The 72,089-nt window shown below is 37.3% G+C and overlaps 4 protein-coding genes and 2 long non-coding RNA genes across 7 annotated transcripts; all 6 read right to left on the bottom strand.

The window, feature by feature from the left end:
• Positions 1–4,242: 4,242 nt before the first annotated feature.
• LOC122984669 lies at positions 4,243–5,293 on the bottom strand. Its single transcript, XR_006403946.1, has 3 exons — positions 4,968–5,293; positions 4,782–4,826; positions 4,243–4,276 (listed from the first exon to the last, which is right to left on the bottom strand). It is a non-coding gene; the product is annotated as an uncharacterized LOC122984669 (long non-coding RNA).
• A 12,205-nt stretch (positions 5,294–17,498) lies between these two features.
• LOC122984191 lies at positions 17,499–25,855 on the bottom strand. The gene is made up of 6 exons (XM_044354524.1): positions 25,769–25,855; positions 24,640–24,963; positions 24,093–24,350; positions 23,898–24,005; positions 17,965–18,222; positions 17,499–17,877 (listed from the first exon to the last, which is right to left on the bottom strand). The coding sequence occupies exons 1-6, from the start codon at positions 25,815–25,817 to the stop codon at positions 17,714–17,716; spliced, it is 1,161 nt and encodes a 386-aa protein (XP_044210459.1). The 5' UTR covers positions 25,818–25,855; the 3' UTR covers positions 17,499–17,713.
• A 9,999-nt stretch (positions 25,856–35,854) lies between these two features.
• LOC122984190 (hepatocyte cell adhesion molecule-like) lies at positions 35,855–42,169 on the bottom strand. Its single transcript, XM_044354523.1, has 5 exons — positions 42,121–42,169; positions 37,058–37,381; positions 36,455–36,712; positions 36,248–36,367; positions 35,855–36,024 (listed from the first exon to the last, which is right to left on the bottom strand). The coding sequence occupies exons 1-5, from the start codon at positions 42,167–42,169 to the stop codon at positions 35,855–35,857; spliced, it is 921 nt and encodes a 306-aa protein (XP_044210458.1).
• Positions 42,170–47,602: 5,433 nt separating this feature from the next.
• Positions 47,603–49,671, bottom strand: LOC122984664 (T-cell surface antigen CD2-like). Of its 2 annotated transcripts, XM_044355257.1 has the most exons (3): positions 49,364–49,671; positions 48,237–48,560; positions 47,603–47,938 (listed from the first exon to the last, which is right to left on the bottom strand). In XM_044355257.1, exons 1-3 carry the CDS (start codon positions 49,410–49,412, stop codon positions 47,661–47,663), a joined length of 651 nt encoding a protein of 216 aa, XP_044211192.1. In that variant the 5' UTR covers positions 49,413–49,671; the 3' UTR covers positions 47,603–47,660. The 2 variants fall into 2 exon arrangements, with proteins under 2 accessions (XP_044211192.1, XP_044211191.1); XM_044355256.1 differs by lacking the exon at positions 49,364–49,671 and having other exon boundaries at positions 48,237–48,738.
• Positions 49,672–60,049: 10,378 nt separating this feature from the next.
• Positions 60,050–61,234, bottom strand: LOC122984188 (hepatocyte cell adhesion molecule-like). The gene is made up of 2 exons (XM_044354517.1): positions 60,635–61,234; positions 60,050–60,318 (listed from the first exon to the last, which is right to left on the bottom strand). Exons 1-2 carry the CDS (start codon positions 61,008–61,010, stop codon positions 60,050–60,052), a joined length of 645 nt encoding a protein of 214 aa, XP_044210452.1. The 5' UTR covers positions 61,011–61,234.
• Positions 61,235–66,792: 5,558 nt separating this feature from the next.
• LOC122984672 lies at positions 66,793–69,167 on the bottom strand. The gene is made up of 2 exons (XR_006403949.1): positions 69,091–69,167; positions 66,793–66,921 (listed from the first exon to the last, which is right to left on the bottom strand). It is a non-coding gene; the product is annotated as an uncharacterized LOC122984672 (long non-coding RNA).
• Positions 69,168–72,089: the final 2,922 nt, after the last annotated feature.

Below are 72,089 nucleotides of genomic sequence, written 5' to 3'. Positions count from 1 at the left end.
GTGGACTAATTAGTGAAACTGTTGAACTGAATTTAAACAGACACAGATTACTCGATACGGAGCCTCATGGTTCAAAGTTTCCCATGATGGTGAGATAAAGGAGAGCTGATGGGAGGTGACATCAAACTCATGAGGTGACAAGTATCAAGTGTTTGCATCACACTCACATGCAGATCTCAGAGCAGGATGGCTGCAGTCGCAGAGCTCTCCTTCTTGCTGTTTGCTCTCACCAACAACATTCATGCAAGAGAACTTATCGTCATAGAAGAGCAGAAGGACTCTTACACCTTTGAACCACCCAAGGAAGCCAACTTCTGCCTCATCTCCACATTTGTCGGTGAGGAGAAGCGAGTTCTGCTGAACACCTCTGACCTCTGGTCCCAAAACTCCACAGCACCTGAACACTTGAAGGAAAGACTTCCAGTTGTCAGCAAGGAGAATAATTCTTCTTACAAGATCCACAACCTGACTCACTCACACTCAGGCCTGTACCAACAGCAGTGTTGGATGGAGGGTGAGGTGCCATACGAGAAAAACATCAGCATTGTTGTTTGCGGTACAATAGATGAGATAACAGTTATTCCAGTAAAGTTGGGTGAAAGATTTGAACTACCATGTAAGGGAGCAGCCAACAATCTGACGGTCCAGTGGCTCCAGCATGAGTCTGGATATGAGGAAGACATATGGACAAGAGTTTTTGGAAATAAACATGAACTTGATTCACAAATTTTACTGCTTTAATTGTGACTTTTTTAAAATTCCAGTATCATTTGTGAAATATATGATAAATTGCATTTTAAAATAAGTAAAGGATTGTATTTAAGCACATTTCAGGTACATATTACTGCTACTCCATGCTGTTCTGTATACATCTTGCACATAGATGTAGTTTACTAATTGCATTAAAGGACGGGTTCACAGTTTTTCAAGTCTGTTTTAAAACAACAGTCACCATCAGAAGATCCCTTCATAATGCTCTTACAATATAAGTGATGGGAGACAAAATCCACAGTCCTCCTTCTGTGCAAAAATGTATTTAAAAGTTAATCTGAAGCTAATATGAAGCTTCAGCGTCCAAATGAGTCAAATCAAGCAGATATCTGTCAACGTTACAGTCTTTTTAGTGCCAAAGTCCCTCTTTTTGTTACTATACTTCCACCTGCAGCTCAACAGGGAAACACTGTCTGAGGAAACACAAAGAGGGAATTTGATGCTAAAAAGACTGTAAATGTGTCAGATATCCACTTGATATGACTAACTCAGACTGCTGAAGCTGAATATAAGCTTCACATCAACTTTTAAATGACTGTGTAGACACACTGTGGATTTTGGCCTCCATCACTTACATTAAAAGCACATTTGAAGGATCTTTTAATATCCAGTATGAACAGGAGTGTTTGTGAACCTATCCTTTAACTCATAGCTTAGATGTTTTGTTAAGATGTTTAACACTGATCTATTGGAGACATTTGGTTCAAAGTAAAGCATTGAAGAAACCGTCTTTTATTATAAATGTTGTCATCAGTGAGACGTCGACCCTTCAGTCTACTAACTGCTCTCTGTTCCTCCTCAGTTATTTCTGTGTTAAAGGTGCTTTTCTGTGTCTCACCAATAGATGGCAGGTCAAGCAACTTGAGGCAAGGCTCATATATTCAACATGAAGGCAATTTAAAGTAGAGCTGGGTGATATCACCTCAAATCAATATCATGATTAATTGTCACGTTTACCTCGTATGTAATGATGAATCAAACAATATCTTATTAAATACAGTAGTATAGTTATTTGTACTGAAAAATAAACAGAAACCCTGGATTATGACTGAGTCATATTTCTTTATCATATTCAGTAGTTCAGTACACTTCTACACTTTCAGGTGTTTGTTTGATAAAACAGGAACTTCAAAGTAAAATATGGCTCCATTTAACATATCTTGTGAATGTCAGAATGTGGAAACACTGAGGATTTTGGGGATCTTGAAGAGGATCAATATCGTAGTTAAAAATTTAAATAAACTGAACTTTCTGAACTTGTTTCACTCTCACACACTGTCTTATCTCTCCCTCTCCCCACACTGATTATATCTATGTCTCTCTCACGCTAATACTCTTCATTATCTGTGTGTTCACCTCAGTGGTTTGGTCACTTTCTCTCACATTGCCCCCACAGCTGTCCATCAAACCTGCAGGCACCAGCTTCACTGTGTCTGTCTCTAAAGTCCTCTGTTTTCATGCTTTTAGTTGATTTGGTCCAGTTTCTCACACACATCAAAGAGGTTTGACCATATATTTACTCGGTTTTAATTCAGTTTATTTTCTACTAGTTAACACAAACTCTGTGTGCAACATACACTAAAACCTTAGATAAACTCTTTGGAGTTGAGGCCCATGTATACATCACATTCATTATAAAACACTTGTCAGCCAATCAGATTAGAGAATTCTCCATATTCTATATTGTACGTATTTGAGGTATTTTTACTTTCTTTTACTTGACTGTTTCTACTTTATGCTACTTTACGTCATTGAAACTTTGTACTTTTAACTCCACTTGGTCACTTTTCAGATTAGGATTTTATATAAAAAAGCATATATTATTATATAATATGATGCAGTAGTATTACTATTAAACTACACAGTAATATATAAAGTACCTAAAACTGGCTCGACATTGACAAATTACATTACAAAGCTCTCCTGCATGATGAATACTTTTACTTTTGATACTTAAAGTACATTTTGCTGATATTACTTCTGTACTTTTACTTGAGTAAAATTTTTTTCAGGATGTTTGGTAATGTTTTATCAAACAGGTTCTTTAATTTTACATAAATGTCCTGGAGTAATTTGCAGGTATATAACGGTGGATTTTTAGGACATTTTACAAAGAGGGTGGGACAATGTGGTTCAAAGTATTAGAAAAGAAAATATCAGAGAAAAGTGTGAAATTGGTTTAGTTAACAAATATGCTAATATATCATATTGACATACAAAACTAGTAAGTTTGTTAAAGAATAGTTAAGAATCTAATTTATTAAGATTTTTTGCAAATGAAGAACTACATATAAACCTAAATATATTGAGTGGGTATTTACCAACTAAACCAAATTAACACTTTTTTCCATTTTTAAGATAATTTGTACCAAATTGCACCACTCTCTCTGAAAAATGTCCTAAAAATTAATTGTTAAAACCTGCAAATTGCCAGGATATTAGTATAAAATTAATAGACCTGTTAAATCAAGCATCACTCGACTTTTACTTGAAATAGTTTTAGACGTTGGTATTTTTATTTTGACTTCAGTAAAGGATTTTAAAACTTTCTCCACTACTGTCTGTTTGTGGACTAATGAGTGAAACTGTTAAACTGAATTTAAACAAACACAGATTACTCGATACGGAGCCTCATGGTTCAAAGTTTCCCATGATGGTGAGATAAAGGAGAGCTGATGGGAGGCGACATCGAGCTCATGAAGTGACAAGTATCAAGTGTTTGCATCACACTCACATGCAGATCTCAGAGCAGGATGGCTGCAGTCGCAGAGCTCTCCTTCTTGCTGTTTGCTCTCATCAATAACATTCACGCAAGAGAACTTATCACCATACACTGTAAAAAAAAAAAAAAAAAAAAAAGTTATTTCACAGAAACTTACTGTATTATTTTACAGTTTTTTTTGTTTTTTCTACATTAAGTGTAAATGCCATAAAAACACAGTAAATTATTTTTATTTAAAATACTCATATGAAGCATCAACTATTGTGCAGTAAATCCGTTTGGGACATCTCATCCAGGTAGCATCAGTTAGAATCAAGCTCTCACTGGACAGTGGCCTCCATCAGCTGTGATCATATGGAGCCACTTGATAACTGGCAAAACACACTCAATGTAATTCTGCAGACCGGTTAGAGACTCATCCTACCTGATAGGAAGGGACTGCTTTACGGCTATTATGGAGATAGGACAAATAATTTCCGCCTACTATTAACTTTGTCGATATACATTTGACATTTGAATATTGTATTGAAATAGACTTGAAAAAGTCCAAACCTATACTTTAATCTACTTAAATTTTGAGAATGCTACAGGAGGCGTTCAAGTTTGTTTCCCATACAATATGTTATGTCAACACTACTGATAGATATTTACATTTCTGTGAGTGTACTGAGAAGTTACACTGCTGGTCTTGAAGAACTCAGAGATCCCTCGAGTCGCGCTGATACACCGGAAGACTATGAAGGGCCAGAGTGCATCTCATGTTCATGAACATTTTGTTCTAGACTGAAAATGAAAAAGTAATAATTATTACACAAATAATTATACATCACACAAACATCAAGCACAAAACAGTGTAACAGTTCAACTAATGTAATTTCCAAAAAATAATATAATTATGATGGTTCTATTTTTTTTAAAACATTTTTTTTAAACAACCATCGTTGCCCACGCTAGTGTTTGAGAATTATATGTATAAAAATGTTTGTTGTTTACAAACTTGCCAGGGTTATAAAATACTGACTTGCAGTATTAAAAAGTGCTATGCAGTGTTTTAGCATCTGAACAGTCTAAAAACGCATGGATCTATCCCTCATATTTCATCATCTCACTGCTACCTGAAGCAACATGCCAACACTAATACAGACCATTTTTAGTCTGAACAGGGCTCAGACAGATATTCAGTCTGGTAATAGCTCAGTACATAAAAAGCACTGAGTCTACATATTCTTGAATAATTCAATACAGACGTACTACTCCTGATGCAGAGAAAATCAAATTTAAAACATACCTCTGATTGCCGTACAAGGGGCAATGTCACTCAGTCAGTTTGATCCTGCGGGAACAGATTTATCAAAAAATATGAAATAATTTGTGCTACAGTCATAATTGCTAATTATTCCAGTTAACAAGGACTTCACAATGAAATGCTTAAGTGACTTTTTAAATACAAAATGTAAATATTTATCTGACTTACCAATACAATAGCCGCTTCCTGGTGAGTGAGTGATTTAGTCCTAGATGTGCACTAAACACATGAATATGAACTTTTGATTAGTTTACAAAATAACAGTCAAGTAAAAACTTCAAATGTAATATGGGCAGGGTTTGAAGTGGAGCTACAATGTTAAATTGATAAAGTTGATCAATAGAAAATTAATCAGCAATAATATCTTAATTTTATATAATTGTTTCACAAGAAAAAATGCCAAAAATGTTCCTGCTTCTCAAATATGCAGATTTGCTGCTTTTCTTTATGTTACATCACTGTGAATTGAACATCTCAGGGTTTGGGACTGTTGGTCAGACGAAACAAGACATATGAAGAAGTTCCCTTCTGAAAATGACACTAAAATTGGTGTATTTCATTACTTTGACAGTTTATAGACCACACAATTAATTGATGAGTCAAGAAACAATCATTGTAATAATTTAAGCAATACCAAGAGTATTTCAGCATACATCATACCGAGATTTCTTTGAAGCTCAAGGAACCTCAGCACACATGTTTCACTTGAGTCTAAGAGGAAAGAGAAATGACAATAAATATATAAATGACAACTTAAAATATATGAAGGACTCAGGACGCATACAAACATACAGTATGTTCAATAGTAACACAGTTCAGTATTCACTGGTTGAGTCAAGCTATTTATATCCAAAACCAAATTATTTAGCTTAATTTTTCCTGGTTAAAAAAGGAGTTTTGACTATGTCAGTATCAAATATATCAAATCTTAAGATCAGAGGAGGAAAGTAGTTCTGGGATTGTTTTGTCTGAATAGTTTTTAGAGGCTGTGAAAAAGTGGGTGAGACCTCCATTTTGTCTCCATTAAACTTTGTATTTCCTGCCATACTTGTCATTTGTTTGTTTAGCCAGTCACATCGCTGTCATTTATGGTTCAATCAAGACAGAAAAGTATTGAAGTTCATTATTTATTGTTTCTTGAGTTATAGATTAGCTTAGGTTCTAACCTACCATACTCACCCACCATGCGGCCAGGAGACAAAATGGAGGCACTGAACCACTTCCTGATTTTAAGATCTTGCTGACATCACCAGTGATGTCATGGGTTAGTCCAAGTGTGAGGGAATTTATTTTATTTAGTTAAATATTTGGTTTTGTATTTATGTTATTTGTACTTATTTTGGTTTACAATAAGGAACAATGCTGTTGTTGATGTGTGTGTAAACAATGTTAACTGATACAAGTGACACTGTCATTCACCAGTTGTTGGTTTAAGGGAAAGGACACCCCTGATAGAAATATGGTTCTGCCTAGACAGATTTCAGGGCCTATTTAAAGGGAGAGATGTTTGTTTGGGAGAGAGCAGGAACCAAAGAGGATGTCAGCGTAGCTGTGTGAAGTTTGATTTTGCTTGTTTTCATTTAGTAGCCTCTGAGTCTGTCCCTTATCACCTTCCTTGACACTCTGGCAAAACTTCCTCACAGGCAAAACTTTATTTCACAGTAAAACAGCAAATGATTGTACAAAGCCAGAAAGGGTTGCAGAAATGTTTCATTTTTCTTGTTTCCTATCTTGTCAATTGTCTTTTTGATCCAAAATCCTTTAGGATTTAATTTAACTTTTAAATTGTATTGCATGCAAATGAAGAGATTTGCTTTTTTATCTATTCATATAAGAAAATAAACAGAACACTAGTGGGTCGAAAAATGAGGGAGGGAAAGGGAGAGGAGGGGTGAGAGACAGACAGTGATCAGTAGATGCTGAGTAAAAGGGAACAGGCAGCTTTACATTACGGTGCTGTAATATCTCTTAACTTTTGGGGTTGTACTAAACAGTCCTTTCATCCCCATGTCCAAACTGTGTGAGTGTCAGCATGTGTATATGTAATACTGTAGGTCAAGGCTGATAATTAGTGTGATTACTGCAGGCGATCAGCAGCCGGCAGCAGCTCTCAACAGTAGAGTTGGCACATGTGCACCTGGACAGCGGCGTATGACTTTGGGGGTTTTTTTGTGTTTTTTTCTCACCCATCTTCATCCAGCAAATCACCAGGTGAGTTCCTTTTTGCTTTGCTTGGTAGCATTGTCAAAATACATTACATTTCCAATCAGTTTGAATTGTGCTATACGCCCTTGCTTTTGTCATAATAACGATTTTGGTACTGTGTCATCTGATCACAACATCAAACAAAAAGCTATTTTACTGGTATATATTTTTTTCCTTAAGCCTGTGATCTATTCTTTGAGATTCTTTCTGACTTACTGACCAATCTTGACTTTTGGGAGTTTTTGCTCAAATTGTTTTCCTGAAGTGAATTTAATTCCGTTGCAATGTAAAAGGCATAGGACTGAAGATGCAGGAGTTAAGTTTTGAAATCAGTCTTGTTTACTACTACATCTGTACTGTTGCTAAAATAATGTCTTGTTTCAGCAGCAAGTCAACATTTCTGAGAGCGGAGCTGGACTTGTAATTCTGATGCTCCAAATTACACAATGAGTTTAATTTTACTTTGTTTTATATGACAACATGCCCAAATAACTTAATTTATGTCGATAATATCCCATCGCTGTCTGTGTAGTGTTGTGTACTTGTAGATTTATCACTCTAGTGGCCTATATGTAACACATCAGCAATTTGCAGCAATATCCCAGTCCTTCAGTGTTGCATTCCTGGATGGATGCAACATTGAAGTGTGCTATTTATACTACTACAGTTTATAATACACACTGTTTTTTGTTTTTCAGGTGGTTCACAGGGATAAACACTGAGAGGCACCCCGTCCTTTCACTGAAGATGGAGAGAGATGACATCAGTCAACCCTTGTGTGTCTCCTAAAGAACCTAATGGACTTTTGAATGGGACAGCGAACCCTCTCACCCACACAATCAGTCTCTTAGCCACACTCTTCAGTTACTCACTTAGTCTTGGTTACTCATAGTGACTCAGTCACTTTCTCAGTCAGTCACTCGCTCATTACAAACTTTTATAAACACACACTTGGACAGTCTGGTTACAACTTGCATTAGAGGGACATGGGTTTTTTATTGGAAAATACCAATTTTAAAAAACAAACAACAACAAAAAACAGATGATGGTTGTTGCTACAAATGTCCTACAGAGGAAGAATTTTGATCATCAGTAATTTTGTTGCATCTTTATTGTGGCACCTTTTCACTTGTGTAAAGCCCCCTGCTGGTCTATTGAGTCATCTGCAGTCTACTATTGTGGATTTTTTCATGGATGGATTACATTGGGTGGCACAGGGATTAATGCCTTTAGCAAGCAGGGTAGTTACCTTTTAAGCTACAGTTTGTTCAGCGGTACCTCAAAGATCCAACAGATGTGGTGTGGAGACAAGTGGCAAGTGCCCTTTAAAAAGGACTGATGGCTTGGGTCTAGATACTTCTTTGTTTTTATGAATATACAAATGTAAACGTGTGTAACTTTTTATCAAAGTATTTTTAAAGCTTGGGAGTTATTTCTTTGGAAGAGAGCAGAGCATGCAGATTCTTCTGCACTGGCTTCTAGAGGAACCTCTCATAAACAGAGCCAGGCTGGATGTGCAGGACAACACTACGCCTGGACTTACTCATATATTGCGTTCCAATGGAAACATCACTCTTTGGCATATTGTAAATGCAGCAGGACTTAATCTGGACAATGCACAGACAATGGCGTCTGTTTTAGGACAGAGATCTGTCTGTCAAATTGAGAATATTTTAAATATGTGGTGCAGAAGATTGACCGTAGAAGAATGGATTTTGTTGCGGGACTGCCACGATGGGTTTGAATATCCGGACGAAGGTGACCCTTTTCCTGAGCTTAGTTTTTCCTTGGGACTCAGTGGATTAGGAGGGACATTATTCAATACAAAATATACAGAAAATTTAAACTTGTATACAGTGAAGTGTAAAATACTATGTAAATGTTATGAGAAAGTTTTAAACAAAATAAATAAATGGAAGAGTAGACACTGTGTGGAGGGAGACATTGGGTGTAGGTGACTGCGTTAAACCAGTGTGGAGGGTTTTCTATAAAGCACCTTTGAACAAAGATCAGGTGATTTACAATGGACAATTTTACATGGTGCTGTTTCTGTCAGTGCTTTCATATCTGTTATTAATCCTGCGGTCTCACTCCTTTTGAGGATTAACTGAAACCATCTGTCATTGTTTTACGTGAATTTGTTTGAGGTACTTGAAAGTATCTTTTAAAAGTTTTAGTGTAAAATAGTCAAAAACTGCTTTCATTTTTTGAGCAGATTACAAAAAAATTTAAATGCATCAAAGTGAAGACTTCATAATTAGATAGTAGGACAGGAAAAACTTGCAATATGTAAAGGCAGAAAAATGAAATTTGAAAACAGGGCAGGTCAAGAATTAATTCCAATGTTTATTGTTTTGGTCAGGGCGAGAGTGTGGGCGGATTTTAAATTTCATAAAATAATGGATGATTTAGATGCATACAAAACTGGTGTTATTTAAATATAATATGCTCAGTAGTAGATGAGGTATTGTACAACCAATATTAGAAGGTCAGAGAGTTTCAGTAAAGTATCGTAACTCTATGATGTAGAGTAACGTATTGCTCAGTATGCTCTATTGATCATTATTTTACCTTAAAGTGAAGCATGTAAATATTTGATCTATTTTTGCTGGTCTCAGCAGAGTTTTATGAATACAGACCTATCCATAAATAATGGTGATGCCTCTGTAAACCAGCAGAGGGAAACCTCACACCTACTTATACTAGTGATGAGACTGGAGGGTTTATTCAGTTCTCAGCAGGCATTAAAGGTACAATCTGTAATAAAAATGTCAACAAAAGAGCAGCTCACCTACATTTCAAACACACAACTGATTAAACTGATTATAGAAAGCAACTATGTTAAAGCTCTTACAGTTTAATGCTTCAGAAGGTTTGTTTACATCAATAATGATTGTAAATATGAGAGCAAATCATTCTTATATTTTAAATGCTGATTGGATAGAAACAAACAAAAACATAAATGATGTCACTCTTTTCTATGTCAATCACTTAAGTCATACATGTTCACTTGCCAGCATTTTATATTTTGTAGATTCACTTTTTGGGCTTTAATACAAACAAATTTGTCAATAAAAAGCTTTGAATACAAAATCACATTTTTTTCAATGTATGTAGCAACTAAATTCAACATACCTATACAAAAGTTAAAATCATGTATCAACAAAACATCAATCTCTAACAGTGCATATGTCAATAATCCAATGTGTTTAAATTGGTTTAATTTAAGAAGTAAGAAAATCACCAAATTTGGAGATACAAGGTTTTAGCTGGACAGTGAGGATATGGAAATCTACAGTACAATAATTTCCAAATAGCATCAAAATTAGTTTCAGCACTAAAATAACAATATAAGCTCTATTCACAATGTGACATTTTCCTTTAACATAAATGGACACTTTCAGCACATTTAGACATAAAAGTGTGTTTGATTGTAACTGTAATTCACTTCAGCAGTAATGAAAGAAAACAGTTTTGTACATTATCAACAGACAGTATCAACTGTAATGTCTTCTCTGTTCTATGATCACAGGCAGAGCTGTGGGGATCTGTAGGCTTTACCACTCTCTAAAGGCAGCAGTACACTGATTTCACAACAGGTCTGTTTACTTTTGAAATCTTTTATAAAGGATGCACTGAGCCCATCTTTTGCACTGTGATAAATGCAGGAAACACTGACTAAGACTTTTTTGTAAAGGTACTCACAGCGAGCTTCTGAGCTCTGAACACAGTGGCAGAAGAAGTTTTGTAAAGAATAAAAACAGGAGAGAAATTTCCCAGTAAATCCTGTCATTTTTTATACCTATAAAGACACATGACCAATCACTGCAGAAGGTGAAAACCATCCTGATGGTTTCACAAAGTTAACGTTCAGATGCAGAACTTCACAATTCAACCATTTCGAAGGAGTTCTCTGGATGGTCCTTTATTCGTGGTCTGGTGGAGGTTTCAGCTTTCTTGTATTTCTTCTTCTTCCAAGCAAAATAGATGGCAATCCCACCCAACAGAGAAAGTGCCACAACTGCTCGCAAACCACATACAAGCAGTGAGTTATCTGTTCAGATACAGAGACACAAAAATCACATGTCAAGTTTGCACTGTGACAGCAAAGTTATGAAAGTACTACAGATGGTATTGGTGAGTGTGATGAGAGTGGAGGGTTTAATGGACAAAATAATGTTAGTTAATTTTCACTTATTAATGTACCATGGGTCATCTCTGCTAGAGTTGGTCACAGTTTGATTTGGGGGTTTAATTGACACTGTGATGCCAGTCTCCTTACCCACATTGGAGGCCATAGTGTCTGTGATCATGATCATGGTAGGGGTTGTTGTTGGATCAATACACAGGGTGTTATTGGCTGAAAACATCCACTGTGATATGTTTGTCCCATCGGGTAAGGTGCAGTTGATGAATATGAAGCCTACGGACAAACAAATAGATCAACTGTGACTAATGTACAGTGTAATCATCAATTATCAAGTTTATTTCTAGTTAAGCTCTGTCTCACCACACGTAGATATCTTCTCTCCTTTCGAGACATTACTGACGTGATTCCTGACAGAGCAGACCAGTAGTCCTGAGACGTCTTGTTTCAGAGTGATGTTGTTGGTCTCATTATTTCCAGAGAGGAGCTGAGCGTCTGTCAGTGTGTGTCCATCCAGAGTCCAGCTGTACTGAGGACTGTCCCCTCCCTCAGAGGAGCAGGACACCCTCATCTCTCGCTGGGACAGACACTCAGAGTCCAGCAGGACAGAGGACACAGGAGCTGAGAGAAACACACTCACATGACTTTTTAATGCGGCCTTAAACATATTCAGTGTTTACAATGTAAATTCATATACATAAGTACAGAATTAAATGCTTCAGTACATGTAATGCTATAGTTACAGTATGTGTCAGTGGCACATTGAGTATTTCATGTGAAATGTTTGTTTACAAATGTAGAAATAGTATTTGTATAGTAGTATGTGTATTTGTGTGTATTTACCTGGTTTCATTTTCCAAAATCATTTGTATTTTGAATTTTGAATCTACAGTTCAAATTATGTAGCTGTTGGTTTATTGTGAATAATGGAAATGAAATTATAAGATTAATAATAGCAAAAGTAGTTATTTACCTTGAATAGACAACTGAAGAGTCCACGGTTTTGATGCCCGTCCATTTGAATCAAAGGTTTCAAGGGTATATTCAGCACCATCAGTTCTGTTCACGTTATTTATCCTAAATGTTCCATTACTGGGAGTAAAGACGGATCTGTCCTTCATCAGATTAGACACAATCTTATCCTTTCTCCCATCAAGTATTGTTAAGGTTTTGTTTTTTTTCCATCGGTATCTTGATATTTCTGAGGCTTTGTCCATCAGCTGGAGCACCACAGTTCCTCCCAGAGCTCCATAACACTGAGCTCCATTCTGTCTGCCATCACAGTGGGTTTCAATACCTGGAAATATAGAAAAATACAGTGAAGAAAATGTTATCACAGTTGAGGTCATTGCATTTCTACTAAATTAACAACTGTGACAATGTTTTATGCAGGTGCAAATATTCATGTTTTGAAACAGAAACAACTCTGTCTCTCTCAGAGCACAGTTAGCATTACACGGACCTGTCAGTTAATAGTAATATTTCACTGTAGTACATTTTGTCATTTATATTATTCTAGTTTTAGTAAATTAATCTCATACATTCATTACAAACTCATGCTGTGTTTTTCCACATCTACAGAACTTTATTTTGGAGATCTGAACTTCTCCAAAATTACTAAATTATATATTTGGTGGGAATTTGTATAAAATGATAATTAAACTCTCAGTAATTTCTATGATGATTCCAATTAAAATAACATACTGTTAGTATAAGCATGATATAACTGAGTGTTTTATTGTTTGTTTTTAGTTCAGTTTTCCTGAACTCTCAGGGGAAAACTTTAATTTAATAGATTCATCTGTGGTAGATAATAACTGTAATTTTTACTGTACATACACATGGTTGTGGAACTGATCTTCAGATTTGCTATTGCTCTAAGAAACAGTTGTTACAACAACTTTTTGTAACATTTTTTAAAAACCTGATGGACCAAAGAAAAACAGAAACGTCCGTTTCAAACTGCTGCATTTCTCAATTGATTCTTAGAACTGGATTTATCTATAAAAGTGATCATACTTGATCCTATAGCTGCATAAAAAGTCATAGTTGCACAACATGTTATTCACATAACGTTGAATCAATATTAAAATGTCAAATAGTGAAACAGCTCACCATGAGAGACTCCGAGCAGCATCACCAACAGTCCAACCACAGCTTCCATGTCTCCTCACTGTTCAGCCTCTATTTACCCAGTCAGCAGCTTTCAGACAAACTTCTCTACTTTATTGAATAGAAAACATGAACATCCTACGCTGAACAGCCTGAAATACAGTCCTGTATGTGATCGGCTTCAGAGGAGAACGTGCTGAAACTTTGACCAAGCAGAGTGTCGTTTCTGTTCATCTTTTTACAAACAGGGAGAGAAAAGGGAAGTGGTTCTAGGTGTCACTCATATGTGTGACGGACTCAGTGGTTTGACCTGTTATGTTTTAAATGTAAAACAGCTCACAGAACTCAGACAGGAAATGGGTCTGTACACAGATATGTGACCACTAAATATTTCCTTATATGCACAAACTAAAAGTCGCTCTTCCCATACAAGCAAATACAGTAAAACTATATTTCTGTCATTGTGATAATTATTACTCAGCAGCACTGTGAGATGTTTTCATCCTTCCTCACAGATTCAGTGAGAATACAAAAGATATTGTATATCTCCAGGTTTCTTAAGATTTGATTATGATCATTTAGTCAGTTATGATCTTTGGTTAGTGGAGAAATTAGTCCATTTTTTGTGTGAACCAGTGATCACACTAACTTGGAACAAGCCACTGGTTTATTAAGACTAAAAAAAACAAATCATATGAACAGAGAGCCTACATGCAAGACTGCCCTCGACGGAGCATAGAGCGTGTTGATTGGCTTAGCCATAAACACTTCTACAGGTACGGTGGCTCATAATGAACAAACAGAACAATCATCTAACCAAATGATCTACAGTAAGTGAGAGAGTTTCCACTGTTCAAATTAAATTTAATTAATTTTGTGCTCTCAACTGATAATTGCAAAATTCAGTGATTTGGATCTCATTTTCTAAAATTTCATTAGCATTTACTTGCTCCACCTGTGATTATAAATTCAACCCACAGGAAGCTTTCAGATTGTCGCAACATCAAACCATTTACTGGCAGTCAGTCGCAGCTCCAAACTATCACTAAACTATGTATTGTGCTTCATACTCACTAATGAACAGGCTACGCATGTGACACTAATCCCTGAAATCCTAGTTGTCAGTTGATTCTTGTTTGTTAAAAGTATTTATTTGGTCAAAGCTGTTTTCTAGCCTGGAACAGTATTTAAGCTGCATCAGTTAGGATGATGTCAAACTTTACTTATTGACTAAAAGTGATCTTGTGGCTGCATAAAATCATCAATAATGATTTCTAATTTAATACAAAACATCTTTTTGCACAATATCAAATCCAATACTAACATATCAGATGGTGAAACAGCTCATCATGAGAGACTCCGAGCAGCATCACCAACAGTCCAACCACAGCTTCCATGTCTCCTCACTGTTCAGCCTCTGTTGACCCAGTCAGCAGCTTTCAGACAAACTTCTTTACTTTATGCAATAGAAAACATGAACATCCTACACTGAACAGCCTGAAATATCTTCTGTTAGAGACCAACCTCAGAGAAGAAGGTGTAAAAAAAAAAAAAAAAAAAAGGTATTGAATTCAGTCACAGGTTTTATAGGTGGAGAGATGGAAAGGAAGTGAAACTTCACATGGTCGCTACTTACAAGAAAGAAAACCACACCCTCTTCCTCATGTGATCTATATGTTGTCGTGACTTCCTCGTCTCCTCCATCTTTCTTGTACTACTCAACAGTCACAGACATATAATGAAGCCTATGACAAACAAAACTCTGATACTATACTTTACACTAACATTACATTTCATTTAGCAGATGCTTTTATCCAAAGTGACGTATACATGAAGTACAATCCAAGCCACAGGTGACAGTGATGCTTCATGTCAGTCATGCAGTACCAACCTAGCAGCTGTTGTCTGCTGTGTTTCAGTTGCCTTCCATGATGCTCAAAATACTTAAGACACAAACTGCAAAACAAGCGATTGATCAGTCTTTTAATACACAGAAAAACATTTATTGATTCAATAAATGAGGCCGTATTCTACCATCAAACTGGGATTTTAGAATGACAGCTGGTAGTTCAACATGTAAACTGTCTATTTGTGCTCATAGGGAAAAGATTAAAGGTCAGTTTAGCACAACTATGTGCTGAATTTGAAATGTATTATCCTCACTGCAATGTAAATCATTGATGCCTTTAAACTGTAAAATTTCACCCTTCAAACCTTTTTTGAAGGTGTTGGTTTATGTGATGTTTGGTTTGACTGATGGTTGTTGTTTCAGACTGACCACAGGTCCAGTTCCTCATTTATTACTGAAACACTGACGTGTCCTGCTGGTCCAGTGATCGAAAGCTTGTTTGAAGTTCATCACTTAACTCTGTCATGTCATCCTGTCTCTCTCTCTCTCTTTTTGTGTTTCTCAGTCACTCTCTGTCACTCTCAGTTTTCATGTACAACAACCAGATTATGGACTTCAACCAGAAAACAGAGTCAGTGGCCTTAACGGGCCCCTTGTTGACATCAGCTGATCAAACTTGATCTTAAAATATTTATTTTACAATGTGTTGATAAATTCTATGAATATTAAATTATTGGTCACCAAAGCATTTATTCATTCAGAAACTCACATGCTCAGCATTGAAGAATGGGCAGGAGCTACCAGTTTAGGTTTAATAGTTGTATAATGTTGGCATAGTAGGTAGCGTCACATGACTGTGTCACAACATAAAATTACCAGTTTTTTTAATAGGTAAAAAAATAAATGTTTAATAGTGGTTCAGTCTGACCTTTCAGAGTTCAAGTACAGCAGTCGAATGTCTTTGGATCAAAAGCAGAATGACTGCTGAGCAATTTGATCCCCATAAAATAAAATGGCTTTTTGATCAGATGGCAAAAAGATGGCAGATTGTTGGAGCAGCTTTATTATCCTGCCTTTATGCTGTCAGAAGTTCAACTGTCTTTTAAGAAGTGGGCTCAACTAGATAATCTAAGGTGGTTGTTTTTAGAACACTACAACTTTCATGGGCCATAAACACTTATTTTATGGCACTGTGAATCAGCTGAATGGCATGTCATGGCTGTTGACCTTTAACCCCAAACTCTCACACCAAACCAATCATGTAACCTCTATCTTTGATTAAACCCACAACAAGTAAACAGCAAAACTGCTCAGGTCAAATTAAAGTACATAGTGTCATTTTAAATTCAAAGAATAATAATAAGAAGAAAATAGCACACACTAGTTGGTAAAACTCAACCGAAGTTAAAAAGCATTTTAATAAAGAAATAAAATGTGATGAAGAATAACAGCAATGAAGAAGAACAACACTGAAATGAACAAAACTAACACTAAATTAGATTAAATTAAATTTGGTATAATTCATGAAAGACATTTTCTAAGAATTTTTTTATATAATAATGTAAATATGCTGAACACTGCGTGTCACCTGCTTTTATGGACCTTAGCGTACACAGATTCATCTTCTGATGGTTTAACAGTTTTCCGAGGTCGCCCTGAAAAGTTGACTTGGCCGTACTCCACCTCCATCTCTGCCATCTGATGCATCTGCCTCCCCTGCCGCTGCACAATCTTGACATCAGCACAGGTCAATTCTTGGTCATCTTCTTCTTCTTCTTTAGAGTGGAAGGAGGAACACCTTAAACACTGCATGACTACACATACTCAGTGATAACAGCGGATTGTTAAAGAAATTCCTTGACATTTTGGGCAGTAGACCTGAAAAGACTAATAGTACTCTCCTGTTTGTACATTAAATATGAAGCAATAGCCAGGAGGCGGTTAGGTTAGCTTAGCTTAGCACAAAGACCGGAAACAGCTAGTCTGACTCTTTCAAAAAGTCTAAAGTTCATTAATTAACAAGATATAACATGAATTACTGAACTTTAGAGGTGCTGGTAGGCAGATTTTTATACCTTCATATGGAGCCAGGCTAGCTGTATCCCCCTGTTTCCAGTCTTTGTGCTAAGCTAAGCTAACCGGCTGCTAGCTTCACATTTAACAAACATATAAGAGTGGTATCGATCTTCTCCTCTAACTCTGAGAAAGAAAGCTAATTAGTGTCCCAAAATGTCAAACTATTCCTTTAATCTATGAGTGGACAAAAAACAATCATCTTTTAATGCAGTAATGACAAAAGAAACTTTGTACCTTTAGGTTTGTTGTTTTGCTTTTTCTTGTGACAACAGACGACTGCCACCATGACTATTAACAGAATGACCAGCGCTGAGAGGACACCAGCCAGTACTGAAAAATAACATGTTTTAGTAATAAACGACACAAGAGAAACACAGATCTTTCAGTAAACATGTTCTTGATGAAAGGTGTTTTCATGCAGACATACATGGGAAGAAAAGAGAAAATGACATGAATGAATCCACTGCAGCAGAGTTAGTTTTCACTTACTAATGTAAATGTACCATGAGTCATCACTGCTGTTGGTCACAGTTTGATTGTAGAGTGTGATATTAATGGAGGGTTTATCTCCTTACCTGTGATCATGTTAGGGGTTGTTGTTGGATCAATACACAGAGTGTTATTGGCTGAAAACACCCACTGTGATATGTTTGTCCCATTGGTTAAGGTGCAGTTGATGAATATGAAGCCTACAGACAAACAAACAGATCAACTGTGACTAATGTACAGTGTAATCATCAATTATCAAGTTGATTTCTAGTTATGTTCTGTCTCACCACACGTAGATATCTTCTCTCCTTTCGAGACATTACTGACGTGATTCCTGACAGAGCAGACCAGTAGTCCTGAGACGTCTTGTTTCAGAGTGATGATGTTGGTCTCATTATTTCCAGAGAGGAGCTGAGCGTCTGTCAGTGTGTGTCCATCCAGAGTCCAGCTGTACTGAGGACTGTCCCCTCCCTCAGAGGAGCAGGACACCCTCATCTCTCCCTGGGACAGACACCCAGAGTCCAGCAGGACAGAGGACACAGGAGCTGAAAGAAACACACTCACATGACTTTTTAATGCGGCCTTAAACATATTCAGTGTTTACAATGTAAATTCATATACAGAAGTACAGAAGTAAATGCTTCAGTACATGTAATGCTATAGTTACAGTATGTGTCAGTGGCACATTGAGTATTTCATGTGAAATGTTTGTTTGCAAAGGTAAAATGTAGAAATAGTATTTGTATAGTGGTATGTGTATTTGTGTGTATTTACCTAGTTTCATTTTCCAAAATCATTTGTATTTTGAATTTTGAATCTACAATTCAAATTATGTAGCTGTTGGTTTATTGTGAATAATAGAAATGAAATTATAAGATTAATAATAGCAAAAGTGGTTATTTACCTTGAATAGACAACTGAAGAGTCCGCTGTTCTGATATCCGTCCATTTGGTTTAAAGGTTTTAAGGGTATATTCAGCACCATCAGTCCTGTTCAGGTTATTTATCCTAAATGTTCCATTACTGGGAGTAAAAACGGATCTGTCCTTCATCTCATTAGACACGATCTTATCCTTTCTCCCATCAAGTATTTTTAAGGTTTTGTTTTTATGCCATTGGTATCTAAATATTTCTGAGGCGTTGTCCATCAGCTGGAGCACCACAGTTCCTCCCAGAGCTCCATAACACTGAGCTCTATCCTGTCTGCCATCACAGTGGGTTTCAATACCTGGAAATATAGAAAAATACAGTGAAGAAAATGTTATCACAGTTGAGGTCATTGCATTTCAACTAAATTAACAACTGTGACAATGTTTTATGCAGGTGCAAATATTCATGTTTTAAAACAGAAACAACTCTGTCTCTCTCAGAGCACAGTTAGCATTACATGTCAATGTGTCACTGTAGTACATTTAGGCATTTGGTTTAATCTAGCTTTACTAATTAACCTCACCTGGTCATTACAAAGTCATGCTGTGTTTTCCTCCACCCCTACACATCTTTATATCTGAAGTTTTCCAAAGATACCAAATCATATGTTGGAAGTTCAACTCACAGTAATTTCTATGGTGTTTCCAATAAAATAATGTTAGTATAAGAATCATAAATGTATTTGTTTTTTTACGTCAGAAAAAAAACGTAAAGAATGGGAGAAAAATGAAATATCTGAAGAGAAGAAGTCCTTACATCCTTAAAGTATAATGTAATACATTCATCTGTAGTGGAAACTAACTAATATTTTCTGTACATGCACACTGATGTGGAATTTAATCTCTGAATGTTCTTTTACTCTATGAAACAACTTTTTATTCAGTTTGATCTTTTGAGCTGCATAACACGTCACTGAAGAACTACTCACTATACTTGATCCTACTTGATAAAATGTCACAGTTGCACAACATGTTACTCACATAACAATAAATTCAATATTAAAATGTCAAATAGTGAAACAGCTCACCATGAGAGACGCTGAGCAGCATCACCAACAGTCCAACCACAGCTTCCATGTCTCCTCACTGTTCAGCCTCTGTTGACCCAGTCAGCAGCTTTCAGACAAACTTCTCTACTTTATTGAATAGAAAACATGAACATCCTACACTGAACAGCCTGAAATACAGTCCTGTATGTGATCGGCTTCAGAGGAGAACGTGTGGGAACTTTGACCAAGCAGAGTGTCGTTTCTATTCATCTTTTTATAGGCGGAGAGAGAAAAAGGAAGTGGCTCTAGGTGTCACTTTTCTTTTAACCTCCAACATGACAGAGAGCCTTCATATGTGTGATGCACTCAGTGGAAGAAAAGAAAACACCCCTCCTTCACACTGAAAGAGGATTTGAGACATCTCTGGTTCATTGGACTTAGAGTTTGGTATAATTTCTCTAGACCAAGAGAAGGCTTTCGATTGGGTCGAGCACTCATAAAACTCTGGAGTGTTTTGGTCTCAGCCCAGGTCTTATTGCCATGATCAGAGTGTTGTACCAAGATATTGACAGTGTATTGAAAGTCAATGAAGGATTGAGCGCACATTTTAAAGTAAAAGGAGGGATACGGTAGGGCTGTGCTCTCTCTGGCATGTTATATGCACTCTCCATTGAACTCGTGTTGTACAAAATATGGTCTTGTATTGAACATTTGATTTAACCTGATTGTAGTAAAAAATATGTATTATGGGCCTTTGCAGATGATGTTGTAGGGGGGGAAATGAAATATTGGAAGAAATTGTCAATAATTTTGGAAAAATATCTGCTGTAAAAGTAAATTGGATGGAAATGAGGCCTTAGCAGTTGGAGATGGGTAAAAGGTCTTCCTAAACTGCCAGGGGGTTTAACATGGGAAAATAGGTGTTTCCATATACCTTGGTGTGCATCTAGGTGATGAAACAGCAATGGAAAAAAAAACTGGAAAGGTGGAATAGAGAAGGTAGAGGGGAGACTGATGAAGTGAAGATGGTTGTTGCCACAAATGTCCTACAGAGGAAGAATTTTGATCATCAGTAATTTTGTTGCATCTTTACTGTGGCACCTTTTCACTTGTGTAAAGCCCCCTGCTGGTCTATTGAGTCATCTGCAGTCTACTATTGTGGATTTTTTCATGGATGGATTACATTGGGTGGCACAGGGATTAATGCCTTTAGCAAGCAGGTTAGTCACCTTTTAAGCTACAGTTTGTTCAGCGATACCTCAAAGATCCAACAGATGTGGTGTGGAGACAAGTGACAAGTGCCCTTTAAAAAGGACTGATGGCTTGGGTCTAGATACTTCTTTGTTTTTATGAATATATAAAATGTAAAGTTGTGTAACTTTTTATCAAAGTATTTTTAAAGCTTGGGACTTATTTATTTGGAAGAGAGCAGAGCATGCAGATTCTTCTGCACTGGCTTCTAGAGGAACCTCTCATAAACAGAGCCAGGCTGGATGTGCAGGACAACACCACGCCTGGACTTACTCATATATTACGTTCCAATGGAAACATCACTCTTTGGCATATTGAAAATGCAGCAGGACTTAATCTGGGCAATGCACAGACAATGGCGTCTGTTTTAGGACAATTATCTGTCTGTCAAATTGAGAATTTTTTAAATATGTGGTGCAGAAGATTGACCGTAGAAGAACGGATTTTGTTGCGGGACTGCCACGATGGGTTTGAATATCTGGACGAAGGTGACCCTTTTCCTGAGCTTAGTTTTTCCTTGGGACTCAGTGGATTAGGAGGGACATTATTCAATACAAAATATACAGAAAATTTAAACTTGTATACGGTGAAGTGTAAAATACTATGTAAATGTTATGTGAAAGTTTTAAACAAAAAAAATAAATGGAAGAGTAGACACTGTGTGGAGGGAGACATTGGGTGTAGGTGACTGCGTTAAACCAGTGTGGAGGGTTTTCTATAAAGCACCTTTGAACAAAGATCAGGTGATTTACAATGGACAATTTTACATGGTGCTGTTTCTGTCAGTGCTTTCATATCTGTTATTAATCCTGCGGTCTCCCTCCTTTTGAGGATTAACTGAAACCATCTGTCATTGTTTTACTGAGTGCAACAGACTCGTGAATTTGTTTGAGGTACTTTAAGGAATTTTTTAAAAGTTTTAGTGTAAAATGGTCAAAAATTGCTTTCATTTTTGGAGCAGATTACAAAAATTTAAATGCATCAAAGTGAAGACTTCATAATTAGATAGTAGGACAGGAAAAACTTGCAATATGTAAAGGCAGAAAAATGAAATTTGAAAACAGGGCAGGTCAAGAATTAATTCCGATGTTTATTGTTTTGGTCAGGGCGAGAGTGTGGGTGGATTTTAAATTTCATAAAATAATGGATGATTTAGATGCATACAAAACTGGCGTTATTTAAATATAATATGCTCAGTAGTAGATGAGGTATTGTACAACCAATATTAGAAGGTCAGAGAGTTTCAGTAAAGTATCGTAACTCTATGATGTAGAGTAACGTATTGCTCAGTATGCTCTATTGATCATTATTTTACCTTAAAGTGAAGCATGTAAATATTTGATCTATTTTTGCTGGTCTCAGCAGAGTCTTATGAATACAGACCTATCCATAAATAATGGTGATGCCTCTGTAAACCAGCAGAGGGAAACCTCACACCTACTTATACTAGTGATGAGACTGGAGGGTTTATTCAGTTCTCAGCAGGCATTAAAGGTACAATCTGTAATAAAGATGTCAACAAAAAGGCAGCTCACCTACATTTCAAACACACAACTGATTAAACTGATTATATGTTTAATATTTAATTATATAACAGCAATAGAAAGCAACTATGTTAAAGCTCTTACTGTTTAATGCTTCAGAAGGTTTGTTTACATCAGTAATGGTTGTAAATATGAGAGCAAATAATTCTTATATTTTAAATGCTGATTGGATAGAAACAAGCAAAAACATAAATGATGTCACTCTTTTCTAAGTCAAACACTTCAGTCATATATGTTCACTTGCCAGCATTTTATATTTTGTAGATTCACTTTTTGGGCTTTAATACAAACAAATTTGTCAATAAAAAGCTTTGAATACAAAATCACATTTTTTTCAATGTATGTAGCAACTAAATTCAACATACCTATACAAAAGTTAAAATCATGTATCAACAAAACATCAATCTCTAACAGTGCATATGTCAATAATCCAGTGTGTTTAAATTGGTTTAATTTAAGAAGTAAGAAAATCACCAAATTTGGAGATACAAGGTTTTAGCTGGACAGTGAGGATATGGAAATCTACAGTGCAATAATTTCCAAATAGCATCAAAATTAGTTTCAGCACTAAAATAACAATATAAGCTCTATTCACAATGTGACATTTTCCTTTAACATAAATGGACACTTTCAGCACATTTAGGCATAAAAGTGTGTTTGATTGTAACTGTAATTCACTTCAGCAGTAATGAAAGAAAACAGTTTTGTACATTATCAACAGACAGTATCAACTGTAATGTCTTCTCTGTTCTATGATCACAGGCAGAGCTGTGGGGATCTGTAGGCTTTACCACTCTCTAAAGGCAGCAGTACACTGATTTCACAACAGGTCTGTTTACTTTTGAAATCTTTTATAAAGGATGCACTGGGCCCATCTTTTGCACTGTGATAAATGCAGGAAACACTGACTAAGACTTTTTTGTAAAGGTACTCACAGCAAGCTTCTGGGCTGTGAACACAGTGGCAGAAGAAGTTTTGTAAAGAATAAAAACAGGAGAGAGATTTCACAGTAAATCCTGTCATTTTGATACCTATGAAGACACATGACCAATCACTGCAGAGGATGAAAACCATCCTGATGGTTTCACAAAGTTAACGTTCAAATGCAGAACTTCACAATTCAACCATTTCGAAGGAGTTCTCTGGATGGTCCTTTATTCGTGGTCTGGTGGAGGTTTCAGCTTTCTTGTATTTCTTCTTCTTCCAAGCAAAATAGATGGCAATCCCACCCAATAGAGAAAGTGCCACAACTGGTCGCAAAACACTTACAAGCAGCGAGTTATCTGTTCAGATACAGAGACACAAAAATCACATGTCAAGTTTGCACTGTGACAGCAAATTTCTGAAAGTACTACAGATGGTATTGGTGAGTGTGATGAGAGTGGAGGGTTTAATGGACAAAATAATGTTAGTTAATTTTCACTTATTAATGTACCATGAGTCATCACTGCTGTTGGTCACAGTTTGATTGTAGAGTGTGATATTAATGGAGGGTTTATCTCCTGACCTGTGATCATGGTAGGGGTTGTTGTTGGATCAATACACAGAGTGTTACTGGCTGAAAACACCCACTGTGATATGTTTGTCCCATCGGGTAAGGTGCAGTTGATGAAGCCTACGGACAAACAAACAGATCAACTGTGACTAATGTACAGTGTAATCATCAATTATCAAGTTTATTTCTAGTTAAGTTCTGTCTCACCACACGTAGATATCTTCTCTCCTTTCGAGACATTACTGACGTGATTCCTGACAGAGCAGACCAGTAGTCCTGAGACGTCTCGTTTCAGAGTGATGTTGTTGGTCTCGTTGTTTCCAGAGAGGAGCTGAGCGTCTGTCAGTGTGTGTCCATCCAGAGTCCAGCTGTACTGAGGACTGTCCCCTCCCTCAGAGGAGCAGGACACCCTCATCTCTCCCTGGGACAGACACTCAGAGTCCAGCAGGACAGAGGACACAGGAGCTGAGAGAAACAATGTGGCCATAAACATATTCAGTGTTTACAGTGTATGTATACAATGCTTGCTAGTTGTGTGGCAGACTGAATATTTCATGTGAAATGTTTGTTTGCAAAGGCAAAATGTAGAAATAGTATTTGTATAGTAGTATGTGTATTTGTGTGTATTTACCTAGTTTCATTTTCCAAAATCATTTGTATTTTGAATCCATAATTCAAATTATGTAGCTGTTGGTTTATTGTGAATAATACAAATTAAATTATAAGATTAATAATAGCACAAGTAGTTATTTACCTTGAATAGACAACTGAAGAGTCCGCTGTTCTGATACATGTCCATTTGAATCAAAGATTTCAAGGGTATATTCAGCACCATCAGTCCTGTTCAGGTTATTTATCCTAAATGTTCCATTACTGGGAGTAAAGATGGATCTGTCCTTCATCAGATTAGACACAATCTCATCCTTTCTCCCATTAAGTATTCTTGTTGTTTTGTTTTTATACCATTGGTATCTAAATATTTCTGAGGCGTTGTCCATCAGCTGGAGCACCACAGTTCCTCCCAGAGCTCCATAACACTGAGTTTCATTCTGTCTGCCATCACAGTGGGTTTCAATACCTGGAATATAGAAAAATACAGTGAAGAAAATGTTATCACAGTTGAGGTCATTGCATTTCTACTAAATTAACAACTGTGACAATGTTTTATGCAGGTGCAAATATTCATGTTTTGAAACAGAAACAACTCTGTCTCTCTCAGAGCACAGTTAGCATTACACGGACCTGTCAGTTAATAGTAATATTTCACTGTAGTACATTTTGTCATTTATATTATTCTAGTTTTAGTAAATTAATCTCATACATTCATTACAAACTCATGCTGTGTTTTTCCACATCTACAGAACTTTATTTTGGAGATCTGAACTTCTCCAAAATTACTAAATTATATATTTGGTGGGAATTTGTATAAAATGATAATTAAACTCTCAGTAATTTCTATGATGATTCCAATTAAAATAACATACTGTTAGTATAAGCATGATATAACTGAGTGTTTTATTGTTTGTTTTTAGTTCAGTTTTCCTGAACTCTCAGGGGAAAACTTTAATTTAATAGATTCATCTGTGATAGATAATAACTGTAATTTTTACTGTACATACACATGGATGTGGAACTGATCTTCAGATTTGCTATTGCTCTAAGAAACAACTTTTTGTAACATTTTTTAAAAACCTGATGGACCAAAGAAAAACAGAAACATCAGTTTCAAACTGCTGCATTTCTCAATTGATTCTTAGAACTGGATTAATCTATAAAAGTGATCATACTTGATCCTATAGCTGCATAAAAAGTCATAGTTGCACAACATGTTATTCACATAACGTTGAATCAATATTAAAATGTCAAATAGTGAAACAGCTCACCATGAGAGACTCCGAGCAGCATCACCAACAGTCCAACCACAGCTTCCATGTCTCCTCACTGTTCAGCCTCTATTTACCCAGTCAGCAGCTTTCAGACAAACTTCTCTACTTTATTGAATAGAAAACATGAACATCCTACGCTCAACAGCCTGAAATACAGTCCTGTATGTGATTGGCTTCAGAGGAGAACATGCGGAAACTTTGACCAAGCAGAGTATCGCTTCTATTCATCTTTTTATAGACGAAGAGACAAAAAGGAAGTGGTTCTCGGTGTCACTTTTCTTTTAACCTCCAACATGACAGCGAGACTTCTTATGTGTGATGGACTCAGTGGACGAAAATAAAACATCCCTCCTTCACACTGAAAGAGGATTTGAGACTGACAGTTGACTTTTCTAAAATGTCCAATATCAACAGTCACAAAAATAGATCTTATTATGTCCAGGTGATACCGTAAAACTTGTCGTCTCTCTGTCTCATCATTGTGACAAAATAAGCTATAAAGCTATAAATGTTTTTATAGACAGAGAGAGAAAAAGGAAGTGGTTCTCGGTGTCCCTTTTCTTTTAACCTCCACCATGACAGACAGCCTTCATATGTGTGATGGACTCAGTGTTTTGACCTGTTATGTTTTAAATGTAAAACAGCTCACAGAACTCAGACAGGAAATGGGTCTGTACACAGATATGTGACCACTAAATATTTCCTTATATGCACAAACTAAAAGTCGCTCTTCCCATACAAGCAAATACAGTAAAACTATATTTCTGGAGTCATTGTGATAATTATTACTCAGGAGCACTGTGAGATGTTTTCATCCTTCCTCACAGATTCAGTGAGAATACAAAAGATATTGTATATCTCCAGGTTTCTTAAGATTTGATTATGATCATTTAGTCAGTTATGATCTTTGGTTAGTGGAGAAATTAGTCCATTTTTTGTGTGAACCAGTGATCACACTAAAATGGAACAAGCCACGGGTTTATTAAGACTAAAAAAAACAAATCATATGAACAGAGAGCCTACATGCAAGACTGCCCTCGACGGAGCATAGAGCGTGTTGATTGGCTTAGCCATAAACACTTCTACTGGTACGGTGGCTCATAATGAACAAACAGAACAATCATCTAACCAAATGATCTACAGTAAGTGAGAGAGTTTCCACTGTTCAAATTAAATTTAATTAATTTTGTGCTCTCAACTGATAATTGCAAAATTCAGTGATTTGGATCTCACTTTCAAAAATATCATTAGCATTTACTTGTTCCACCACCTGTGATTATAAATTCAACCCACAGGAAGCTTTCAGATTGTCGCAACATCAAACCATTTACTGGCAGTCAGTCACAGCTCTGAACTATCACTAAACTATGTGTTGTGCTTCATACTCACAAATGAACAGGCTATGTATGTGACACTAATCCCTGAAATCCTAGTTGTCAGTTGATTCTTGTTTGTTAAAAGTATTTATTTGGTCAAAGCTGTTTTCTAGCCTGGAACAGTATTTAAGCTGCATCAGTTAGGATGATGTCAAACTTTACTTATTGACTAAAAGTGATCTTGTGGCTGCATAAAATCATCAATAATGATTTCTAATTTAATACAAAACGTCTTTTTGCACAATATCAAATCCAATACTAACATGTCAGATAGTGAAACAGCTCATCATGAGAGACTCCGAGCGGCATCACCAACAGTCCAACCACAGCTTCCATGTCTCCTCACTGTTCAGCCTCTGTTGACCCAGTCAGCAGCTTTCAGACAAACTTCTCTACTTTATTCAATAGAAAACTACAGTCCTACACTGAACAGCCTGAAATATCTTCTGTTAGAGAAGATGGAAAGGAAGTGAAACTTGACGTGGTCACTACTTACAAGAAAGAAAACCACACCCTCTTCCTCCTGTGATCTTTATATTGTTGTGACTTCCTCGTCTCCTCCATCTTTCTTGTACTACTCAACAGTCACAGACATATAATGAAGCCTATGACAAACAAAACTCTGATACTATACTTTACACTAACATTACATTTCATTTAGCAGACACTTTTGTCCAAAGTGACGTATACATGAAGTACAATCCAAGCCACAGGTGACAGTGATGCTTCATGTCAGTCATGCAGTACCAACCTAGCAGCTGTTGTCTGCTGCGTTTCAGTTGCCTTCCATGATGCTCAAAATACTTAAGACACAAACTGCAAAACAAGCGATTGATCAGTCTTTTAATACACAGAAAAACATTTATTGATTCAATAAATGAGGCCGTATTCTACCATCAAACTGGGGTTTTAGAATGACAGCTGGTAGTTCAACATGTAAACTGTCTATTTGTGCTCATGGGGAAAATATTAAAGGTCAGTTTAGCACAACTATGTGCTGAATTTGAAATGTATTATCCTCACTGCAATGTAAATCATTGACTCCTTTAAACTGTAAAATTTCACCCTTCAAAACGTTTTTGAAGGTGTTGGTTTATGTGATGTTTGGTTTGACTGATGGTTGTTGTTTCAGACTAACCACAGGTCCAGTTCCTCATTTATCACAGAAACACTGGCGTGTCCTGCTGGTCCAGTGGTCGAAAGCTTGTTTGAAGTTCACCACTTAACTCTGTCATGTCATCCTGTCTCTCTCTCTCTTTGTGTTTCTCAGTAGATTCTGTCACTCTCAATTTTCATGTACAACAACCAGATTATGGACTTCAACCAGAAAACAGAGTCAGTGGCCTTAACGGGCCCCTTGTTGACGTTAGCTGATCAAACTTGATCTTAAAATATTTATTTTACAATGTGTTGATAAATTCTATGAATATTAAATTATTGGTCACCAAAGCATTTATTCAATCAGAAACTTACATGCTCAGCATTGAAGAATGGGCAGGAGCCACCAGTTTAGGTTTTATAGTTGTATAATGTTGGCATAGTAGGTAGCATCACATGACTGTGTCACAACATAAAATGACCAGTTTTTTTAATAGGTAAAAAAAATAAATGTTTAATAGTGGTTCAGTCTAACCTTTCAGAGTCCAAGTACAGCAGTCAAATGTCTTTGGATCAAAAGCAGAATGACTGCTGAACAATTTGATCCCCATAAAATAAAATGGCTTTTTGATCAGATGGCAAAAAGATGGCAGATTGTTGGAGCAGCTTTATTATCCTGCCTTTATGCTGTCAGAAGTTCAACTGTCTTTTAAGAAGTGGGCTCAACTAGATAATCTAAGGTGGTTGTTTTTAGAACACTACAACTATCATGGGCCATAAACACTTATTTTACGGCACTGTGAATCAGCTGAATGGCATGTCATGGCTGTCGACCTTTAACCCCAAACTTTCACACCAAACCAATCATGTAACCTCTATCTTTCATTAAACCCACAACAAGTAAACAGCAAAACTGCTCAGGTCAAATTAAAGTACATAGTGTCATTTTAAATTCAAGTTGGTAAAACTCAACCGAAGTTAAAAAGCATTTTAATAAAGAAATAAAATGTGATGAAGAATAACAGCAATGAAGAACAACACTGAAATGAACAAAACTAACGCTAAATTAGATTAAATTAAATTTGGTATAATTCATGAAAGACATTTTCTAAGAATCTTTTTATATAATAATGTAAAAACGCTGAACACTGCATATCACCTGCTTTTATGGACCTTAGCGTACACAGATTCATCTTCTGATGGTTTAACAGTTTTCCGAGGCCGCCCTGAAAAGTTGACTTGGCCGTACTCCACCTCCATCTCTGCCATCTGATGCATCTGCCTCCCCTGCCGCTGCACAATCTTGACATCAGCACAGGTCAATTCTTGGTCATCTTCTTCTTCTTCTTTAGAGTGAAAGGAGGAACACGTTAAACACTGCATGACTACAAATACTCAGTGATAACAGCGGATTGTTAAAGAAATTCTTTGACATTTTGGGCAGTAGACCTGAAAAGACTAATAGTACTCTCCTGTTTGTACATTAAATATGAAGCAATAGCCAGGAGACGGTTAGGTTAGCTTAGCTTAGCACAAAGACCGGAAACAGCTAGTCTGACTCTTTCAAAAAGTCTATAGTTCATTAATTAACAAGATATAACATGAATTACTGAACTTTAGAGGTGCTGATAGGCAGATTTTTATACCTTCATATGGAGCCGGGCTAGCTGTATCCCCCTGTTTCCAGTCTTTGTGCTAAGCTAAGCTAACCGGCTGCTAGCTTCACATTTAACAAACATATAAGAGTGGTATCGATCTTCTCCTCTAACTCTGAGAAAGAAAGATAATTAGTGTCCCAAAATGTCAAACTATTCCTTTAATCTATGAGTGGACAAAAAACAATCATCTTTTAATGCAGTAATGACAAAAGAAACTTTGTACCTTTAGGTTTGTTGTTTTGCTTTTTCTTGTGACTACAGACGACTGCCACCCCGACTATTAACAGAATGACCAGCGCTGAGAGGACACCAGCCACTACTGGCAAATGACCTGTTTTAGTAATAAAAGACACAAGAGAAACACAGATCTTTCAGTAAACATGTTCTTGATGAAAGGTGTTTTCATGCAGACATACATGGGAAGAAAAGAGAAAATGACATGAATGAATCCACTGCAGCAGAGTTAGTTTTCACTTACTAATGTAAATGTACCATGAGTCATCACTGCTGTTGGTCACAGTTTGATTGTAGAGTGTGATATTAATGGAGGGTTTATCTCCTTACCTGTGATCATGGGAGGGGTTGTTGTTGAATCAATACACAGAGTGTTATTGGCTGAAAACACCCACTGTGATATGTTTGTCCCATTGGATAAGATGCAGTTGATGAATATGAAGCCTATGGACAAACAAACAGATCAACTGTGACACTCAGAGTCCAGCAGGACAGAGGACACAGGAGCTGAGAGAAACACACTCATATGACTTTTTAATGTGGCCATAAACATATTCAATGTTTATAATGTAAATTCATATACATAAGTACAGAATTAAATGCTTCAGTACATGTAATGCTATAGTTACAGTATGTGTCAGTGGCACATTGAGTATTTCATGTGAAATGTTTGTTTACAAATGTAGAAATAGTATTTGTATAGTAGTATGTGTATTTGTGTGTATTTACCTAGTTTCATTTTCCAAAATCATTTGTATTTTGAATTTTGAATCTACAATTCAAATTATGTAGCTGTTGGTTTATTGTGAATAATAAAAATGAAATTATAAGATTAATAATAGCAAAAGTAGTTATTTACCTTGAATAGACAACTGAAGAGTCCGCTGTTCTGATATCCGTCCATTTGGTTTAAAGGTTTCAAGGGTATATTCAGCACCATCAGTCCTGTTCAGGTTATTTATCCTAAATGTTCCATTACTGGGAGTAAAGACGGATCTGTCTTTCATCAGATTATACACAATCTTATCCTTTCTCCCATCAAGTATTTTTAAGGTTTTGTTTTTTTTCCATTGGTATCTTAATATTTCTGAGGCGTTGTCCATCAGCTGGAGCACCACAGTTCCTCCCAGAGCTCCATAACACTGAGCTCCATCCTGTCTGCCATCACAGTGGGTTTCAATACCTGGAAATATAGAAAAATACAGTGAAGAAAATGTTATCACAGTTGAGGTCATTGCATTTCTACTAAATTAACAACTGTGACAATGTTTTATGCAGGTGCAAATATTCATGTTTTGAAACAGAAACAACTCTGTCTCTCTCAGAGCACAGTTAGCATTACACGGACCTGTCAGTTAATAGTAATATTCCACTGTAGTACATTTTGTCATTTATATTATTCTAGTTTTAGTAAATTAATCTCATACATTCATTACGATGTCATGCTGTTTTTTTCCACATCTACAGAAGTCCAAAATTACTAAATTATATATTTGTTGGGAATTTGTATAAAATGATAATTAAACTCTCAGTAATTTCTATGATGATTCCAATTAAAATAACATACTGTTAGTATAAGCATGATATAACTGAGTGTTTTATTGTTTGTTTTTAGTTTCATTTTCCTGAACTCTCAGGGAAGAAGTGCGTTCATCCTAAAACTTTAATTTAATAGATTCATCTGTGGTAGATAACTGTAATTTTTACTGTACATACACATGGTTGTGGAACTAATCTTCAGATTTGCTATTGCTCTAAGAAACAACATTCTGTGACATTTTTTAAAAACCTGATGGACCGAAGAAAAACAGAAACATCAGTTTCAAACTGCTGCATTTCTCAATTGATTCTTAGAACTGGATTAATCTATAAAAGTGATCATACTTGATCCTATAGCTGCATAAAAAGTCATAGTTGCACAACATGTTATTCACATAACGTTGAATCAATATTAAAATGTCAAACAGTGAAACAGCTCACCGTGAGAGACTCCGAGCAGCATCACCAACAGTCCAACCACAGCTTCCATGTCTCCTCACTGTTCAGCCTCTATTGACCCAATCAGCAGTTTCCAGACAAACTTCTCTACTTTATTGAATAGAAAACATGAACATCCTACGCTGAACAGCCTGAAATACAGTCCTGTATGTGATCGGCTTCAGAGGAGAACGTGCTGAAACTTTGACCAAGCAGAGTGTTGTTTCTGTTCATCTTTTTACAAACAGGGAGAGAAAAGGGAAGTGGTTCTAGGTGTCACTCATATGTGTGACGGACTCAGTGGTTTGACCTGTTATGTTTTAAATGTAAAACAGCTCACAGAACTCAGACAGGAAATGGGTCTGTACACAGATATGTGACCACTAAATATTTCCTTATATGCACAAACTAAAAGTCGCACTTCCCATACAAGCAAATACAGTGAAACTATATTTCTGTCATTGTGATAATTATTACTCAGCAGCACCGTGAGATGTTTTCATTCTTCCTCACAGATTCAGTGAGAATACAAAAGATATTGTATATCTCCAGGTTTCTTAAGATTTGATTATGATCATTTAGTCAGTTATGATCTTTGGTTAGTGGAGAAATTAGTCCATTTTTTGTGTGAACCAGTGATCACACTAACTTGGAACAAGCCACTGGTTTATTAAGACTAAAAAAAACAAATCATATGAACAGAGAGCCTACATGCAAGACTGCCCTCGACAGAGCATAGAGCGTGTTGATTGGCTTAGCCATAAACACTTCTACAGGTACGGTGGCTCATAATGAACAAACAGAACAATCATCTAACCAAATGATCTACAGTAAGTGAGAGAGTTTCCACTGTTCAAATTAAATTTAATTAATTTTGTGCTCTCAACTGATAATTGCAAAATTCAGTGATTTGGATCTCATTTTCAAAAATTTCATTAGCATTTACTTGCTCCACCACCTGTGACTATAAATTCAACCCACAGGAAGCTTTCAGATTGTCGCAAGATCAAACCATTTACTGGCAGTCAGTCGCAGCTCTGAACTATCACTAAACTATGTGTTGTGCGTCATACTCACTAATGAACAGGCTATGCATGTGACACTAATCCCTGAAATCCTAGTTGTCAGTTGATTCTTGTTTGTTAAAAGTATTTATTTGGTCAAAGCTGTTTTCTAGCCTGGAACAGTATTTAAGCTGCATCAGTTAGGATGATGTCAAACTTTACTTGTTGACTAAAAGTGATATTGTGGCTGCATAAAATCATCAATAATGATTTCTAATTTGATACAGAACATATTTTTGCACAATATCAAATCCAATACTAACATGTCAGATGGTGAAACAGCTCACCATGAGAGACTCCGAGCAGCATCACCAACAGTCCAACCACAGCTTCCATGTCTCCTCACTGTTCAGCCTCTGTTGACCCAGTCAGCAGCTTTCAGACAAACTTCTTTACTTTATGCAATAGAAAACATGAACATCCTACACTGAACAGCCTGAAATGTCTTCTGTTAGAGATCAACCTCAGAGAAGAAGGTGTAAAAAAAAAATAAAGTGTTGAATTCAGTCACAGGTTTTATAGGTGGAGAGATGGAAAGGAAGTGAAACTTCACATGGTCGCTACTTACAAGAAAGAAAACCAGACACCCTCCTCCTCCTGTGATCTATATGTTGTCGTGACTTCCTCGTCTCCTCCATCTTTCTTGTACTACTCAACAGTCACAGAAATGTAATGAAGCCTATGACAAACAAAACTCTTATACTATACTTTACACTAACATTACATTTCATTTAGCAGACGCTTTTATCCAAAGTGACGTATACATGAAGTACAATCCAAGCCACAGGTGACAATGATGCTTCATGTCAGTCATGCAGTACCAACCTAGCAGCTGTTGTCTGCTGTGTTTCAGTTGCCTTCCATGATGCTCAAAATACTTAAGACACAAACTGCAAAACAAGTGATCGATCAGTCTTTTAATACACAGAAAAACATTTATTGATTGAATAAATGAGGCTGTATTCTACCATCAAACTGGGATTTTAGAATGACAGCTGGTTGTTCAACATGTAAACTGTCTATTTGCACTCATGGGGAAAAGATTAAAGGTCAGTTTAGCACAACTATGTCTCTGGATCATCATGTTTGCATCATAGCTGAATTTGAAATGTATTATCCTCACTGCAATGTAAATCATTGATGCCTTTAAACTGTAAAATTTCACCCTTCACAACTTTTTTGAAGGTGTTGGTTTATGTGATGTTTGGTTTGACTGATGGTTGTTGTTTCAGACTGACCACAGGTCCAGTTCCTCATTTATTACGGAAACACTGACGTGTCCTGCTGGTCCAGTGGTCGAAAGCTTGTTTGAAGTTCACCACTTAACTCTGTCATGTCATCCTCTCTCTCTCTCTCTCTCTCTCTCTCTCTCTCTCTCTCTCTCTCTTTGTGTTTCTCAGTAGATTCTGTCACTCTCAATTTTCATGTACAACAACCAGAGTGTGGACTTCAACCAGAAAACAGAGTCAGTGGCCTTAACGGGCCCCCTGTCAACGTCACCAAAGCATTTATTCAATCAGAAACTTACATGCTCAGCATTGAAGAATGGGCAGGAGCCACCAGTTTAGGTTTTATAGTTGTATAATGTTGGCATAGTAGGTAGCGTCACATGACTGTGTCACAACATAAAATTACCAGGTTTTTTAATAGGTAAAAAAATAAATGTTTAATAGTGGTTCAGTCTAACCTTTCAGAGTTCAAGTACAGCAGTCAAATGTCTTTGGATCAAAAGCAGAATGACTGCTGAGCAATTTGATCCCCATAAAATAAAATGGCTTTTTGATCAGATGGCAAAAAGATGGCAGATTGTTGGAGCAGTGTTGCGGGTTTGCTTTCAATGATGGCTCAGACGACGAGAACCTTCAGCATGATGATTTTTTATTCACACCAAGTTCCCAAACAAGAGTGGCAAAAATATTTACAGTGCAGACGTGGAAAAAACCCAATAACAAAAAAAAAGTATTTACAAGACAGGTTTCACACTGGCAGCTCGCCACCCACATTGCTACTCAGCCAAGACCAAAAACCCAACTAACCCTAAATTAGCAGAGCTCCAGATCTTCTAAGTCTAAGTCTAAGCCTCAGTTTGGTCCATGCCCGGAGGCAACCAGAGGCAGCGGCAGCAGGTAAGTGTGTCTGTGTGTGTGTCGCGTCAGCGCCGAGTGTGCACCCTCGAACGCTTAGCGTTAAGAAAAGAGTTCGGACAGTGGGGAAAAGTTTGTGGAAGTGCAGGACCACGGGACACAAGTGCGGACCTGCAAGAAACAGTTTTAACCGGAGCATGGCTCCGCAGGAACAGTGTGAGCGCTGCGAGCTGTGCGCTCCCGGCACCGGCGCTCTCTCTCCAGCTAAGAGAGAGAGAAACGCACGCCGGTTAGGGCATGACGGAGCGTTCATCGGCGCCCCGTCACAAGCAGCTTTATTATCCTGCCTCTATGCTGTCAGAAGTTCAACTGTCTTTTAAGAAGTGGGCTCAACTAAAAGATTATCTCAGGTGGTTGTTTTAGAACACTACAACTATCATGGGCCATAAACACTTATTTTACGGCACTGTGAATCAGCTGAATGACATGTCATGGCTGTCGACCTTTAACCCCAAACTCTCACACCAAACCAATCATGTAACCTCTATCTTTGATTAAACGTACAACAAGTAAACAAATCAAATGCAGAACTTCACAATTCAACCATTTCAAAGGAGTTCTCTGGATGGTCCTTTATTCGTGGTCTGGTGGAGGTTTCAGCTTTCTTGTATTTCTTCTTCTTCCAAGCAAAATAGATGGCAATCCCACCCAACAGAGAAAGTGCCACAACTGCTCGCAAAACACTTACAAGCAGCGAGTTATCTGTTCAGATACAGAGACACAAAAATCACATGTCAAGTTTGTGACAGCAAATTACTGAAAGTACTACAGATGGTATTGGTGAGTGTGATGAGAGTGGAGGGTTTAATGGACAAAATAATGTTAGTTAATTTTCACTTATTAATGTACCATAGGTCATCTCTGCTAGAGTTGGGCACAATTTGATTTGGGAGTTTAATTGACACTGTGATGCCAGTCTCCTTACCCACATTGGAAGCCATAGTGTCTGTGATCATGATCATGGTAGGGGTTGTGTTATTGGCTGAAAACACCCACTGTGATATGTTTGTCCCATCAGGTAAGGTGCAGTTGATGAATATGAAGCCTACGGACAAACAAACAGATCAACTGTGATTAATGTACAGTGTAATCATCAATTATCAAGTTTATTTCTAGTTATGTTCTGTCTCACCACACGTAGATATCTTCTCTCCTTTCGAGACATTACTGACGTGATTCCTGACAGAGCAGACCAGTAGTCCTGAGACGTCTTGTTTCAGAGTGATGTTGTTGGTCTCATTATTTCCAGAGAGGAGCTGAGCGTCTGTCAGTGTGTGTCCATCCAGAGTCCAGCTGTACTGAGGACTGTCCCCTCCCTCAGAGGAGCAGGACACCCTCATCTCTCCCTGGGACAGACACTCAGAGTCCAGCAGGACAGAGGACACAGGAGCTGAGAGAAACACACTCACATGACTTTTTAATGTGGCCTTAAACATATTCAGTGTTTATAATGTAAATTCATATACAGAAGTACAGAATAAAATGCTTCAGTACATGTAATGCTATATTTACAGTATGTGTCAGTGGCACATTGAGTATTTCATGTGAAATGTTTGTTTACAAATGTAGAAATAGTATTTGTATAGTAGTATGTGTATTTGTGTGTATTTACCGAGTTTCATTTTCCAAAATCATTTGTATTTTGAATCTACAATTCAAATTATGTAGCTGTTGGTTTATTGTGAATAATAGAAATGAAATTATAAGATTAATAATAGCAAAAGTAGTTATTTACCTTGAATAGACAACTGAAGAGTCCGCTGTTCTGATACATGTCCATTTGGTTTAAAGGTTTCAAGGGTATATTCAGCACCATCAGTCCTGCTCAGGTTATTTATCCTAAATGTTCCATTACTGGGAGTAAAAACGGATCTGTCCTTCATCTCATTAGACACAATCTTATCCTTTCTCCCATCAACTATTTTTAAGTTTTTGTTTTTATACCATAGGTATCTAAATATTTCTGAGGCGTTGTCCATCAGCTGGAGCACCACAGTTCCTCCCAGAGCTCCATAACACTGAGTTTCATTCTGTCTGCCATCACAGTGGGTTTCAATACCTGGAAATATAGAAAAATACAGTGAAGAAAATGTTATCACAGTTGAGGTCATTGCATTTCTACTAAATTAACAACTGTGACAATGTTTTATGCAGGTGCAAATATTCATGTTTTAAAACAGAAACAACTCTGTCTCTCTCAGAGCACAGTTAGCATTACATGTCAATGTGTCACTGTAGTACATTTAGGCATTTGGTTTAATCTAGCTTTACTAATTAACCTCACCTGGTCATTACAAAGTCATGCTGTGTTTTCCTCCACCCCTACACATCTTTATATCTGAAGTTTTCCAAAGATACCAAATCATATGTTGGAAGTTCAACTAACAGTAATTTCTATGGTGCTTCCAATAAAATAATGTTAGTATAAGAATCATAAGTGTATTTGTTTTTTTATGTCAGAAAAAAAACGTAAAGAACGGGAGAAAAATGAAATATCTGAAGAGAAGAAGTCCTTACATCCTTAAAGTATAATGTAATACATTCATCTGTAGTGGATACTAACTAATATTTTCTGTACATGCACGCTGATGTGGAATTTTATCTCTGAATGTTCTTTTACTCTATGAAACAACTTTTTATTCATTTTGATCTTTTGAGCTGCATAACACGTCACTGAAGAACTACTCACTATACTTGATCCTACTTGATAAAAAGTCATAGTTGCACAACATGTTACTCACATAACAATAAATTCAATATTAAAATGTCAAATAGTGAAACAGCTCACCATGAGAGACACCGAGCAGCATCACCAACAGTCCAACCACAGCTTCCATGTCTCCTCACTGTTCAGCCTCTGTTGACCCAGTCAGCAGCTTTCAGACAAACTTCTCTACTTTATTGAATAGAAAACATGAACATCCTACATTGAACAGCCTGAAATACAGTCCTGTATGTGATCGGCTTCAGAGGAGAACATGCGGAAACTTTGACCAAGCAGAGTGTTGTTTCTTCTTTTTATAGATGGAGAGAAAAAAAGGAAGTGGTTCTCGGTGTCACTCATATGTGTGATGGACTCAGTGGTTTGACTTGTTATGTTTTCAATGTAAAACAGCTCACAGATCTGATATATTGTGTATAATTCTCATCTCTAAATCAATTATAACAAGTCAAATTTGAACCCACTGACAGGTCATTATTACAACAGCAAGTTGAGCTCATGAAAAATCAGCAAACTGTATTTTAAATTCAGGTGAAGACAATGAAGTCTCCAGTCATGAAAAAGGCATAGTGCAAATATATGTAAAGTGCAAGACATATATTGTATCTGAATGATAGAGAATAATATTCAATTCAACTTAAAAGCTTCATAAGAAAATTAAGGATCCTCTCTCTCTCTCTCTCCTCTGATCTATTTTTGCTGGTCTTAGCAGAGTCTTATGAATACAGACCTATCCATAAATAATGGTGATGCCTCTGTAAACCAGCAGAGGGAAACCTCACACCTACTTATACTAGTGATGAGACTGGAGGGTTTATTCAGTTCTCAGCAGGCATTAAAGGTACAATCTGTAATAAAAATGTCAACAAAAGGGCAGCTCACCTACATTTCAAACACAAAACTTGTTATATTTTAAATTCTGATCAGACAGAAACAAACAAAAAATATTAAAGCAGCGTTGGTCGGGACCTTGAACTCTGGCCCGTCGGGATCAGATCATTTTGCTTTTTAAAAATGAGGGATATTTCTTACAAGTTTGGTGTGCTTTTATTTTGAAAGTTTGATTGACAGGATGAGAATTTTCTGCAGGGTGAGACATGTCTGTCTTGCTCACACCTGCGTCATCAAAATTATGCAAGTTTTGGGTCCATTCACTTGAATTTCAATTAGTAAATTGAAAAGTCTTGATGAGTTTGTGTGTAAAATAAATTAATTTCCTCATTTTCATCAAGTCTATTTCTAGAAAAGGAAAGACTTTTAACCCACGTGACCTGGTCAAAGTTTGATTGACATGTGTACTGTCAGGTGTGTAGAGACAATAAGTAACTGCAGCTGGACAGAAAAATACTCATATATTTGAATGGAGAGTTTGAGCGAACCCACACCTTTTTGAACATTTACTGCTTCCACATAGTTTTAGATACAAACTTCTTTTGAACTTTAAATGAGTCACGAGACTTTGACCTACAAATCTTGAATTTACATGTGTTTTCTATCTTTTACTGTTTTTGAGATATTAGAGTGTGAGTTTTAAAGTCTTTTCTTGCTCCTCCTGTGATTTTATAATGAGTGTGTATTGCAGAATGTTTCACTGCAGGGAGTGACATCACCAGGAGCAGTTGGAGAGGAGGATTTTAGAGTACGCTCCTTGTGAAATCTCCTCATAAATCCCATGACTATGGCCAAATCTTACATTAAAAATTATATTTTTTAGTAGGAAATTACATTGAGAATCCATTGATACAGGTTTGAAAGTGGTCAGACTTATAGTTTAGATGTCAGAAGCCTCTGTTTGACACAAAGTTCATGCCCATAGATTGCCTCCCCATTGGTTTACATTGTAAGGGTGATGTGGCACTGCAACTTTCAGGGCTTATCAAATCCAAACCGTTCAAGTTATTACAAAGTTTTAAAAAGTTTCAAACTTTTTTTCAGCATAGTGTCATAAGTCATCTATTAAAGTTTGAAGCCGATACCATTAACACCCTCAGAGGAGATGGCGTTTGTTCGGTTTAAGTGGCATAATAATAAAGAAAGAAAGAAACACACGAAAAACAATTGTTTTACAGTAGTCTCGGTCCCTAATAAATACAGTTAATACAGTTAATAAAAGTTAATGAATACATTTGTACATAAACTTTTAACAGTGTGCAATAAATAACAATAAATAAGAATCCAATAAATATAATTAGTATAATAAATACAATAAATACAGTAAATATAGTTAATAATATATAATAATAGTTAATAAATACATTTGTACATAAATTTTAACACTGCACAATAAATAACAATAAATAAGAATCCCATAAGTATAATCAGTATAATAAATACAATAAATGGTATAGTGAAGGATGTGCAGGAAATTAATAACTATATTACATTTTTATATTACATTTGCAAAATGTCTCACCACACATAGATATCCTCTCTCCTTTTGAGACATTACTGACGTGATTCCTGACAGAGCAGACCAGTAGTCCTGAGACGTCTTGTTTCAGAGTGATGTTGTTGGTCTGGTTATTTCCAGAGAGGAGCTGAGCGTCTGTCAGTGTGTGTCCATCCAGAGTCCAGCTGTACTGAGGACTGTCCCCTCCCTCAGAGGAGCAGGACACCCTCATCTCTCCCTGGGACAAACACTCAGAGTCCAGCAGGACAGAGGACACAGGAGCTGAGAGAAACACAGTCACATGACTTTTTAATGTGGCCTTAAACATATTCAGTGTTTACAATGTAAATTCATATACAGAAGTACAGAATTAAATGCTTCAGTACATGTAATGCTATAGTTACAGTATGTGTCAGTGGCACATTGAATATTTCATGTGAAATGTTTGTTTACAAATGTAGAAATAGTATTTGTGTAGTAGTATGTGTATTTGTGTGTATTTACCTGGTTTCATTTTCCAAAATCATTTGTATTTTGAATTTTGAATCTACAATTCAAATTATGTAGCTGTTGGTTTATTGTGAATAATAGAAATGAAATTATAAGATTAATAATAGCAAAAGTAGTTATTTACCTTGAATAGACAACTGAAGAGTCCGCTGTTCTGATACATGTCCATTTGAATCAAAGATTTCAAGGATATATTCAGCACCATCGGTCCTGATCAGGTTATTTATCCTAAATGTTCCATTACTGGGAGTAAAGACGGATCTGTCCTTCATCAGATTAGTCACAATCGTATCCTTTATCCCATCAAGTATTGTTAAAGTTTTGTTTTTATACCATTGGTATCTAAATATGTCTGAGGCGCTGTCCATCAGCTGGAGCACCACAGTTCCTCCCAGAGCTCCATAACACTGAGCTCCATCCTGTCTGCCATCACAGTGGGTTTCAATACCTGGAAATATAGAAAAATACAGTGAAAGAAATGTTATCACAGTTGAGGTCATTGCATTTCTACTAAATTAACAACTGTGACAATGTTTTATGCAGGTGCAAATATTCATGTTTTAGAACAGAAACAACTCTGTCTCTCTCAGAGCACAGTTAGCATTACATGTCAATATGTCACTGTAGTACATTTAGGCATTTGGTTTAATCTAGCTTTACTAATTAACCTCACCTGGTCATTACAAAGTCATGCTGTGTTTTCCTCCATCCCTACACATCTTTATATCTGAAGTTTTCCAAAGATACCAAATCATATGTTGGAAGTTCAACTCACAGTAATTTCTATGGTGTTTCCAATAAAATAATGTTAGTATAAGAATCATAAATGTATTTGTTTTTTTACGTCAGAAAAAAAACGTAAAGAACGGGAGAAAAATGAAATATCTGAAGAGAAGAAGTCCTTACATCCTTAAAGTATAATGTAATACATTCATCTGTAGTGGAAACTAACTAATATTTTCTGTACATGCACACTGATGTGGAATTTAATCTCTGAATGTTCTTTTACTCTATGAAACAACTTTTTATTCAGTTTGATCTTTTGAGCTGCATAACACGTCACTGAAGAACTACTCACTATACTTGATCCTACTTGATAAAATGTCACAGTTGCACAACATGTTACTCACATAACAATAAATTCAATATTAAAATGTCAAATAGTGAAACCACTCACCATGAGAGACGCCGAGCAGCATCACCAACAGTCCAACCACAGCTTCCATGTCTCCTCACTGTTCAGCTTCTGTTGACCCAGTCAGCAGCTTTCAGACAAACTTCTCTACTTTATTGAATAGAAAACATGAACATCCTACACTGAACAGCCTGAAATGCAGTCCTGTATGTGATCGGCTTTAGAGGAGAACGTGTGGGAACTTTGACCAAGCAGAGTGTCGTTTCTATTCATCTTTTTATAGGCGGAGAGAGAAAAAGGAAGTGGTTCTAGGTGTCACTTTTCTTTTAACCTCCAACATGACAGAGAGCCTTCATATGTGTGATGCACTCAGTGGAAGAAAAGAAAACACCCCTCCTTCACACTGAAAGAGGATTTGAGACATCTCTGGTTCATTGGACTTAGAGTTTGGTATAATTTCTCTAGACCAAGAAAAAGGCTTTCGATCGGGTCGAGCACTCATAAAAGTCTGGAGTGTTTTGGTCTCAGCCCAGGTCTTATTGCCATGATCAGAGTGTTGTACCAAGATATTGAAAGTGTATTGAAAGTCAATGGAGGATTGAGCGCACCTTTTAAAGTAAAAGGAGGGATACGGTAGGGCTGTGCTCTCTCTGGCATGTTATATGCACTCTCCATTGAACTCATGTTGTACAAAATACGGTCTTGTATTGAAGATTTGATTTAACCTGATTGTAGTAAAAATGATGTATTATGGGCCTTTGCAGATGATGTTGTAGTGATGATCAAAAAAACGGGGGGGGGGAAATGAAATATTGGAAGAAATTGTCAATAAGTTTGGAAAAATATCTGCTGCAAAAGTAAATTGGATGGAAATGAGGCCTTGGCAGTTGGGAGATGGGTAAAAGGTCTTCCTAAACTGCCAGGGGGTTTAACATGGAAAATAGGAGATTCTAAATACCTTGGTGTGCATCTAGGTGATGAAACAGCAATGGAAAAAAAAAACTGGAAAGGTGGAATAGAGAAGGTAGAGGGGAGACTGAAGAAGTGAAGATGGTTGTTGCCACAAATGTCCTACAGAGGAAGAATTCTGATCAGCAGTAATTTTGTTGCATCTTTACTGTGGCACCTTTTCACTTGTGTAAAGCCCTCTGCTGGTCTATGGAGTCATCTGCAGTCTACTATTGTGGATTTTTTCATGGATGGATTACATTGGGTGGCACAGGGATTAATGCCTTTAGCAAGCAGGGTAGTTACCTTTTAAGCTACAGTTTGTTCAGCGATACCTCAAAGATCCAACAGATGTGGTGTGGAGACAAGTGACAAGTGCCCTTTAAAAAGGACTGATGGCTTGGGTCTAGTTACTTCTTTGTTTTTATGAATATACAAAATGTAAACTTGTGTAACTTTTCATCACCCTTTTCCTGAGCTTAGTTTTTCCTTGGGACTCAGTGGATTAGGAGTGACATTATTCAATACAAAATATACAGAAAATTTAAACTTGTATACAGTGAAGTGTAAAATACTATTTAAATGTTATGTGAAAGTTTTAAACAAAAAAAATTAAATGGAAGAGTAGACACTGTGTGGAGGGAGACATTGGTTGTAGATGACTGCGTTAAACCAGTGTGGGGGGTTTTCTATAAAGCACCTTTGAACAAAGATCAGGTGATTTACAATGGAGAATTTTACATGGTGCTGTTTCTGTCAATGCTTTCATATCTGTTAAAAATCCTGCAGTCTCCCTCTTTTTGAGGATTAACTGAAACCATCTGTCTTTGTTTTACTGAGTGCAACAGACTCGTGAATTTGTTTGAGGTACTTGAAAGTATTTTTTAAAAGTTTTAGTGTAAAATAGTCAAAAACTGCTTTCATTTTTTGAGCAGATTACAAAAAAATTTAAATGCATCAAAGTGAAGACTTCATAATTAGATAGTAGGACAGGAAAAACTTGCAATATGTAAAGGCAGAAAAATGAAATTTGAAAACAGGGCAGGTCAAGAATTAATTCCGATGTTTATTGTTTTGGTCAGGGCGAGAGTGTGGGTGGATTTTAAATTTCATAAAATAATGGATGATTTAGATGCATACAAAACTGGTGTTATTTAAATATAATATTGTTGGGCCGTGGCTACAAGTTTGGCTATCAGCAATAATTAATGATTATCAAAGATAATTGTTAATTATTAAAATCAATAAAATTATTAATAAGAATTAATAATAACGGGGCACCACCCTGGACTCAGGGAAAAAGATAGCCAATTCAGTCTCAAAGGGTACTAATCTATGAATTTGGGACTTTGATTAATAATTACTTGAATAACTATAAGCAAAATCACCATATCAATAGCTAGTAAAGGTTGAAGGATTTGGAGTTCTTTACAGAGCAGAGGTTGGCAAAACTCATTCTTGTGCAACATTAAAACAGACAACAGGTATATCCAAAAGCATTTATTTAACAAAAGGGTAAAAGCAACACACAATACTAATCTAGCTAAGTGTACCTATTTACAAGTGTGAATGTGTGAGTGTGTGTGTGTGTATGTGTAGGGAAGACAATAGCAAGATGGCTGCAGTCACCTGGTGACTGAGCACATGGCATGTCGACACGTTGGCTGATAAAGGGAACTACAGGGATAAAAGGCCAGACCATGTGGTGTCTTGAACCACATGTGCTGCCTGAACCAAAGTTTGCCAAACTAGGTTTTAACCTCTTAACTGTGTGGTTCTCTATTCAAGGCCAATTGGTGTACGCTAAAGGTGCCAGGTTAAAACGAGGTTAGTTGCATGCAAGGCCTAGTTACTGGATGTAACATGTGTTAAGCATGCTAACATTAACCTAGCGGTGTGGCTATGCAGTAACCTGACTATAAGCAACAAGGACATCACAACAACAGTTCAATGTATAACCTTAACCAAATCAATACACGTACAGTACATTGTTTGAGTTAAACATTCTTGCTTAGCCGTACTATGCTTCACTGTGTTGCTAGGCTATGCCCAGTTGTTACCAGTCCATGAAGGAAGAGATGCTTTGTGGTGTCCTGCTTTGTAGCCGGTGAATCCGTGGGTGAGTCAGGCTGAGAAGGCTTTGGCTCTGAAGCTGAAAGATGCAGGCGTTGCTGGGCAGACAGCACTCCAGTCGTGCAGAGGGCCCAGGTCACTCCTTGGTGTAGAGTTAGCGGCAAGCTAACTCCATTTCGCGGCTCCTGTACTTGTTAAACTGGCCAGCAGACTTGTGTGTTAGCTGCTGGCACAAGGAAACTTAGTTTCTGAGTCTTAGGCAGGCTCTCGCGTCTTCTGCCGTAAAGAAGACTGTGTGTGTCTGCTGTGAGCAGGCCACACAAGAGAGCAGAGATGGTGTGAAAGAGAGCAAGGAGCTGCTCCTGCTGCAGCTCGTGGAGAAAAGAGAGAGATAAGAGGGGAATCTCTAGTTTTGATAACCTGGATCCATGGGTGGAGCTTCACACTTTGGGTGCGAACCCCCAGGGCTCAGGTTTCTTGGAGTCTTGAAACATGTGGTAAACTGTGGTCCACATGTAGTCCCAACAATATGCTCAGTAGTAGATGAGGTATTGTACAACCAATATTAGAAGATCAGAGAGTTTCAGTAAAGTATCGTAACTCTATGATGTAGAGTAACATATTGCTCAGTATGCTCTATTGATCATTATTTTACCTTAAAGTGAAGCATGTAAATATTTGATCTATTTTTGCTGGTCTCAGCAGAGTTTTATGAATACAGACCTATCCATAAATAATGGTGATGCCTCTGTAAACCAGCAGAGGGAAACCTCACACCTACTTATACTAGTGATGAGACTGGAGGGTTTATTCAGTTCTCAGCAGGCATTAAAGGTACAATCTGTAATAAAAATGTCAACAAAAGAGCAGCTCACCTACATTTCAAACACACAACTGATTAAACTGATTATATGTTTAATATCTAATTATATAACAGCACTAGAAAGCAACTATGTTAAAGCTCTTACTGTTTAATGCTTCAGAAGGTTTGTTTACATCAGTAATGATTGTAAATATGAGAGCAAATCATTCTTATATTTTAAATGCTGATTGGATAGAAACAAACAAAAACATAAATGATGTCACTCTTTTCTAAGTCAAACACTTCAGTCATATATGTTCACTTGCCAGCATTTAATATTTTGTAGATTCACTTTTTGGGCTTTAATACAAACAAATTTGTCAATAAAAAGCTTTGAATACAAAATCACATTTTTTTCAATGTATGTAGCAACTAAATTCAACATACCTATACAAAAGTCAAAACCATGTATCAACAAAACATCAACCTCTGACAGTGCATATGTCAATAATCCAGTGTGTTTAAATTGGTTTAATTTAAGAAGAAAATCACCAAATTTGGAGATACAAGGTTTTAGCTGGACAGTGAGGATATGGAAATCTACAGTACAATAATTTCCAAATAGCATCAAAATTAGTTTCAGTAATAAAATAACAATATAAGCTCTATTCACAATGTGACATTTTCCTTTAACATAAATGGACACTTTCAGCACATTTAGACATAAATGTTTGTTTGATTGTAACTGTAATTCACTTCAGCAGTAATGAAAGAAAAAAGTTTTGTACATTATCAACAGACAGTATCAACTGTAATGTCTTCTGTGTTCTATGATCACAGGCAGAGCTGTGGGGATCTGTAGGCTTTACCATTCTCTAAAGGCAGCAGTACACTGATTTCACAACAGGTCTGTTTACTTTTTAAATCTGTATAAAGGATGCACTGAGCCCATCTTTTGCACTGTAATAAATGCAGGAAACACTCACTAAGACTTTTTTGTAAAGGTACTCACAGCGAGCTTCTGAGCTGTGAACACAGTGGCAGAAGAAGTTTTGTAAAGAATAAAAACAGGAGAGAGATTTCACAGTAAATCCTGTCATTTTGATACCTATAAAGACACATGACCAATCACTGCAGAAGGTGAAAACCATCCTGATGGTTTCACAAAGTTAACGTTCAAATGCAGAACTTCACAATTCAACCATTTCCAAGGAGTTCTCTGGATGGACCTTTATTCGTGGTCTGGTGGAGGTTTCAGCTTTCTTGTATTTCTTCTTCTTCCAAGCAAAATAGATGGCAATCCCACCCAACAGAGAAAGTGCCACAACTGCTCGCAAAACACTTACAAGCAGCGAGTTATCTGCTCAGATACAGAGACACAAAAATCACATGTCAAGTTTGCACTGTGACAGCAAAGTTATGAAAGTACTACAGATGGTATTGGTGAGTGTGATGAGAGTGGAGGGTTTAATGGACAAAATAATGTTAGTTAATTTTCACTTATTAATGTACCATGAGTCATCACTGCTGTTGGTCACAGTTTGATTGTAGAGTGTGATATTAATGGAGGGTTTATCTCCTTACCTGTGATCATGTTAGGGGTTGTTGTCGGATCAATACACAGAGTGTTATTGGCTGAAAACACCCACTGTGATATGTTTGTCCCATCGGGTAAGGTGCAGTTGATGAAGCCTACGGACAAACAAACAGATCAACTGTGACTAATGTACAGTGTAATCATCAATTATCAAGTTTATTTCTAGTTAAGTTCTGTCTCACCACACGTAGATATCTTCTCTTCTTTCGAGACATTACTGACGTGATTCCTGACAGAGCAGACCAGTAGTCCTGAGACGTCTTGTTTCAGAGTGATGTTGTTGGTCTCTTTATTTCCAGAGAGGAGCTGAGCGTCTGTCAGTGTGTGTCCATCCAGAGTCCAGCTGTACTGAGGACTGTCCCCTCCCTCAGAGGAGCAGGACACCCTCATCTCTCCCTGGGACAGACACTCAGAGTCCAGCAGGACAGAGGACACAGGAGCTGAGAGAAACAATGTGGCCATAAACATATTCAGTGTTTACAGTGTATGTATACAATGCTTGCTAGTTATGTGGCAGACTTTGAATATTTCATGTGAAATGTTTGTTTGCAAAGGCAAAATGTAGAAATAGTATTTGTATAGTAGTATGTGTATTTGTATGTATTTACCTAGTTTCATTTTCCAAAATCATTTGTATTTTGAATTTTGAATCTATAATTCAAATTATGTAGCTGTTGGTTTATTGTGAATAATACAAATGAAATTATAAGATTAATAATAGCAAAAGTAGTTATTTACCTTGAATAGACAACTGAAGAGTCCGCGGTTCTGATGCCTGTCCATTTGAATCAAAGATTTCAAGGATATATTCAGCACCATCAGTCCTGTTCAGGTTATTTATCCTAAATGTTCCATTACTGGGAGTAAAGACGGATCTGTCCTTCATCTGATTAGACACAATCTTATCCTTTATCCCATTAAATATTCTTGTTGTTTTGTTTTTATACCATAGGTATCTAGATATTTCTGAGGCGTTGTCCATCAGCTGGAGCACCACAGTTCCTCCCAGAGCTCCATAACACTGAGTTTCATTCTGTCTGCCATCACAGTGGGTTTCAATACCTGGAAATATAGAAAAATACAGTGAAGAAAATGTTATCACAGTTGAGGTCATTGCATTTCTACTAAATTAACAACTGTGACAATGTTTTATGCAGGTGCAAATATTCATGTTTTGAAACAGAAACAACTCTGTCTCTCTCAGAGCACAGTTAGCATTACACGGACCTGTCAGTTAATAGTAATATTTCACTGTAGTACATTTTGTCATTTATATTATTCTAGTTTTAGTAAATTAATCTCATACATTCATTGCAAACTCATGCTGTGTTTTTCCACATCTACAGAACTTTATTTTGGAGATCTGAACTTCTCCAAAATTACTAAATTATATATTTGGTGGGAATTTGTATAAAATGATAATTAAACTCTCAGTAATTTCTATGATGATTCCAATTAAAATAACATACTGTTAGTATAAGCATGATATAACTGAGTGTTTTATTGTTTGTTTTTAGTTCAGTTTTCCTGAACTCTCAGGGGAAAACTTTAATTTAATAGATTCATCTGTGGTAGATAACTGTAATTTTTACTGTACATACACATGGATGTGGAACTGATCTTCAGATTTGCTATTGCTCTAAGAAACAACTTTTTGTAACATTTTTTAAAAACCTGATGGACCAAAGAAAAACAGAAACATCAGTTTCAAACTGCTGCATTTCTCAATTGATTCTTAGAACTAGACTAATCTATAAAAGTGATCATACTTGATCCTATAGCTGTATAAAAAGTCATAGTTGCACAACATGTTATTCACATAATGTTGAATCAATATTAAAATGTCAAATAGTGAAACAGCTCACCATGAGAGACTCCGAGCAGCATCACCAACAGTCCAACCACAGCTTCCATGTCTCCTCACTGTTCAGCCTCTATTTACCCAGTCAGCAGCTTTCAGACAAACTTCTCTACTTTATTGAATAGAAAACATGAACATCCTACGCTGAACAGCCTGAAATACAGTCCTGTATGTGATCGGCTTCAGAGGAGAACGTGCTGAAACTTTGACAAAGCAGAGTGTCGTTTCTGTTCATCTTTTTACAAACAGGGAGAGAAAAAGGAAGTGGTTCTAGGTGTCACTCATATGTGTGACGGACTCAGTGGTTTGACCTGTTATGTTTTAAATGTAAAACAGCTCACAGAACTCAGACAGGAAATGGGTCTGTACACAGATATGTGACCACTAAATATTTCCTTATATGCACAAACTAAAAGTCGCACTTCCCATACAAGCAAATACAGTGAAACTATGTTTCTGTCATTGTGATAATTATTACTCAGCAGCACTGTGAGATGTTTTCATTCTTCCTCACAGATTCAGTGAGAATCCAAAAGATATTGTATATCTCCAGGTTTCTTAAGATTTGATTATGATCATTTAGTCAGTTATGATCTTTGGTTAGTGGAGAAATTAGTCCATTTTTTGTGTGAGCCAGTGATCACACTAAAATGGAACAAGCCACTGGTTTATTAAGACTAAAAAAAACAAATCATATGAACAGAGAGCCTACATGCAAGACTGCTCTCGACGGAGCATAGAGCGTGTTGATTGGCTTAGCCATAAACACTTCTACAGGTACGGTGGCTCATAATGAACAAACAGAACAATCATCTAACCAAATGATCTACAGTAAGTGAGAGAGTTTCCACTGTTCTCACTTTCAAAAATTTCATTAGCATTTACTTGCTCCACCACCTGTGATTATAAATTCAACCCACAGGAAGCTTTCAGATTGTCGCAACATCAAACCATTTACTGGCAGTCAGTCACAGCTCTAAACTATCACTAAACTATGTGTTGTGCGTCATACTCACTAATGAACAGGCTATGCATGTGACACTAATCCCTGAAATCCTAGTTGTCAGTTGATTCTTGTTTGTTAAAAGTATTTATTTGGTCAAAGCTGTTTTCTAGCCTGGAACAGTATTTAAGCTGCATCAGTTAGGATGATGTCAAACTTTACTTATTGACTAAAAGTGATCTTGTGGCTGCATAAAATCATCAATAATGATTTCTAATTTAATGCAAAGAGTCTTTTTGCACAATATCAAATCCAATACTAACATGTCAGATGGTGAAACAGCTCATCATGAGAGACTCCGAGCAGCATCACCAACAGTCCAACCACAGCTTCCATGTCTGCTCATTGTTCAGCCTCTGTTGACCCAGTCAGCAGCTTTCAGACAAACTTCTCTACTTTATTCAATAGAAAACATGAACATCCTACACTGAACAGCCTGAAATATCTTCTGTTAGAGAAGATGGAAAGGAAGTGAAACTTGACATGGTCACTATTTACAAGAAAGAAAACCAGACACCCTCTTCCTCCTGTGATCTTTATATTGTTGTGACTTCCTCGTCTCCTCCATCTTTCTTGTACTACTCAACAGTCACAGACATATAATGAAGCCTATGACAAACAAAACTCTGATACTATACTTTACACTAACATTACATTTCATTTGGCAGACGCTTTTGTCCAAAGTGACGTATACATGAAGTACAATCCAAGCCACAGGTGACAGTGATGCTTCATGTCAGTCATGCAGTACCAACCTAGCAGCTGTTGTCTGCTGCGTTTCAGTTGCCTTCCATGATGCTCAAAATACTTAAGACACAAACTGCAAAACAAGTGATCGATCAGTCTTTTAATACACAGAAAAATACTTATTGATTCAATAAATGAGGCTGTATTCAACCATCAAACTGGGATTTTAGAATGACAGCTGGTAGTTCAACATGTAAACTGTCTATTTGCGCTCATGGGGAAAAGATTAAAGGTCAGTTTAGCACAACCATGTCTCTGATCATCATGTTTGCATCACAGCTGAATTTGAAATGTATTATCCTCACTGCTATGTAAATCATTGATGCCTTTAAACAGTAAAATTTCACCCTTCAAACCTTTTTTGAAGGTGTTGGTTTATGTGATGTTTGGTTTGACTGATGGTTGTTGTTTCAGACTAACCACAGGTCCAGTTCCTCATTTATTACGGAAACACTGATGTGTCCTGCTGGTCCAGTGGTCGAAAGTTTGTTTGAAGTTCACCACTTAACTCTGTCATGTCATCCTGTCTCTCTCTCTCTCTCTCTGTGTGTTTCTCAGTAGATTCTGTCACTCTCAATTTTCATGTACAACAACCAGATTATGGACTTCAACCAGAAAACAGAGTCAGTGGCCTTAACGGGCCCCTTGTTGACGTCAGCTGATCAAACTTGATCTTAAAATATTTATTTTACAATGTGTTGATAAATTCTATGAATATTAAATTATTGGTCACCAAAGCATTTATTCAATCAGAAACTTACATGCTCAGCATTGAAGAATGGGCAGGAGCCACCAGTTTTATAGTTGTATAATGTTGGCATAGTAGGTAGCGTCACATGACTGTGTCACGACATAAAATGACCAGTTTTTTTAATAGGTAAAAAAATAAATGTTTAATAGTGGTTCAGTCTGACCTTTCAGAGTTCAAGTACAGCAGTCGAATGTCTTTGGATCAAAAGCAGAATGACTGCTGAGCAATTTGATCCCCATAAAATAAAATGGCTTTTTGATCAGATGGCAAAAAGATGGCAGATTGTTGGAGCAGCTTTATTATCCTGCCTTTATGCTGTCAGAAGTTCAACTGTCTTTTAAGAAGTGGGCTCAACTAGATAATCTACGGTGGTTGTTTTTAGAACACTACAACTATCATGGGCCATAAACACTTATTTTATGGCACTGTGAATCAGCTGAATGGCATGTCATGGCTGTCGACCTTTAACCCCAAACTCTCACACCAAACCAATCATGTAATCTCTATCTTTGATTAAACCCACAACAAGTAAACAGCAAAACTGCTCTGGTCAAATTTAAGTACATAGTGTCATTTTAAATTCAAAGAAGAAGAAGAAGAAGAAAATAGCACACACTAGTTGGTAAAACTCAACCGAAGTTAAAAAGCATTTTAATAAAGAAATAAAATGTGATGAAGAATAACAGCAATGAAGAAGAACAACACTGAAATGAACAAAACTAACACTAAGTTAGTAAATTAAATTTGGTATAATTCATGAAAGACATTTTCTAAGAAGTTTTTTATATAAAAATGTAAATACGCTGAACACTGCGTATCACCTGCTTTTACGGACCTTAGCATACACAGATTCATCTTCTGATGGTTTAACAGTTTTCCGAGGTCGCCCTGAAAAGTTGACTTGGCCGTACTCCACCTCCATCTCTGCCGTCTGATGCATCTGCCTCCCCTGCCGCTGCACAAACTTGACATCAGCATAGGTCAATTCTTGGTCATCTTCCTCTTCTGTAGAGTGGAAGGAGGAACATGTTAAACACTGCATGACTACACATACTCAGTGATCACAGCGGATTGTTAAAGAAATTCTTTGACATTTTGGGCAGTAGACCTGAAAAGACTAACAGCACTCTCCTGTTTGTACATTAAATATGAAGCGATAGCCAGGAGATGGTTAGCTTAGCACAAAGACCGGAAACAGCTAGTCTGACTCTTTCAAAAAGTCTAAAGTTCATTAATTAACAAGATATAACATGAATTACTGAACTTTAGAGGTGCTGGTAGGCAGATTTTTATACCTTCATATGGAGCCAGGCTAGCTGTATCCCCCTGTTTCCAGTCTTTGTGCTAAGCTAAGCTAACCGGCTGCTAGCTTCACATTTAACAAACATATAAGAGTGGTATCGATCTTCTCCTCTAACTCTGAGAAAGAAAGCTAATTAGTGTCCCAAAATGTCAAACTATTCCTTTAATCTATGAGTGGACAAAAAACAATCATCTTTTAATGCAGTAATGACAAAAGAAACTTTGTACCTTTAGGTTTGTTGTTTTGCTTTTTCTTGTGACTACAGACGACTGCCACCCCGACTATTAACAGAATTACCAGCGCTGAGAGGACACCAGCCAGTACTGAAAAATAACATGTTTTAGTAATAAAACACACAAGAGAAACACAGATCTTTCAGTAAACATGTTCTTGATGAAAGGTGTTTTCATGCACACATACATGGGAAGAAAAGAGAAAATGACATGAATGAATCCACTGCAGCAGAGTTAGAGTTTATCTCCTTACCTGTGATCATGATCATGATAGGGGTTGTTGTTGGATCAACACACAGAGTGTTATTGGCTGAAAACACCCACTGTGATATGTTTGTCCCATTGGATAAGGTGCAGTTGATGAATATGAAGCCTACGGACAAACAAATAGATCAACTGTGACTAATGTACAGTGTAATCATCAATTATCAAGTTGATTTCTAGTAATGTTCTGTCTCACCACACATAGATATCTTCTCTCCTTTCGAGACATTACTGACGTGATTCCTGACAGAGCAGACCAGTAGTCCTGAGACGTCTCGTTTCAGAGTGATGTTGTTGGTCTCGTTATTTCCAGAGAGGAGCTGAGCGTCTGTCAGTGTGTGTCCATCCAGAGTCCAGCTGTACTGAGGACTGTCCCCTCCCTCAGAGGAGCAGGACACCCTCATCTCTCCCTGGGACAAACACTCAGAGTCCAGCAGGACAGAGGACACAGGAGCTGAGAGAAACACAGTCACATGACTTTTTAATGTGGCCATAAACATATTCAGTGTTTACAGTGTATGTATACAATGCTTGCTAGTTATGTGGCAGACTTTGAATATTTCATGTGAAATGTTTGTTTGCAAAGGTAAAATGTAGAAATAGTATTTGTGTAGTAGTATGTGTATTTGTGTGTATTTACCTAGTTTCATTTTCCAAAATCATTTGTATTTTGAATTTTGAATCTATAATTCAAATTATGTAGCTGTTGGTTTATTGTGAATAATACAAATTAAATGATAAGATTAATAATAGCAAAAGTGGTTATTTACCTTGAATAGACAACTGAAGAGTCCGCAGTTCTGATTTCCGTCCATTTGGTTTAAAGATTTCAAGGGTATATTCAGCACCATCAGTCCTGCTCAGGTTATTTATCCTAAATGTTCCATTACTGGGAGTAAAGACGGATCTGTCCTTCATCAGATTAGACACAATCTCATCCTTTCTCCCATTATTAAGTATTGTTAAGTTTTTGTTTTTTTTCCATTGGTATCTTGATATTTCTGAGGCTTTGTCCATCAGCTGGAGCACCACAGTTCCTCCCAGAGCTCCATAACACTGAGTTTTATTCTGTCTGCCATCACAGTGGGTTTCAATACCTGGAAATATAGAAAAATACAGTGAAGAAAATGTTATCACAGTTGAGGTCATTGCATTTCTACTAAATTAACAACTGTGACAATGTTTTATGCAGGTGCAAATATTCATGTTTTAAAACAGAAACAACTCTGTCTCTCTCAGAGCACAGTTAGCATTACATGTCAATGTGTCTCTGTAGTACATTTAGGCATTTGGTTTAATCTAGCTTTACTGATTAACTTCACCTGGTCATTACAAAGTCATGCTGTGTTTTCCAAAGATACCAAATCATATGTTGGAAGTTCAACTCACAGTAATTTCTATGATGCTTCCAAAATATTATGTTAGTATAAGAATCATAAGTGTATTTGTTTTTTTACGTTAAGAATGGGAGAAAAATTAAATATCTGAAGAGAAGAAGTCCTTACATCCTTAAAGTATAATGTAATACATTCATCTGTGGTGGATACTAACAAATATTTTCTGTACATGCACACTGATGTGAAATTTAATCTCTGAATGTTCTTTTACTCTATGACACTTTTTATTAGTGCCTGAGCCCGAAAGGGGCGAAGACCCTATTGTATTTCATGTGTTTGTTTCTTTCTTCTTCTTCCTCTTCTGCTTTCTTTATCATTACCCTACTTCAACCCTTAATTTGACCCCCTAAACATGTTCAAAAACTCACCAAATTTGGCAGACATATCAGGTCTCGTGAAATATTTGATAAAATGTAAAAATTATCTCCCAAAGTGCCAAAATGTGCTCTCTAGTGCCACCTACATAACTAAAATGGCTGCCACAGCCCGTAGGAATGTCGTAGAGAGATCGAACCAAAATTCAATTATTCGTCTCATCAAGACCTACAAATCATATGCTGACTCCTCTGACCTAAATCCAACAGGAAGTCCGCAATATGCTCATCAAATTACGACTTTGCGCCAATTTTGGACCCCCAAGAAACACTATCTCCTCCTAGGGCGTTAATGGTATCGGCTTCAAACTTGAATACATGACTTATGACACTGTGCTGAACAAAAGCTATTAAAAACTTTGTAATAACTCGAATGGTTTAGATATTATAAGCCCTGAAAGTTGTAGTGCCACATCACACCTTACAATGTAAACCAATGGGGACGCAATCTCTAGGCATGGACTTTGTGTCAAACAAATGGTTCTAATGTCTAAACTATAAGTCTGACCACTTTGAAACCTGTATCAATGGATTTGCGACGAAATTTCCTACAAAAAAATATGATTTTAATGTAGGATTTGGCCAAAGTCATGGGATTTATGAGGATATTTCACAAGAAGAGTGACATTCTCCTCTCCAACTGAGAGGGAGAGAGAGAGAATAGGAGGGGGGAGGGGTGTGGGGGTTTAATGGAGCTCATTGAGTGAGAATGACAGTTTAGTGATAAAGTGCTGCAGAAAAATAAAATCAAAACTAAAATTTGTAGCTCTGTACTGCAGTTTTTCCTTTATTAGGGCCCAAGCACCTAGCGGTTCACTCACACTCTCCATTCAAATATATGAGTATTTTTCTGTGTCCAGCTGCAGTTACTTATTGTCTCTACACACCTGACAGTACACATTTCAATCAAACTTTGACCAGGTCATGTGGGCTAAAAGTCTGTACTTTTCTAAAAAATAAACTATTAATTAATTGAAATTACAGTGAAAGGGCCCAAAACTTGCATAATTTTGATGCCACAGGTGTGAGCAAGACAGACATGTCTCACCCTCCAGAAAATTCTCATCCCCGCACCATTGAGATTTGATGCTTTGCCATGACAGAGGAAGTTGCTATAACTTTATTGTACATGCTCCAGTCTGCACCAAACTTCACATGTTTGTAAAGTCAGACCTGTCAGCCCAGGTCTGGAGACATCTACATGCCCGTGACAGAAGCCCTTGGACTGCACCGCACCCCAACGTGCACAAGGGCGTGAAGGCCCGTTGAACGCTGCTTGCAGCTTTAATTCATTTATGAGCTGCATAACACGTCACTGAAGAACTACTCACTATACTTGATCCTACTTGATAAAATGTCACAGTTGCACAACATGTTACTCACATAACAATAAATTCAATATTAAAATGTCAAATAGTGAAACAGCTCACCATGAGAGACGCCGAGCAGCATCACCAACAGTCCAACCACAGCTTCCATGTCTCCTCACTGTTCAGCCTCTGTTGACCCAGTCAGTAGCTTTCAGACAAACTTCTCTACTTTATTGAATAGAAAACATGAACATCCTACACTGAACAGCCTGAAATACAGTCCTGTGTGTAATCGGCTTCAGAGGAGAACGTGTGGGAACTTTGACCAAGCAGAGTGTCGTTTCTATTCATCTTTTTATAGACAGAGAGACAAAAAGGAAGTGGTTCTCGGTGTGACTTTTATTTTAACCTCCAACATGACAGAGAGCCTTCATATGTGTGATGGACTCAGTGGACGAAAATAAAACATCCCTCTTTACACAAAAAGAGGATTTGAGACTGACAGCTGACTTTTCTAAAATGCTATTAATGCTACATTAATGAATGAAATTCATTAATTAATTAATGAAATGTGTACTGTCAGGTGTGTAGAGACAATAAGTAACTGCAGCTGGACACAGAAAAATACTCATATATTTGAATGGAGAGTGTGAGTGAACCGCTAGGTGCTTGGGCCCTAATAAAGGAAAAACTGCAGTACAGAGATACAAATTTTAGTTTTGATTTTATTTTTCTGCAGCACTTTATCACTAAACTGTCATTCTGACTCAATGAGCTCCATTAAACCCCCACACTCATCCCCCCCTCCTATTCTCTCTCTGTTTGCGCTCATGGGGAAAATATTAAAGGTCAGTTTAGCACAACTATGTCTCTGATCATCATGTTTGCATCACAGCTGAATTTGAACTTTTTTGAAGGTGTTGGTTTATGTGATGTTTGGTTTGACTGATGGTTGTTGTTTCAGACTGACCACAGGTCCAGTTCCTCATTTATTACGGAAACACTGACGTGTCCTGCTGGTCCAGTGATCGAAAGCTTGTTTGAGGTTCACCACTTAACTCTGTCATGTCATCCTGTCTCTCTCTCTCTCTTTGTGTTTCTCAGTAGATTCTGTCACTCTCAGTTTTCATGTACAACAACCAGAGTGTGGACTTCAACCAGAAAACAGAGTCAGCTGATCAAACTTGATCTTAAAATATTTATTTTACAATGTGTTGATAAATTCTATGAATATTAAATTATTGGTCACCAAAGCATTTATTCAATCAGAAACTTACATGCTCAGCATTGAAGAATGGGCAGGAGCCACCAGTTTAGGTTTTATAGTTGTATAATGTTGGCATAGTAGGTAGCGTCATATGACTGTGTCACAACATAAAATGACCGTTTTTTTTAATAGGTAAAAAAATAAATGTTTGATAGTGGTTCAGTCTGACCTTTCAGAGTTCAAGTACAGCAGTCGAATGTCTTTGGATCAAAAGCAGAATGACTGCTGAGCAATTTGATCCCCATAAAATAAAATGGCTTTTTGATCAGATGGCAAAAAGATGGCAGATTGTTGGAGCAGCTTTATTATCCTGCCTTTATGCTGTCAGAAGTTCAACTGTCTTTTAAGAAGTGGGCTCAACTAGATAATCTAAGGTGGTTGTTTTAGAACACTACAACTATCATGGGCCATAAACATTTATTTTACGGCACTGTGAATCAGCTGAATGGCATGTCATGGCTGTCGACCTTTAACCCCAAACTCTCACACCAAACCAATCATGTAACCTCTATCTTTGATTAAACCCACAACAAGTAAACAGCAAAACTGCTCAGGTCAAATTTAAGTACATAGTGTCATTTTAAATTCAAAGAAGAAGAAAATAGCACACACTAGTTGGTAAAACTCAACCGAAGTTAAAAAGCATTTTAATAAAGAAATAAAAATGTGATGAAGAATAACAGCAATGAAGAAGAACAACACTGAAATGAACAAAACTAACACAAAGTTAGTAAATTAAATTTGGTCTAATTTATGAAAGACATTTTCTAAGAAGTTTTTTATATAATAATGTAAATACGCTGAACACTGCGCATCACCTGCTTTTACGGACCTTAGCGTACACACATTCATCTTCTGATGGTTTAACAGTTTTCAGAGGTCGCCCTGAAAAGTTGACTTGGCCGTACTCCACCTCCATCTCTGCCGTCTGATGCATCTGCCTCCCCTGCCGCTGCACGAACTGGACATCAGCATAGGTCAATTCTTGGTCATCTTCTTCTTCTTCTGTAGAGTGGAAGGAGGAACACGTTAAACACTGCATGACTACACATACTCAGTGATAACAGCGGATTGTTAAAGAAATTCTTTGACATATTGGGCAGCAGACCTGAAAAGACTAATAGCACTCTCCTGCTTGTACATTAAATATGAAGCGATAGCCAGGAGATGGTTAGCTTAGCACAAAGACCAGAAACAGCTAGTCTGACTCTTTCAAAAAGTCTAAAGTTCATTAATTAACAAGATATGACATGAATTATTGAACTTTAGAGGTGCTGGTAGGCAGATTTTTATACCTTCATATGGAGCCGGGCTAGCTGTATCCCCCTGTTTCCAGTCTTTGTGCTAAGCTAAGCTAACCGGCTGCTAGCTTCACATTTAACAAACATATAAGAGTGGTATCGATCTTCTCCTCTAACTCTGAGAAAGAAAACTAATTAGTGTCCCAAAATGTCAAACTATTCCTTTAATCTATGAGTGGACAAAAAACAATCATCTTTTAATGCAGTAATGACAAAAGAAACTTTGTACCTTTAGGTTTGTTGTTTTGCTTTTTCTTGTGACTACAGACGACTGCCACCCCGACTATTAACAGAATTACCAGCGCTGAGAGGACACCAGCCAATACTGGCAAATAACATGTTTTAGTAATAAAAGACACAAGAGAAACAGATCTTTCAGTAAACATGTTCTTGATGAAAGGTGTTTTCATGCAGACATACATGGGAAGAAAAGAGAAAATGACATGAATGAATCCACTGCAGCAGAGTTAGTTTTCACTTACTAATGTAAATGTACCATGAGTCATCACTGCTGTTGGTCACAGTTTGATTGTAGAGTGTGATATTAATGGAGGGTTTATCTCCTTACCTGTTGTTGGATCAATACACAGAGTGTTATTGGCTGAAAACACCCACTGTGATATGTTTGTCCCATCAGGTAAGGTGCAGTTGATGAATATGAAGCCTACGGACAAACAAACAGATCAACTGTGACTAATGTACAGTGTAATCATCAATTATCAAGTTTATTTCTAGTTATGTTATGTCTCACCACATGTAGATATCTTCTCTTCTTTCGAGACATTACTGATGTGATTCCTGACAGAGCAGACCAGTAGTCCTGAGACGTCTTGTTTCAGAGTGATATTGTTGGTCTCATTATTTCCAGAGAGGAGCTGAGCGTCTGTCAGTGTGTCTCCATCCAGAGTCCATCTGTACTGAGGACTGTCCCCTCCCTCAGAGGAGCAGGACACCCTCATCTCTCCCTGGGACAGACACTCAGAGTCCAGCAGGACAGAGGACACAGGAGCTGAGAGAAACACAGTCACATGACTTTTTAATGTGGCCATAAACATATTCAGTGTTTACAGTGTATGTATACAATGCTTGCTAGTTATGTGGCAGACTTTGAATATTTCATGTGAAATGTTTGTTTGCAAAGGTAAAATGTAGAAATAGTATTTGTGTAGTAGTATGTGTATTTGTGTGTATTTACCTAGTTTCATTTTCCAAAATCATTTGTATTTTGAATTTTTAATCTATAATTCAAATTATGTAGCTGTTGGTTCATTGTGAATAATACAAATTAAATTATAAGATTAATAATAGCAAAAGTGGTTATTTACCTTGAATAGACAACTGAAGAGTCCACAGTTCTGATACATGTCCATTTGAATCAAAGGTTTCAAGGGTATATTCAGCACCATCAGTCCTGATCAGGTTATTTATCCTAAATGTTCCATTACTGGGAGTAAAGACGGATCTGTTCTCTATCAGATTAAACAAAATCTTATCCTCTCTCCAATTAAGTATTGTTACGGTTTTGTTTTTTTTCCATTGGTATCTAAATATTTCTGAGGCGCTGTCCATCAGCTGGAGCACCACAGTTCCTCCCAGAGCTCCATAACACTGAGTTTCCTTCTGTCTGCCATCACAGTGGGTTTCAATACCTGGAAATATAGAAAAATACAGTGAAGAAAATGTTATCACAGTTGAGGTCATTGCATTTCTACTAAATTAACAACTGTGACAATGTTTTATGCAGATGCAGATATTCATGTTTTAAAACAGAAACGACTCTGTCTCTCTCAGAGCACAGTTAGCATTACATGTCAATGTGTCTCTGTAGTACATTTAGGCATTTGGTTTAATCTAGCTTTACTAATTAACCTCACCTGGTCATTACAAAGTCATGCTGTGTTTTCCTCCACCCCTACACATCTTTATATCTGAAGTTTTCCAGAGATACCAAATCATATGTTGGAAGTTCAACTCACAGTAATTTCTATGGTGCTTCCAAAAAATAATGTTAGTATAAGAATCATAAGTGTATTTGTTTTCTTACGTCAGAAAAAAAACGTTAAGAACGGGAGAAAAATTAAATATCTGAAGAGAGGAAGTCCTTACATCCTTAAAGTATAATGTAATACATTCATCTGTGGTGGATACTAACTAATATTTTCTATACATGCACACTGATGTGGAATTTAATCTCTGAATGTTCTTTTACTCTATGAAACAACTTTTTATTAGGGCCTGAGCCCCAAAGGGGTGAAGACCCTATTGTATTTCGTGTGTTTGTTTCTCTCCTCTTCTTCCTCTTCTGCTTTCTTTATTATTACGCTACTTCAACCCTTAATTTGACCCCCTAAACATGCTCAAAAACTCACCAAATTTGGCAGACATATCAGGTCTCGTGAAATATTTGATAAAATGAAAAAATTATCTCCCAAAGTGCCAAAATGTGCTCTCTAGTGCCACCTACATAACTAAAATGGCCGCCACAGCCCGTAGGAATGTCGTAGAAAGATCAAACCAAAATTCAATTATTTGTCTCATCAAGACCTACAAATCATATGCTGACACCCCTGACCTAAATCCAACAGGAAGTCCGCAATATGCTCATCAAATTACGACTTTGCACCAATTTTGGATCCCCAAGAAACGCTATCTCCTCCTAGGGCGTTAATGGTATCGGCTTCAAACTTGAATACATGACTTATCACACTGTGCTGAACAAAAGTTATTAAAAACTTTGTAATAACTCAAACGGTTTAGATATAATAAACCCTGAAAGTTGTAGTGCCACATCACACCTTACAATGTAAACCAATGGGGAGGCAATCTCTAGGCATGGATTTTGTGTCAAACAAATGGTTCTAATGTCAAAACTATAAGTCTGACCACTTTGAAACCTGTATCAATGGATTTGCGACGAAATTTGGCCGAAGTCATGGGATTTATGAGGATATTTTACAAGAAGAGTGACATTCTCCTCTCCAACTGAGAAGGAGAGAGAGAGAGAATAGGGGGAGGAGGGGGAGGGGGGGGGTTGAATGGAGCTCATTGAGTCAGAATGACAGTTTAGTGATAAAGTGCTGCAGAAAAATAAAATCAAAACTAAAATTTGTAGCTCTGTACTGCAGTTTTTCCTTTATTAGGGCCCAAGCAACTTGCGGTTCACCCACACTCTCCATTCAAATATATGAGTATTTTTCTGTGTCCAGCTGCAGTTACTTATTGTCTCTACACACCTGACAGTACACATTTCAATCAAACTTTGACCAGGTCATGTGGGTTAAAAGTCTTTACTTTTCTAAAAATAAACTATTAATTAATTGAAATTACAGTGAAAGGGCCCAAAACTTGCATAATTTTGATGCCACAGGTGTGAGCAAGACAGACATGTCTCACCCTCCAGAAAATTCTCATCTTCGCACCGTTGAGATTTAATGTTTTGCCATGACTCAGGAAGTTGCTATAACTTTATTGTACATGCTCCAGTCTGCACCAAACTTCACATGTTTGTAAAGTCAGACCTGTCAGCCCAGGTCTGGAGACATCTAAATGCCCGTGACAGAAGCCCTTGGACTGCACCGCACCCCGACGTGCACAAGGGCGTGAAGGCCCGTTGAACGCTGCTTGCAGCTTTAATTCATTTTGATCTTTTGAGCTGCATAACACGTCACTGAAGAACTACTCACTATACTTGATCCTACTTGATGAAATGTCACAGTTGCACAACATGTTACTCACATAACAATAAATTCAATATTAAAAATGTCAAATAGTGAAACAGCTCACCATGAGAGACGCCGAGCAGCATCACCAACAGTCCAACCACAGCTTCCATGTCTCTTCACTGTTCAGCCTCTGTTGACCCAGTCAGTAGCTTTCAGAAAAACTTCTCTACTTTATTGAATAGAAAACATGAACATCCTACACTGAACAGCCTGAAGTACAGTCCTGTTTGTGATCGGCTTCAGAGGAGAACGTGTGGGAACTTTGACCATGCAGAGTGTCGTTTCTATTCATCTTTTTATAGACAGAGAGACAAAAAGGAAGTGGTTCTCAGTGTGACTTTTATTTTAACCTCCAACATGACAGAGAGCCTTCATATGTGTGATGGACTCAGTGGATGAAAATAAACTGACTCAATGAGCTCCATTAAACCCCCACACCCACCCACCCCCTCCTATTCTCTCTCTGTTTGCGCTCATGGGGAAAAGATTAAAGGTCAGTTTAGCACAACTATGTCTCTGATCATCATGTTTGCATCACAGCTGAATTTGAAATGTATTATCCTCACTGCAATGTAAATTGATGCCTTTAAACTGTAAAATTTCACCCTTCAAAACTTTTTTGAAGGTGTTGGTTTATGTGATGTTTGGTTTGACTGATGGTTGTTGTTTCAGACTAACCACAGGTCCAGTTCCTCAATTATCACAGAAACACTGACGTGTCCTGCTGGTCCAGTGATCGAAAGCTTGTTTGAGGTTCACCTCTTAACTCTGTCATGTCATCCTGTCCCTCTCTCTCTCTTTGTGTTTCTCAGTAGATTCTGTCACTCTCAGTTTTCATGTACAACAACCAGAGTGTGGACTTCAACCAGAAAACAGAGTCAGTGGCCTTAACGGCCCTCTGTTGACGTCAGCTGATCAAACTTGATCTTAAAAAATTTATTTTACAATGTGTTGATAAATTCTATGAATATTAAATTATTGGTCACCAAAGCATTTATTCAATCAGAAACTTACATGCTCAGCATTGAAGAATGGGCAGGAGCTACCAGTTTAGGTTTAATAGTTGTATAATGTTGGCACAGTAGGTAGCGTCACATGACTGTGTCACAACATAAAATGACCGTTTTTTTTAATAGGTAAAAAAATAAATGTTTGATAGTGGTTCAGTCTGACCTTTCAGAGTTCAAGTACAGCAGTCGAATGTCTTTGGATCAAAAGCAGAATGACTGCTGAACAATTTGATCCCCATAAAATAAAATGGCTTTTTGATCAGATGGCAAAAAGATGGCAGATTGTTGGAGCAGCTTTATTATCCTGCCTTTATGCTGTCAGAAGTTCAACTGTCTTTTAAGAAATGGGCTCAACTAGATAATCTAAGGTGGTTGTTTTTAGAACACTACAACTATCATGGGCCATAAACACTTATTTTACGGCACTGTGAATCAGCTGAATGGCATGTCATGGCTGTCGACCTTTAACCCCAAACTCTCACACCAAACCAATCATGTAACCTCTATCTTTGATTAAACCCAGAACACAAGTAAACAGCAAAACTGCTCAGGTCAAATTTAAGTACATAGTGTCATTTTAAATTCAAAGAAGAAGAAAATAGCACACACTAGTTGGTAAAACTCAACCGAAGTTAAAAAGCATTTTAATAAAGAAATAAAATGTAATGAAGAATAACAGCAATGAAGAAGAACAACACTGAAATGAACAAAACTAACACAAAGTTAGTAAATTAAATTTGGTATAATTTATGAAGGACATTTTCTAAGAAGTTTTTAATATAATAATGTAAATACGCTGAACACTGCGTATCACCTGCTTTTACGGACCTTAGCGTACACACATTCATCTTCTGATGGTTTAACAGTTTTCCGAGGTCGCCCTGAAAAGTTGACTTGGCCGTACTCCACCTCCATCTCTGCCATCTGATGCATCTGCCTCCCCTGCCGCTGCACGAACTGGACATCAGCATAGGTCAATTCTTGGTCATCTTCTTCTTCTTCTGTAGAGTGGAAGGAGGAACACATTAAACACTGCATGACTACAGATACTCAGTGATAACAGCGGATTGTTAAAGAAATTCTTTGACATATTGGGCCGCAGACCTGAAAAGACTAATAGCACTCTCCTGTTTGTACATTAAATATGAAGCGATAGCCAGGAGATGGTTAGCTTAGCTTAGCACAAAGACCAGAAACAGCTAGTCTGACTCTTTCAAAAATTCTAAAGTTCATTAATTAACAAGATATGACATGAATTACTGAACTTTAGAGGTGCTGGTAGGCAGATTTTTATACCTTCATATGGAGCCGGGCTAGCTGTATCCCCCTGTTTCCAGTCTTTGTGCTAAGCTAAGCTAACCGGCTGCTAGCTTCACATTTAACAAACATATAAGAGTGGTATCGATCTTCTCCTCTAACTCTGAGAAAGAAAGCTAATTAGTGTCCCAAAATATCAACCTATTCCTTTAATCTATGAGTGGACAAAAACCAATCATCTTTTAATGCAGTAATGACAAAAGAAACTTTGTACCTTTAGGTTTGTTGTTTTGCTTTTTCTTGTGACTACAGACGACTGCCACCCCGACTATTAACAGAATTACCAGCGCTGAGAGGACACCAGCCAGTACTGAAAAATAACATGTTTTAGTAATAAAACACACAAGAGAAACACAGATCTTTCTGTAAACATGTTCTTGATGAAAGGTGTTTTCATACATGGGAAGAAAAGAGAAAATGACATGAATGAATCCACTGCAGCAGAGTTAGGGTTTATCTCCTTACCTGTGATCATGATCACGGTAGGGGTTGTTGTTGGATCAACACACAGAGTGTTATTGGCTGAAAACACCCACTGTGATATGTTTGTCCCATCGGATAAGGTGCAGTTGATGAATATGAAGCCTACGGACAAACAAATAGATCAACTGTGACTAATGTACAGTGTAATCATCAATTATCAAGTTGATTTCTAGTTAAGTTCTGTCTCACCACACGTAGATATCTTCTCTCCTTTCGAGACATTACTGACGTGATTCCTGACAGAGCAGACCAGTAGTCCTGAGACGTCTTGTTTCAGAGTGATGTTGTTGGTCTCTTTATTTCCAGAGAGGAGCTGAGCGTCTGTCAGTGTGTGTCCATCCAGAGTCCAGCTGTACTGAGGACTGTCCCCTCCCTCAGAGGAGCAGGACACCCTCATCCCTCCCTGGGACAGACACTCAGAGTCCAGCAGGACAGAGGACACAGGAGCTGAGAGAAACACACTCACATGACTTTTTAATGTGGCCATAAACATATTCAGTGTTTACAGTGTATGTATACAATGCTTGTTAGTTATGTGGCAGACTTTGAATATTTCATGTGAAATGTTTGTTTGCAAAGGTAAAATGTAGAAATAGTATTTGTATAGTAGTATGTGTATTTGTGTGTATTTACCTAGTTTCATTTTCCAAAACCATTTGTATTTTGAATCTACAATTCAAATTATGTAGCTGTTGGTTTATTGTGAATAATAGAAATGAAATTATAAGATTAATAATAGCAAAAGTAGTTATTTACCTTGAATAGACAACTGAAGAGTCCGCGGTTCTGATACATGTCCATTTGAATCAAAGGTTTCAAGAGTATATTCAGCACCATCAGTCCTGTTCAGGTTATTTATCCTAAATGTTCCATTACTGGGAGTAAAGACGGATCTGTCCTTCATCAGATTAGACACAATCTTATCCTTTATCCCATAAATTATTGTTAAGGTTTTGTTTTTTTTCCATTGGTATCTAAATATTTCTGAGGCGTTGTCCATCAGCTGGAGCACCACAGTTCCTCCCAGAGCTCCATAACACTGAGTTTTATTCTGTCTGCCATCACAGTGGGTTTCAATACCTGAAAATATAGAAAAATACAGTGAAGAAAATGTTATGACAGTTGAGGTCATTGCATTTCTACTAAATTAACAACTGTGACAATGTTTTATGCAGGTGCAAATATTCATGTTTTAAAACAGAAACAACTCTGTCTCTCTCAGAGCACAGTTAGCATTACACGTCAATGTGTCACTGTAGTACATTTAGGCATTTGGTTTAATCTAGCTTTACTAATTAACCTCACCTGGTCATTACAAAGTCATGCTGTGTTTTCCAAAGATACCAAATCATATGTTGGAAGTTCAACTCACAGTAATTTCTATGGTGCTTCCAATAAAGTAATGTTAGTATAAGAATCATAAGTGTATTTGTTTTTTTACGTCAGAAAAAAAACGTACGGGAGAAAAATTAAATATCTGAAGAGAAGAAGTCCTTACATCCTTAAAGTATAATGTAATACATTCATCTGTAGTGGATACTAACTAATATTTTCTGTACATGCACACTAATGTGGAATTTAATCTCTGGATGTTCTTTTGCTCTATGAAACAACTTTTTATTAGGGCCTGAGCCTAAAGGGGCGAAGACCCTATTGTATTTCGTGTGTTTGTTTCTTTCTTATTATTCTTTCTTTATTTATCTGCCACTTCAACCCTAAATTTGACCCCCTAAACATGCTTAAAAACTCACCAAATTTGGCATGCACATCAGGTCTGGTGAAATATTTGAGGAAATGTAAAAATTAAACCCCAAAGTGCCAAAATGTGCTCTATAGCGCCACCTACGTACCTAATATGGCCGCCATGGCCCATAGGAATGTCGTAGAGAGATTGAATCAAAACTCAATTATTCGACTCATCAAGACCTACAAATCATACACTGACTCCTCTGACCTAAATCCAACAGGAAGTCTGCAATATGCTCATCAAAGTACGCCTTTGCGCCAATTTTGGATCCCCAAGAAACGCTATCTCCTCCTAGGGCGTTAATGGTATCGGCTTCAAACGTGATACATGACTTATCACACTATGCTGAACAAAAGTTATTAAAAACTTTGTAATAACTCGAACGGTTTAGATATAATAAGCCCTGAAAGTTGTAGTGCCACATCACACCTTACAATGTAAACCAATGGGGAGGCAATCTCTAGGCATGGACTTTGTGTCAAACAAATGGCTCTGATGTCTAAACTATAAGTCTGACCACTTTGAAACCTGTACCAATGGATTCGTGACGAAATGTCCTACAAAAAATGTGATTTTTAATGTAGGATTTGGCCAAAGTCATGGGATTTATGAGAATATTTCACAAGAAGAGTGACATTCTCTCCAACTGAGAGGGAGAGAGAGAGAGAATAGGAGGAGGGGGGGATGGGTGTGGGGGTTTAATGGAGCTCATTGAGTGAGAGTGACAGTTTAGTGATAAAGTGCTGCAGAAAAATAAAATCAAAACTAAAATTTGTAGCTCTGTACTGCAGTTTTTCCTTTATTAGGGCCCAAGCACCTAGCGGTTCACTCACACTCTCCATTCAAATATATGAGTATTTTTCTGTGTCCAGCTGCAGTTACTTATTGTCTCTACACACCTGACAGTAAACATGTCAATCAAACTTTGGCCAGGTCATGTGGGTTAAAAGTCTTTACTTTTCTAAAACTAAACTTGATGAAAATTAGGAAATTAATTTGTTTTACACACAAGCTCATCAAAAGTTTTCAAATTATTAATTGAAATTACAGTGAAAGGGCCCAAAACTTGTATAATTTTGATGCCACAGGTGTGAGCAAGACAGACATGTCTCACCCTGCAGAAAATTCTCATCTTCGCACCGTTGAGATTTGATGCTTTGCCATGACACAGTAAGTTGCTATAACTTTATTGTAAATGCTCCAGTCTGCACCAAACTTCACATGTTTGTAAAGTCAGACCTGTCAGCCCAGGTCTGGAGACATCTACATGCCCGTGACAGAAGCCCTTGGACTGCACCGTGCCCCGACGTGCACAAGGGTGCAAAGACCCGTTCAACGCTGCTTGCAGCTTGAATTCATTTTGATCTTTTGAGCTGCATAACACATCACTGAAGAACTACTTACTATACTTGATCCTACTTGATAAAATGTCACAGTTGCACAACATGTTATTCATATAACGTTGAATCAATATTAAAATGTCAAATAGTGAAACAGCTCACCATGAGAGACGCCGAGCAGCATCACCAACAGTCCAACCACAGCTTCCATGTCTCCTCACTGTTCAGCCTCTGTTGACCCAGTCAGCAGCTTTCAGACAAACTTCTCTATTTTATTGAATAGAAAACATGAACATCTTACGCTGAATACAGTCCTGTATGTGAACGGCTTCAGAGGAGGACGTGTGGGAACTTTGACCTAGTGTTGTTTCTATTCATCTTTTTATAGACAGAGAGACAAAAAGGAAGTGGTTCTCGGTGTCACTTTTATTTTAACCTTCAACATGACAGAGAGCCTTCATATGTGTGATGGACTCAGTGGAAGAAAAGGAAACATCCCTCCTTCACACTGAAATAGGATTTTATATCTGAGTGATAGAGAATAATATTCAGTTCAACTTAAAAGCTTCATGATTTTCAGGTAAACATTGAAGGTTATATAGTGGAAAAGTAATGCACACCAAGGGTTGTGGTGAGGTGCTGATCACTGGAAGCAGATTTAAAAGCAGGAAAGAAGTGTTGCACACTCTGGCCTCCATATGTATTTCTCTTTCATTATAATGACGTTTTGGCCCTCAGGCCTTCAATCATGATTGTTGATCTGAGTCTTGTTTCAGAGTGATGTTGTTGGTTTCTTTTATTTTCAGAGAGGAGCTGAATATAAGAGCGGAAGAAGAAGAGAGGGTTAGGTGGTATTTATAGGATTGCTGAAAGTAGCGTAGTTGAGGTGTTGTTGACATATATTGTATCTGAGTGATAGAGAATAATATTCAGTTCAACTTAAAAGCTTCATAAATTTCAGGTAAACATTGAAGGTTAAACAGTTAAATACTATGTTAACTGAAAATTAAGGATCCTCTCTCTCTCTATCTCTTTCTTTCTCTCTCTCTCTCTCTCTCTCTCTGAGTGCATGCTGGGAGTGAGCGTGGTGAGTGTGGTGGTGACTTTGCTCTGTGAGTGACTGAGTTTTTTCTATCTTTTTATGTGTATTTTCGTGTGTATGTAAAGTCACTGTTGATCATGTTTTGTGAGTCTTTCATTGTGTCTGGGTGAGGTTTGGGTGGTGTTGGTGGCGTCAGCTGCCAGCTCTGCTGGTCAGCATGACGGTAGGTGGAGGCTCCGGCTTGGAGACGATAACTCGCTGGTGTTATGTCCTAGCTGGTTTTCAAGCTAACTGGTTTCCGTACCTAACAGCAGCAGATGTTGTCTTCCTCTATCAGCAGATTCGTCACATATTCATAAACATATAACTGGCGCTTTTCAAGTCGCATCTCAGATATACTGCGGTGAATATGAGCATATATAAGTGAGCATTACATTACAGCCACCTACAAAAATAAATTAAACAAAATATAATCTTTGTAAGATCGCGTCGAGCTGGATTCGATCTTACTAGAGCAAAATGAGCTTCCCTCACCACTCACTTGTCTATCGCTCTGAGCTGTTCAAACTCTCGTACGCCCTGCCTTCTGTCACGTATTAGTGAAGTACGTCAGCATCCAGGTAACATTTTGTTTTGGGATTACCCAAAACAACTGGTTACCTTGGGCTTGCCTGAGAAAATACCCGAACATATTTATCAAATTTCTTTTCTCCGAGACTACAAACATATTGACCACTACTTTATAGCCCCCTACGACACTAACGTTAAGCATTATGATAAAGACATACTTTTAAACAATGATGATCTAGCTCAGAAAATACTGTCAAAATACGCTGCATACTATGTATCAGTTAAAAATAAACACTGAGCTGCAGGGTGAGTAATGCAAGTGGTAATAGTCTACCCTAAACACAGTAATGAATATATGGACCTCATTTACAGTCATTCTCTGTTCTTTTGTGCATATTGTGTAGTAAAATAAAACACAGATGGACAACCACTCGGGCCTCCATGTCATTAAGTGTTCGTCAGTATTGTGTTATTCAAGAGCTTTACTCCAAATGAACCAAGCATGGTGTGTTATCAAATGATCCTATCCAAAACGACTTTCAAAAATGTGATCATAAATCAGTTGTCTAACTTCCATCTTGATTGCAAGCAAGGCATTGAGAAAAAAAATTAAGTCTATTAGTATTTGTATACTGTTTATTTTACAAAAGCCCATCATTTCCCCCATGAGCAAACACTTGGCAACAGTGGCAAGGAAAAACTCCCCTTTAACGGGAAGACACCTCAAGCAGAACTAGGCTCTAGGTGGGCGGCCATCTGCTTTGACTGGTTGGGTTGAGAGAGAAAGAAGGGGAGAGAGACACACACAACAAAAATAATAATAAATAATAAGCGTGGGCATCAAGCAGGGGGTCCACAACCACAACCCACATGAGCTCACAATCCATAACTAGGAGGTCCACGACCATGATCCATAGGAACCTGTGAGACGAGAAAGCACAATAACTCATGGGAAGAAGCCAAGTTAGTAACATGGATGAATGAAACATGAACACTTCCCGTCAACATCTGCAGCGTCCACAATGGTGAGCCGCCAGTTGTACAAAAGAGTAAGGTTTCTGCAGTAGAAGCATCTCAAATTTCAGCAGGTAGGGTGTTTCAGAGTAGTGAAGCCCAATAAGAATGCTCTACAAACTGAGTTTTCTTTAACAGTTAGCATTTTGTGAGAATAAGGCTTTAGAGTGTTACCTCCTCCTGCTGCTGTTACAGTGTACATGCTGGACAATGAAAGTCCTGCTCCAATGGTGGTCTCCCAGCACAAATCCAGTGGAACCATAGACTACATGCTGTACACTGGATCTGAGGAAAAGCATGGTAGTAGATTAGTAATACATTACATTTGTGAGCATACAGAACTGTCAGATACTCTTACCCAGTCATCATGCTCTCCTTTATTTCTCCCTGGACTTTGGCATGCATTCCCACATGCTCTGCATAGATCTGACAAGTTTTCTAGCACATTACACACGTAATTAATTTCTCAATGACACCTTACTGCATGCATGACGAAACACTGATCGAAAAAATTTAAATAAAAAGAACCTGAATC

Source organism: Thunnus albacares, chromosome 6 (genome assembly GCF_914725855.1).
Source record: "Thunnus albacares chromosome 6, fThuAlb1.1, whole genome shotgun sequence".
Taxonomy (NCBI): Eukaryota; Metazoa; Chordata; class Actinopteri; order Scombriformes; family Scombridae; genus Thunnus; species Thunnus albacares.
This window is presented reverse-complemented; position numbering and strand designations above follow the sequence as displayed.

Bases quoted from the DNA above. Each gene is read 5' to 3' on its own strand.
- LOC122984191 (XM_044354524.1), bottom strand. From the start codon at position 25,817: ATGGAAGCTGTGGTTGGACTGTTGGTGATGCTGCTCGGAGTCTCTCAT. The intron at 24,964-25,768 runs GTGAGCTGTTTC...TCTATATTCCAG, and splicing joins GCTGCTCGGAGTCTCTCATG to GTATTGAAACCCACTGTGAT. The intron at 24,006-24,092 runs GTGAGACAGAAC...GTTTGTCCGTAG, and splicing joins AGAGAAGATATCTACGTGTG to GCTTCATCAACTGCACCTTA.
- LOC122984190 (XM_044354523.1), bottom strand. From the start codon at position 42,169: ATGGAAGCTGTGGTTGGACTGTTGGTGATGCTGCTCGGCGTCTCTCAT. The intron at 36,368-36,454 runs GTGAGACAGAAC...GTTTGTCCGTAG, and splicing joins AGAGAAGATATCTACGTGTG to GCTTCATATTCATCAACTGC. The intron at 36,025-36,247 runs GTAAGGAGACTG...GTATCTGAACAG, and splicing joins CACTATGGCTTCCAATGTGG to ATAACTCGCTGCTTGTAAGT.
- LOC122984664 (XM_044355256.1), bottom strand. From the start codon at position 48,612: ATGACCTCAACTGTGATAACATTTTCTTCACTGTATTTTTCTATATTT. The intron at 47,939-48,236 runs GTAAATAACTAC...TGTTTCTCTCAG, and splicing joins TCTTCAGTTGTCTATTCAAG to CTCCTGTGTCCTCTGTCCTG.
- LOC122984188 (XM_044354517.1), bottom strand. From the start codon at position 61,010: ATGACCTCAACTGTGATAACATTTTCTTCACTGTATTTTTCTATATTT. The intron at 60,319-60,634 runs GTAAATAACCAC...TGTTTCTCTCAG, and splicing joins TCTTCAGTTGTCTATTCAAG to CTCCTGTGTCCTCTGTCCTG.